Source organism: Thalia democratica, chromosome 4 (assembly GCF_965202585.1).
Source record: "Thalia democratica chromosome 4, ktThaDemo2.hap1.1, whole genome shotgun sequence".
NCBI lineage: Eukaryota > Metazoa > Chordata > Thaliacea > Salpida > Salpidae > Thalia > Thalia democratica.
Window position 1 is genome coordinate 12473056 of NC_139168.1, and position 72089 is coordinate 12545144.

The following is a 72089-nucleotide window of genomic DNA, read 5'->3' on the forward strand; positions in this document are numbered from 1 at the left end:
CACCAAGATACCCCACAAAGCCCTTTGCCCGAAAACCAGCCAGGCAAATTCGGAGCAGCCCGCGAAGAAGATGGCAAACGGCAATGGTGACGAGAAGAAGAAGGCGAACGGCACGAATAAGAAGCAGCAGGGACAGAAACAGAAGGGAAATAACCTGAACGGAGAACGCGGCAAGAACGGAAGGGGATTCGCCAAGAAGAACGGGCAGCAAACCAGGGGAAAGCGCGAAGTTTCCCGCTAAAAATCAAACGTGAATGTTGAGTTTTGTGTCGAAAGTTGAACACTGCATCCCTAGGAAATTTTTACATAGCTAAGAAGAATTTGTTATGATCGCTTAGTTTTATATATGATATTATTAAGATTAAAATAGTTTAAATCGTTTTTATTAAATAAATTTTTAACAAATTTAAAAAAGTTTAAGTAATTTCTTTGTTAAACTAGTATGTTTGTTAAGTTAAAATTTCATTAAGTTATGTTGTTATTTTACAAATGGAGTTTTTATGAACTAAAAGTTACAAAAGTTTGAGAACTTGTGAAATAGTTTTCAAAACCGAGAATTTTATTAGCTAAAAACACTTTGTTCGACTGCATTATGGAAATTTTTAAGCTGAACGTTTTTATCATATGTGATAAATATATGAATTTACATAAAACAGCTCAAGTTTTAAACACACCTTTATTTATTTTGATATTCTTATGACAGTATTAAGTTTTTAAAATTTTTGAAGCCTTTGTTATTTAAAAGTATTTGCCTATCCTTATAATTTAATAAATTGTAACAGTTATGTGAAGATATTTGTTATAACTACAGGTATAACACCTGTTAAGACTAAGATACTAATTAAAATTTACATAAGTTTGACCAACTTTCGAGTAGTATGAGATCTAAATAATAAAAATTGCTTTATTATAATAAACAAGCCTAAGTACAGGAACATTGTAGTCACATGATATGTTAAATATAAATTTGGTTAATTTCGTAAGTTATAACTTGAAAACAAATTAAGTTGAAGGTTTTAGGTTATATTTAAAAACCTTGAGAACTTCTAGTTATTAATTTAAGGTTTTAGCAACCATTGTTGTTTAATTATAATCTTACAGAAGAGTTTCAGTTGGCAAATCAAAAGGCGACTCAACTAAAAAAGAAAACAAGTTTATGTAAAAAACTTGAAAATTTAAAATAGCTACATCCTTAGACTTAAACAAATAAGTCGTAAACTAGTTTATATTTGGGATTCAAGTTTTTTGTGATTTTTGGTGTCAGTTTGTGAAGAAATAGTCATGGTTGATAATAATCCTGAAGCTTTGACAATTTAGGCATAAAAAAAAAAAAATTAAGAAACTACCTGGAACTTGAAAAAAAACCTGGAGTTTTAAACAATTTTGACATGTAAACTTATTAAATTTTGATTAGATACAAAATTTCCAATAATCAATTTTTCTTTAGAAGTTCATTTAGAACTTTGTTTACAATTACACACATTTAAAGTACAGGGTTGCCACTCGGTCAGGAAAAATTAAAAAAAATGGGGGGTTTTGAAAAAAAGTCAGGAAATTTGATAAAATAAAAAAAAAGTCAGATTTTGTCATTTTAAATTTACTAAATTCCTTGTTTTCCAAAGCCTTCAAAAGGTAAAAATTAATTAAAAGTCATTTAAAGTCAGAAAAAAATTCCAAAATTTTCCTAGAAATTTACAAAAATATTTAATTTTATTTCCAATGCCTCCATCTGGTATAAATTAGTAAAATATCCTTTACAAAACTGCAAAAATTTTATATCAACATATTGAACAAGTACCCTACTTAAACAAGCAGATTTTGTAAGCTTTTTAGTATTGATGATCTGTAGCAAGGACACTTCCATAGTAAAACTGTGATACATACACAAAAGTTTATCTAGCATAATTTTAGAATCAAAGTGTTTTTTGTTTAAGTAAATAATTGAGTTCTTTATAACTAAGCAGTTTGTTTAGTATTTTATGTAACAAGTTGATGTGTATACTTTAACTCTTTATAATTTTATCAAAGTTGTTAAAATTTATAAAATAAGTTATGGGAGAGGTATATGCCAAAATTAAGTTTATTTGTATTTTTTGTAGAGTAACTTAAGTTTTTAAAGTAAATAAGAGTATATTTATTTGTTACAAAATTTATACTAAATGATAAGAGGAAATATTTTATAAGTGAAAGTAAAAATAAATGAGTGCCAAAAGAATAGAAATGAAGCCCACAAGTTGTGGCTTGATTTAGAGAAACGATTCTCTTCAACAAGTGTAGGGAAATAGAGAAAAACATAAGTATCTGTTTCATTAATATAACAAGTTTGTGTTGCAAATCTTAAAGAACTAATTTGAGTTGAGCTTTTAGAGCAACAAGTTTTTTGTTTTTGGAAATTAAACGAGGTATTATGTGTTAGGTTTTCTTAATATAGTTTTGAGATAAAGCAACTATAGGTTGTTTAAAAACTAGTTGCTTAGCTTCAACAGATTAGTCAAATTTAATAGTATTCTGTTTATCATTAAGAAAAGTATTATATGTAAAGAATTTAAAACAACTTTACATTATCCAATGCACTAAAATCGAATATTTTAACAAAACGCTACTAGTAGAAGACATCTACAAGTTGCAAATACACTTATTTTTTTTTGCTTTAAGTACATACGAACCAGAGGTAATTTAAGTAATCAAACGTGGTTTTGTCACCGAGTTAGAAAAGCCACAATATAATGTTTTATATAGTTAAAAATTATATCTTAGACGTTGTTTCATTATTTACTGGTTAAATTAGGAAAAAAATATAATAATTTATTAATTTATTAGAACATAAACTAAACCTACTCATATAATACAACGGTATAACTTAATTTCATTCAAATCAATAATTTTTTGCTTGGTTCTTGCTACAACAACTTATCATCCTAATTGGATCTAATCTAAGTTAATTACAGCGCAAATGTTTTATTTGATTTTTTTTTAATAAAAAGTGCCGGTAGGAAAATTCAGAATTTTCTAATTCAAGAAAAGCTTGAAGAATATGAAAAATATTTAATGTTGTTTTTTATTTTAAGCATAAACTTTTATATCTGTAACTGAAATTAGTTTACTGTTTATATCTGCTGAAATCAAAAGATTAAGTTATTTTTACCAAACTAGTTATAAGACTGCTGTAAAAAATAAACTTTGATAAATATTAACAACAAAAAGTATATTTTGTACATCGATGAAAAAAATAAGACTAGCTTCATTCATATCAACAAAACTACATTTTGTAATTAAGGTTTAACTTAAATGAACAAAAAGTATAAAACAAAGCAATTGTCAACTCAATGTACTACCAATTATCATTAAACTACTTGAAAATTTTAAAATTTGTTAAAAGACGTCAACAAGTTTTTGTGGTGAGTTGTACGCCCTAAAAAAACATTTCTCAGTCGACAATATAGCTGCTAAAAATTATTGAAAATTAATATTTGCATATATACTGAAAATAAATTAAAATCTAGTTTTTCTAATGTTTTCAACTACACGAGTCAAATTGAGTTAATTCAAAAATTAAAACTTTGATAATAAACAGTCTTCATTGCAGTTATGAGTTCTTGCGTTATATTTTGACTGGTTTTTATTGTGCTTCTGCAACATAGTAAAACTAATTGTTGACTGTTACAACAATAAAGAGACTATAGCACAAAACAAAAATATCAGTATTCTGACAAAACTAGTTCATGAAAAAAAGTTACATTTGATAACGAACCGTCTTTATTACAACTAAGAATTTCCAGAATCTCTTTTCCTGCTTTAATTCAGGAGTCGGCAGGCCATCGACCACCAAATACCTGCCCACTTCTGAATAAGACCATAAAAAAAAACATTGGTGGGCTACAGTTTTAATTTAACTTTTACTTTTCCAAAATGTCTAGTGTTTATTTTGATTTCCTATAATTTTTTGATAAATTTTACTAACTTTGAAATTAGTTGACCGCATTTACTTTTCATGGGCCGCACGTGGCTAGAGGACCGCAGTTTGCCGAACCTTGGTCTACACATTTTTCGAAAAATACTTAGAAATAAATGCAAACAAAATTTAACTTTTCAAAAATTAATAATAATGAAAAAATAAACGATGTAAATCAGTTCCTTTAGCCTTACTACTTTTTTTTGTTTTCAATATTATAATTATAATTTATTGAACGACAAAAAAAAAAGCGTTCAAAATAGTTGGTCCTAGGACCTGGTGCACAAAAAAACTTTTCGATTATCTAGTCGCACACCACTTGAATACCTTTTAAGGTCTTAATAAGGACAAAAGTAACAACATTTTATCAAAAACATTTTACCATTGCTAAACCAAAACCCTTTCTTTAAACCTTTACTTAGTTGATAGTCTTTAAGTATTCGCGGGACAACTCTATAATAAATTTAGTCGCTGGTCGTACTGTATAGAAAAAAGTCTCGAGGGACCATGCTTATGAAAATATTTACTAAAAATTGCATTAAAATAAAATAGATTGAAGTTGTTAATCTCAATTTTACTATAACTTAAAATATATTTTTCAGAACATTTTTTTAGAAATATATATTTTCAAACAGAATGCAAGTACTCTATAGTTTAAATAATTAAGTTAAATAAAAACAACCAAAACTTAAAGATCAAAACTTTTCTTTAACTCCTTTTTAACTTGTATAAAAAAGTTGAAAAGTTTTTTTACCATCGGTTTGTTAAGTGATTATGGTTACTTCATCTAAAAAAAAAGGCTTTGTTGCATTTTATAAAAGTTAGGGAGCAATTTTTTTTTTTTTGCTTTTGTCAGAAAAATAAACTACTTTTGCTGTTTTATAACATTTATATTGTTCACAAATACTTTAAACTTTTTTTAATCTTTGATTTTAGAAAGGCTGTAATTAATATTAAAAAATATTAGTTATTACTATAGCACACCTTGTTTTACAAATTAAAATTTTTATAACTTTTAAATTAAAAAAATTAAGTATAAAAAACAAAATCTTAGTTCACTATCAACTTTAACGTTTACAACAAATGCAAGTTTCACTTTGTGAAAAAAGGAAATAAAAATATAAAAAAAATTATAGTGTTTTTTACATTATATCTAAAACAAATAATAATAAAATACTATAAGCAACCAAAATAAAATTTTTATATAATATATACTTTTTGCTTATTTTAAATGAAACTTTGTAGGTAAACTTTTTTGTTCCATGCTTTAAGAACTTATACAAAAATAGCTAAGTTGAATTTAATACGTTTGTGCACAAAAAATTTTTGTTAATATATGCTGCCCACAATAAATTAAATTTATAAAAGTCTACAACAAAAGTAGCAACAACCAGAAATTCTGGTCAAGTTTTCTTGAAAATTCTCTTTATCTATTACAAATAATTACTTTACAAAACTTGAATAATTTGGTTTTTTAAAATTTTTTTGTCTGTAGTTTTCTTACAATTAGTTGCTGGACTAAAAAAGTATAATACAACTGTATCATATGAAGATAAATGTAATCATACTAAACTATAAAAATCATGATTAGTTTTATTACAAAACAAAAACAAATGTACTTTATAAAAAATATAAACGGCTTAAATAATACTATTGTTATAATATTTTTTTTAAGAAAGCTTACTCAAAAAAGTTTATAATAAGTACAAGTTTATGAAACCAATGTTTGTTTTTTAAAACGGCATCTTAAGTAGGACCAAAATTACGATTACTAACGATTTAAAACGATTTTTTATGATTGTTTTACTTTATGATATACTTTGTCTCAATGATTCGCTTATTAAACAAACAATATATAAAACGAACTACAAAATATAAAATGACAAAAATTGAGGCATGCAGCACAATTAAGTGATAAGACAAATAATTTTAGAACAATAGTCAATTTGTTAAGAACTAATAAAAATCAATAATAAAGCAGATATTCCATTATATGAGACAATATGTCGTACTTAGAAGCCACCGAGATAAATGAATTTTAGTATGTAATTTATGTAAAAACTAAAGTTTTCTCATATCTTCTACCTACTAAACTTTACAATTTTTTCTTAAACTTCTATAAGTAAGCTTAATCAAATACCACAAAAAACCGTAACACTAATCACTGATAAAATTTATTGAATTTATCTCCTTTAAAAATAAAAAATAATTCATAGTAATATAAGGCGAATGCACTGCACATACGCTAAAAAGCATCAAAAAATTAAACTTGTGCGATCAATAGTTATCATTTTATTGTTCTGGACAAGATATTAAAAGGTATCTTTGGTGTGCGATTAGATAAACGAAATGATCTTCGTCATCAGGTCTTAAGACCAAAAATCTTAAGCGTAACTTTTTTTCCTCACCAAACAGCTCTGACCATAATTTAATATCGGTATCGAAGTATTATTACGTAGGCACATTGAAAATGTCGCGGGCTTCAGTAGTACTGTTGTTGATGGTGCTGAAGTTATTATATTGTTTATTGAAATTCGTTAGTTTTTCTTTTGCTACTTTTCAATTAGTAACAAGCTAGATTTTTGTCACAATAAAAACAGTTCTCACCACAATTCATTGTCGGTTTCGTTTCCACCAGTGCTTGCCAGGTAAAACAGTTGCCGAAAACCGCGGTTTCAGTTCAAACTTAAGGTATTGAAAATTATGTTATGAAGTATTGATACGTACGTACAATAAAATTAATGTCGTGGGTTTTAACTGTTGTTGATGTTAGTTTTATGATATTATTTATTAAAGGATATAAAAGAGCTCAATAATTTTTGTATAATTACCTGGTGTACTAAAACCTTTCGGATAACGAGTCGTACATTACCCAGTTTGTTGAAGATGAAAATAATGGAATGTGTGGTTTTCTCATGTTTTAAATTAAACTATAAAACAACACTGACGTTAGTAAAATACTAGAGAGCAAACATTTTGAATTATAAAACTTTAGATTTTGAGTAATTAATACAAGTTTACTTATCTTTATTAGCGATGATTTTACCTTAGGTTCATGATTTGGTACAGGAATATTACTCTTGACCTATTTCAAACTCTTACAAGCTTTGACAAATTTAACAAATTTAACAGAATACCACTATAACTTTCGTCAATGTCATTTATAAAATAGGTGATCATATAAGTTGTTGCACATATTCAGTTATTACTACAAAACTAACACGGCTTAATTAACTTTCAAATATTACTTTTAAAACATTCAAGACATCTTTTGTAAGTTAGTTTACTTTATTAAGGCGTTTCAACATGTTTTTAAAGTAATTATCAAAATAGAAAAACTGTAAGAAAAAACAGAATTAAAGACTAAAACTAGTTGTAATAAGTTATAATAACTAGACTAAATGAAATAAAGATAATATAAACTCACATTTATATAATAAGAATATCAAGCACATCAACTTATCAATAAACACAACAAAATTTATAAATGCTTTGTTCACTAGAAAAGGCCTAAAAAAATTTCAGCACAACTAAACTATTCATCAAAAAGTCCAGTTACGAAGCCAACAAACTGCATTATGACGTCAAACACGTTAATTTTCCACGCATAGCAGTAGTACGCCAGAATGACCACTCCCAGGTGTATTGAGTACTTGAGAAGTGCACTGATGAATGACACGATCATTCTGTACAGCTTCAGCAACAAGAGTGGGATCAGAATCACCATGACAACAGCCCATATAGCGTCGAAGTAGGGAACACCGACCAAGCTGTTGAGGTACATCGGTACGTCGTATGAGAGTATTTTGCCCAAGTAGTAGGTCCAGGACGCTGCAGTGAGGGTTGCCGTGGCAACGGTGGCCGCTTTGGAGTAGACTTCGTGAGCGGTGTCCATGATGGTTTATTTATTTAAGAAAAAAAGTGATTCTGAAAAGTTGATCCCAAATAAGGTTGCTCGTTATTTAACATAAATGTGTTTATTTTTAAAACAATTCGATTAGAAGAAAGTTATGTTGACAAAAATTTTTTTATTATTTTCTTCCACTCTTAAATATAATGTTTGATTAATACAGTACAATTTGTTAAAAGTTAACACATTTTTTGTTCGAATTTAAAAAATTGCTTGCTCAAGCCATTTTTATAAAGCGTACCATATTTGAACATTAAAAATAACTTTTATAAAACAAAATTTTTGTATCTATTAAATGGTTGTAATATTGGAAATATAGAACAAAAAAAACATTTGATAAAGCACACTATCTCACATGTAAAATGTTTAATGACTTAGTTTTACACTTAATTTATATAAAGAAATATTTACATTAAGTGTATTTTTTTTAATATCAATTACAAAGATTTTAACCATACACTTAATCAAGCTAAAATAATGATCCTTCACAAAGACAAAAAAAAAATTGGTCAAATTCTTTTTTTAGATGTTTATAGCTTTATTATGACTAAACATATGAAAAATTTGATAACAGAAAAGCTTGAAAATAGTGAAGAATATTAAATAGTTACCAAAATGAGTTTTTTTAAACAACTAAAGTTTATAGTACTATAGTTAAAGTTTGATAAAAAATATAGCTTTTTTTACAAAAAAAGTGTTTAAGTACCTTAGATTAAAGTCTCACAATAAGAAAATATTTTTACTAGTAACAATACTAAAATGACATACTTTATTAACAAATGGTTACTACATTAACCCTCGAACTCAAACGAGCATTTGAAAAATATTTTCTAGTATGCTCTTCAGTGTTTTGATTATTGACTTACTTTTTATTTGAATATTTGATTTAATTTTTATTAGAATAATGTTTAAACTTATTTAGTTGCAACTAACTTATAACTAATTTTAAAGAATATACATGTATCACTACATAAAGATATAGTATTAGAACAATAAATAAAATGGTCAACGACTAACTAAAAAAAAAGCAAGCAGAGGTTTTTTAAACTAGTTATCCATTGTAGTTCTAACTAGTATACTGGTGAAAAATGTTGCTAGTTATCTAATTTTAAATTTATTTATTTTTAAGGGCAATTTTAGTTTAGCCCAAGTTTCTTATAACCTTCATGCTTTGAATTAATTATCATTCATTTTTGAATCAATGTTTAGCTAGATTGCTAGAGCAAAAAAAATAAAACGTCTAATTCTAAAAAATGAATATTACTCAATGAAAAATTCCTCGCCAAATTAAATTTTATTTTATACCTGTAGTTAGTATGCTGTTTTAAAATGCAAGAAATTAAAATTATATAAAACAACAACTATAAATAAACGTTTATTAAAAACTTTATATTTAAGTTAGATAAAGTTAAGTAACAAATTAATAAAATTAAACAAGTTTGTGATTTTTGTCCTAAAAACTACAGATTCAGTATATATTGAGATTGAGACCTTAAACAATATAAAATACAAACTAATTACCAAACTAAAGGGTTTAAACTCATTAAGAAAAATTTATCAAAACTATTGAAAAGTCTGTCTTGTTGTATTATATAAAATTTCGTTCTGTTTTTTTCACCATGTCATGGTTTTATCCGATCTAAAGAGTTAAAATAAATAATTTGAACGTCTTTACAAAAACACATTAAAATATAAAGATAAAAAAGCTTTGTGTAGATTTTTTTACAATTTTCATAAACTTGTGTACACATTAACTTTTTAACTATTTACTGGATTTGGTTTTCAGCAAATGCCAATTTTAATGAAATCTAAATTTGATTATAATCATAGAGGCTTTTTTAAACCGAAAGGTATGATATGATAGCTGATGAAGCTACAAAATAGTAAACTTTTAGAAACTAAGTAGACGTCAAAAACGGTAAATGTTATTAGAATTAAAACAAAAACTTAAATCGTGTTCTGAGGATAATTTTCTTTGTTAATAACAAAAAATAGATATCCTCAAAAATGCAACGACAATCATTCTAGAAAAAAGGGGAAATTGAGACATTTTTCTTGATTAAAGAATTTCAATACACAACAATTTCTCAGTTCTGAAATCATATTTTTACATAAATTGTTACTTAAATTGTACAGCTAAAATAAGTTTTTTTTTGAGTTCGAGTTTATTTGGTCTGTGATATGATAGGCCGATAGAAAAAGCAAGATTTTTTGGCTTTTTTTGAGTCTACGTAGCATATCTCGAAAAATACAGATCATTTTTTAATTAAAAAAAAAAAATTTTTGATGATCTGTTTTTAACAGTCAGGAATCAATATTTAGATTTTTATTTAAACTAATTTAAGGTTGTAAATTAGAGTATTTTGATTACTTAAAAATATGAAAATATTAATTCACTGACAAATAAAGATACTTCCATTAAACAGTAAAAAATGCTAATTTTCTTTTTATATGCCACGGAAAGTAAGACACATTTGTAGACCTACTCGTAGGTTCTTAGTTTGTGTAGCGTAGTAAAAAAAGTATTTTTGATAAAAATGTGTAAAAAAAATATCGTTATTTGTCAGTAAACTTAAATTTTCTCTTTTTTTTTGCTGTATAATCTCAGAACTGAGTTACCCCTTAAGTTTGAAACCCGTACTGCATGAAAATAACTTTAGAACATTATTTAAATTGACCATATTGCAAACAAAAACAATGCAAAATATTTAATGAAAAATAATTGGAGTAACAGTAGTTAAAGAAATCCATGAACAAAATTTATAAGAGATATTTAGCAACTGTGTCTGTAAAACTCCAAAAACTGTTTTGTTTTAGAAAAACACACTTCATGTTTAATTGATAATTAAGCTTGTCTTGTTGTTTTAAGTGCCACAAGTTTGTTGTCTCAAACTTATATTTCAATAAAATTAAGTGTAAGATAAGCATTGTAAATTGAATATAGAAGTTTTGTAAAACATAGAACTCTTCAGTTTAAATGAAAAAAGGAAAGTATTGAAATTAATATAAGTAAATTTAGAAATTTGAATACCGATGTGAATGACTTAAAGGTTGTCTGATATTTTTGAAGGTTGTTGCTGCATGACATTGTACTAATAAGGTTAAATTCTCCTCATTGATAACCACACATTGTGTAAACACCTAAAGCTCAAGTCCACAAGTAAGTGTTGACTGCTGGTAAAAATTGCTTATTATCAATCAGACTATGCAATAGTTACAACCAGATAAAAGTTCACTATAAGGTATATTAGATATACATAAACAAATGTTACTTGAATAACTAAATTACAATTTTTAAATTACAAAACTAAAATTTCAAGTATTCAACTTATAAAAAGTTACAAACTAAAAAAAGGTTACTACATTTCTAAAACATATAAAATGTACAGAGTGGTCTATGACTAACTAGCAATCGTTCATTAGCAAAATATACAAAACTCAACTGGAAAAATATTAGAAATTAACACTAAAAGATCAAAGATATTTTTAAACTATTATTTAGTCTACTTGTGATTTTCATTTAAATTGTGTGAGTGTTTGTTTCTTTTTACAAAATTAATGAAGAAGACACACAACGTTTCCAAAATTATTTACCTCATGTAATCAGAAGACATGTTTTCAAAGCATCAACTCTTGAATGATCAGTAGAAGAGACCTTTGCTTTTAATGAAAACCAAAAAATCCTTAGAATCCGAATCAGGTGATGCAGGAGGCCTCATGCCCTCACCTTATAATCTAGAATAATGATGTTTGCACCCGTCTTGCGATTCTATTGAGGTGTGGGATGGTGATCTTTTGTTTTGTAAGTAAGGTAAAAGGCTGTAATTTGAATTCTTTTTTATCTTTAAAACAATTGTGCTTGACATAATAAGTATGAAGAATCTTATGTAAGGTTTAAACCCCTGTTGCACTAAAATCAGAGGTTGCCTCTAAGATTCAAAAACCAAAATTCACATTGTAAGTTGTAATGGTTTTTTACTGCTATTGGCTGTTCTCAAAGACTCCTCAATACTGCTACATATACTAAGATTCATTGGACAGAAGCTTTTATTGTGAAAAGCATTTCACCAGAAAAGACAGCTTATTGCTCTGCTATGCCAGCCTTTAGGTCCCAAAGAATAATCTTTCTTTTTCAACCAACTCTATTATAATGGTGTGAGGTTTTATTTTTCTCATCTTATATAGAAACTATTTGAGATCATTGTGTTAATTTTTCTCACTGAATTCATATTAATGTCTTTTAACATTTGACTTGCAAAAATGTTCAGACTCCTTCTTACCTTTTCCTGAACAACTTTAGTTATATTATATGGTCAAGCAGATCATCCATTCTCAGGATGGTCCAAGCTTCTTAAATATTTTTACAACATGTTAAACTATGATTTTGCATCCTCCAAAAGACAAAATATCTCAAAGTTCACTCTTCTTGTGCAATAAAGCTATACTATTACAAAGGTAGCCTCAGGCAAACTCAGGTTGGTTTGAAACTTTTTAAGATTTTTTGAAAAACGTAAACTTGCTTGCAATTTTTAATAAATTTTAAGCGAGTCTTATGACTTTATACTAATATTTTTTCCTAAAAATCATGTTTTTTTTATTAAATCTTGTTGTTATAACTGAGGATTTCAAGTTCTTGCTGAGTTTTGTCTCTTAGTACTTTTTTATTTCAATTTCTCACAAACTCAAGTTAACTATGGTCACTTAGGCTAACTTTTTACTTAAAAGGTTGGTAATGTTGTATAAGGTTTCTTTTGCTCTAAAAAAAAACTGATGTTTATACTTTTTGTAACAAAAATAATGATTTTATAAATTTTGAATGTCGAAGGACCTTTAATACACCTTCTAATTTTCATCTAACATTTTATATTAGTACAATTTTAGGTATTCTATCAAAATCCACCCGATTTTTTTTTTCTTTATTTATTTATTTATTTATTAAATATATTTTTGTATTTTTTTTATCTTTTTTCATTTAGTTTTTACTATCACTGTTACCCCTAACTCTTACCCTTGATTGGTAGGGGGTTCTCATATTTGATAGGGTGGATTTTGATCGGGTGGATTTTAATTGTGTCCCAAGTTTTAAAACATTACAAGAATCTTAAATTTTGTTTGTAGAGTAAAACAGCAGATTTTAATTACTTGATGAAAAAAATGCTTCAGAAACTAGATGAATTTAAGAACACTTTTAATTTATTGAATTTAAGCACACCAACTTCTCCAACTCAATTAATTCAATAAAATTCCTGAAACTAATTTGAAATCAATACTTCTAAGTTCTAAGACTTTTTAGAGACTTCTGAGCGAAAACTTTAGACTAAAATACATTTAAAACTAGTATTATTAAAACAATAACATAACTGAGTATTATTATAACTAAGTGTTATTAAAAGTAAAAAAAAAAAACATAGTTTTTAAACTAGTTTACATATTAAACTTACTCGAATTTAAAAAAATACCAAAAATTCAAATGATTTTTATTTAACAATGATTATATTAACTAAACTTTCAGGTTTTATTGAATAGTTTTAACATGCTTAAAGTTGTTATTTGTGAAAAATATAATTGCAATTAAAAACATAAACTATGATATTATAAAAATACAATTAAGATTTTAAACAGTTATTTACCCAACAATAAAGTAACATAAAATTAAAAATACAAAAAAATTAATAGATTTTTTTGTTGCTTATGAGTATATAGTTTTCTATTTGAAAATAGTGCTTAACATTCTTTTGTTTAGTTTTGTTCACTTATAATGCTAGTTTTTCTAATATATTGGTACATATTATAACAAGTTGTACCTTTAAAATTAATTTTGATACATTTAAGAATTGAAAGTGTTGAATTATTTGCATTTACTTACTGAATTTTAATAATAGCTTTTTAGAAAGGTTTAAGGGCATAGGGGTGGGGTGTCCACCTTAATTTTTACAAGTTGGACTTATTTTATAGAGTTTTATCTGAGTTATCAGACTTTTTTAACTGCTTGAAAAAATTCAAAGTAGTTTTTGAGATATGAGCAGTCAAATTTGGTGATCTCAATAGGTTCCTAATGGAAGGCACAAACTAAAAACGCCAAAAAAGACTATTTAACTAAAAATCTATCTCCTCCTTCATCTTTTAAGCAATCTTCCTCCTTCTTTTTAAAAATATTGAATGCAGGAGTTTTTTTAATTTAGAAAAATAGAAATTTTATTAAAAAAAAACCACCTATTTTTTTGTTTTTTTATCTAAAATTTTTATTTTTTAATATTTTTAAAATTCAAACATTCAAAGTCTTTTAAACTATAAAAGGAACGTTTCCTAAAAATTTGAGGTCTCTATTTCAAAAAATGAAGCAGAAGATAGGTTTTTAGTGATTTTTTAAATATCAGAGAAAATTGACCCCAAAAAACGTGCGGTCCATAGGTTTGTATTGGATACTTTTTATATAAAATACAATATTTGAAATGTTAATTTATACTTCTTAATTCTATAAAAACTGGCTAGTAGTTTGTACTTTAAGCTCGCATATAAGATCTAATGTTATTTTAAGTAAAAAAAAATGTTGGACCTCCTATGCCCTTAATGTTGTTGTTGTTCTTAAAAGGTTGCTACTCACTCAAGCTAATCAGGATTACCCAGACTAGTTTAAAATTTTATATCAACTCAGGCCAGTTTGATCTAAAGTGTGCTAATTTTTGGTAATTTCTTGCTTCAAAGAGTTGCGACCCTGCTTCTATCATACTTTTTACATAGCAATGTTTTCTATTAAAAAAAATGAAAACAAATGTTTTAAACTAACATGCTTATTAAGTAATAAGTTTTATGAATAAAATGTATCTGTAAAAACTTTAAATGTATATGACAAATATTATAAACTTATGTGTAGATTAATGTTTGTTACACAAATCATTACTTTAAAAAAAATATTCACTTTTATAGTTTTTACTAAGCTAAAAGTTGCTTTTATCAATTTTAAAAAGTTTTTACACTCAAAAGCTTTTTTTTTTAAACAACATATTTTTAGTAAAAGTTAAAAGTTTTCATGCAACATTTTTTTTTCAATATTACAAAAAGTACTTCCTGAAAACTATTTGTCTATCTCAAAAAACGTGAAAGGAGATATATTTTTAACTGTTTTAGTTTTCTTCTCCTAGACGAAACTATTGTACTGTTTGACTTAGGCAGGCTATATCTCTAAAAAACTGTAAAAAATCAAAATGCTGTAAAAAGCAATTTGTCACTTCATAAATCTCTACAAAATAAGATTAAGTTGTAAAAGTTTAATTTTCTCCCCTCCTTATGGCCATAATACCTAGTTTTAACAGAGATATGGTAAAAGAATCAAGTATAGAAAGTTTTAATTATATAATTCTTTTTTACTCAATTAAAGGTAAAAAACAGTTTAACTCATGTTGTATAAGAGAATACTAAAGCTTGTTTTACAACTTTTTTTCTTCAAATGATTTCTATGAATTAAACCTGTTTTTTGCTTGAAATTGTGAATTGATGGGGAATTGATGGAGTTTTATTGTGAGAAAATAACTTGAAGCTCTTTGTTCTTGTTAAGTTTTATGATAAGAATTCTGTTATATTTCCTTCTTTTTATTTAGATTAAAACATCAATTACCAAGCTTACAACTTGAAAAATATTCTTTCATTTCTGATAATATACTTCAATAATAAAAGTACAAATTAACGATTTTATTCACTACCAGGTGTTAGTTGGAAAATATTTTGTATTAAGAGTAAGTATTAGTAAAAAATAAGTATTTTGAACCAATTTTAGTATGTAGTGCTGATATTTTGTGCATTTTGTATATTACTACAGTTTAATAAAACTTTAATTAAACACCTTAAACAAAAATTATAGATAAACTTTGAATTAAGTGGTTACAAAATTGTATTTTATTTTTCTAAGAATGAACTCTGCGCCTGTGAAAATTTGCTGCTTTAAACTAGTAAGGAACATTTACTATAGATGTATATTCATTATTTTTTCTCTTGAGGATTTTCTTGCATTTGTGGTTTACATGGTATTACAAATAAAAGTATATTTTGTTAGTAGAAACTTGACTTTTGTTTATGATGTACTAATTCCTTATAGAATTTCGAAATTTTGGTATATGAAAAGTTTTTGTTTTATAAGTAGAAATAAACTATTTGAATATTGTACATTTTGTTATTTAGAAATTTTTTATTTGTTTTTTAACTAATGTAATAGAGCAGTGGTTCCCAACCTTTTTGATGCCCCGCACCCCTAAAGTCTCTTAATTTGATCTTGCACCCCTAACACTACATGCTATAATTATTTATTAATAATTTGATTATAAATCATTGATTTCATTAATTAATAATTTGTATTTTAATTTTTATTATAGTGTACTATATTAACAAAAATAAGATACTTGGAAATTTAAAACATAACAAAACTGTATTTGAGCAAGTTTTATCTATTTTTTATAAGGTAGAAAACATCAGAACTCACTCTTTCTTCTGCAATGATAAACGATTTCTAAGATTTGAAAAATATTAGAAGTGAGGAAAAAGCACTAGAAAAGTAATAAATATTAGGCTTAAACTTAAAACTAAACTTTTTATACATTTTGTTATGAATATATGTACTTAAAAAATAAAAATTAGCTATTTTAAGTTAAGCTTATGTAATGTTTTATTTTCAAAACTATTAGCAGCTAGGAGGTTTTAAAATAATAAAGATTTGAGTTAAGATTTTAAAAAGTTAAAAAATATTTAGTCTTAAATTGTACAAAGATATGTATAAAAGCAAATACAAGAAAATTTTGTATGCTTACAACATAAATAGAAAAATGTAGATTGAAAAAGGTAAACAGTTTAAGTTCAAAAAAGGAATGAATAGAAATAAAGTTTATGCATTGAATACTTTTGCTGATCTATAAAAATTGGTTTCACTGAAGCTAAAAACAAGCTTTCTTAAATGTTATAACATACAAGAGTTGCTGTGAACTTTACAATTGACTGATGTTAAATCTTTAAGCACCACTTTCTGCACAACTAAGCTTAATAAAAGATTACATTATAAATGTAATAGACTTAACAGAACCTGTTCTTAACAGCTAATAAAAACCCTGCTGAAGATACTAATTTTTATCTAAGTATTTCAATTAAAATAGATGCTAGCTCATAAACAGTTTTAAACAATTAATGTCCATTTAAGAAAATAAAACATTTAAAGAACAGATGATTAAAATTCACAGGTTTAAAACTCTAAGAAAGCTTTATTGAAATGTTAATTCTAAACTAACAGCTATTAAATGAAATTAGTAAAATGAATTTACTTCTAGAAAAGCGCTCTTGCTCTATGACGTATTTATAAAATTAATTTATTCAGAAAATTAGCACTAACTTCTATTTATAACAAAATGTACTTTTTAAACTTTATCAGAGAGTGAAAATTTCCTTATTTATCATACAAAAATAAAAAGCTATCTCGCACCCCCTGGAATGCTGCGAGCACCCCTGGTTGGGAACCCCTGTAATAGAGCAAGAAAACCAGTTAACTTAAAGTTTGTTTTCTACCAATAAGTACAAATAAAATTTACTATTTACATTTTTGTAGTGTTAAGATATTTTTCTTACTTTTGTTGTTTTAGTACAATGTAATGATTATAAAACTGAGATATAATGTTATGGCTGTATTTACAAATTTAACCTCAGTTAACTATAATAATAAGCAAATTGTTTTAAATTGTTTTTAAAATTAAGCTAATTTTTAATGGTGTTATGTTAGAAATTACTAACCTTAAATGAAACTAAAAATAACTATAATTAGTCTATAAAAGTTTAGTCTAGCTATACTTCATTATTTTTTATATAAATTATTGTTTATATAACTGTGAGTTGTACTCTTAAAGACTCTACTCAGATAGATATACTCAAGATATACTCAGATAAGATAAAAATTTATTGATAATACAACAATTACTTAACACAATTTAGTTGTATCATATTGATTTTTATATACTTCTATATATATTTCGTATTTAATTGAATTTTAAATTGTTTATAATGAATTTATAACAAAATTGTAATTATAATAAATTTATTGAGTATGTGAAAAAGTATGTGTTGTAATCTTAAAAAAAATAGAGTTAATCTTTATTGTAAAATTGTTTACTATAAAAGATTTTTACAAGCTAGTCTTTTTGAGAAATTGAAATTATTATTTAGAAAATCACTAATCTATTATGATTACCATCAAACTAACTTAAGTACTTGTTTTAATTTTCCTATATAAACAAAAACAAGAAAACTTTTTCTTACTATTATGGTTTTATTAGACTAAACTTATTAACTTTTAAACAGACTTTTTAAACACTTTTGTTGTTTTTGTTCATAGTTTATGTAAAAAAAATGACTGAACAGGAGGTTCGTCAGGAGCTGGTAAACTTGAAAAATTCAGGTAGTTTTGACCAGTTTGAAGAAAGGGCAAGGAAAATCTTGACCAATTCCTGTCATGTTTTGAGAAACGAGTTTTACGAAAGAATTGAGTTTGATCTCATAGATTCACAAAACTTATTGCCACAGCAGAAAAAAAGAATCAAAGCTATTTACGATGAGAAGGGTGAGATTCTCGCAGCTCAATTTTTCATCAACCACTATCTGCTCAATTACGACGGACTTCTTTTCGACTTTCTGGAAACTCTCATTCAGAATTCAAACAAAGACCTGGTCCATGACCTCATCCACGCAGAGGTTCCAACCACAAGAAGGGTGAGCTTTGAAAATGAAGCCAGGATCAAGGACCTGATCAACAAAGATCCCAAGTTCAAGTTACAGTTTTTTTCATATACAAACGCAGTGGAACTGTTGCCCTACATTGACATACCTGCTGAGGCGCAAACTCGTGTTTACACTCAGCAGATGAACAGAGGAAATTTCCAAGGAATGAAGCAGTTGATTGACGAAGTTTCTATGTATTGCAGACTGTACAGATTGTTTGAAGCCTTGGAAGCTAGTTACTCTAAGTTTTCCCCAAGGTTTCAAGAACTGTGTTCAGATTAGCAGTAGAAAAGTAAGTGTATACCTGTTCTAACAATTTTAAAGAAAAAGTGAATAAAAAAAATTTTTTTTGAAGAAATGAATATATTTTTTCTTTACTGTTTTTAACTGTTGAATATTTTTTACAAGTTTTAAAGTTTTAAAATGTTGAAATTTACTTTGAAATATTTTAGTATTTTTTGCTCACTGCTTGCTTGTTTCTATATGTAATTATCGTAATTATTTGTTTTTTGTAACTGTTTTCGGATTTAACCATATTGATAAATTAAATTTTGTAATTAAGCAAAAAAAAAATTTGCAATTGTGTTTTTACAGTCAAACAATTGTAGTCACATATAAAGTATCGTTAAAGCTCATATACAACTTTATAACTTCGATAATCAAAAATATTTGTAATCATATTTTGTAATCCTAATTATTTTTGCTTTTATATGAAGTTCAATTTGAAGATTAGAAAAAAAGATTAATTTTTATTTAACAAAAGTTTTTAGAAATAAATTTTAAAGCTAGTTTAGAAAAACTTCCTTTTACTTGAAACAATAACTATTCTTTGAATTGTTTATCAAAAAAATAATCAAAAAACAAGTTTCTGATTTTTATTTAGTTTGAAAAAGCTTCTTTCTGTTTGTATATTTGTTTTAATTGCCAATGATATTTTAGATTCTTCAGTGTTTATTGTTCCTTAAAATATGCAAGTTTCTGTTTTTCTGTGGTCTTATTTTACTTGTAAAAGCTTTCGAAAGAACTTTTTGATAATTATTCTATGCAACTACAAGCTTTTAACACTCCAATCTTTTTTCAAAATTACCTTAAAATGATTTAATTTTTTTTTCAATTTCTTTCAATAATATAATATACTATCGTTTACTACAGTTAGTTGTAATGTGCTACATATGAAATATACTAACAAAATAACTCAATTTTCTAACAGTAAGTCTATAATTTACTAGTTTTTCGTAATAAAATGCGTAACAAATTCTTATTATATATTTTTCCCTTATAGATAAACTTGTTGTTTTATAAAGTTTTCACTTCTGTTTTACATTTTTCTATTTGGACTATGTATATACAGTCTGAGTAAGTAAACTTTTGAAAATTAAGCTATGAGTAAAACAATTTAAAAGAAATTTGGTTTTGAAATCTAATTAGTTATATTATATTTGAAGTGGTCGAAAATTGCTTATCTACTATCTGGCTATTTATTTAGTGTAAATTTTTTAGAACTGATTTTAAGACATAATATCACTAGATATACAAAAGTTAGATTTTATTACATACCTGAATTACCAATAAAAGCCTAGCTTATAGCAAAATTTTTAAGAACAGATATTATTATGTGTATTAGTGAATTTTTAAAATTTCTTGAAGTTTTAAAAGATAACTAAGTATTCTATTTTTCATTAAGTATACAGTTTTTAGTTTTTTATGTGAACGATTTAATTATAACCTAATATAAAGAAACGATAATCTTTGTAATAGATTTAAAATAATGTTTTTAGAAACTACTTATAATTAGCTATAACACACATTTAATCGCGCCATAGCCACTAGCCTTTCTACTCTTTAAAGGTTTAGTTCAGTTTTTTAGTTTCAAAGCCTATTATCACTTTTAATAACTTACTTACACCTGAAGGATTACTTACTCCTTTCGCTTTATATATATATAATTTTATATATATTCGCTATATTAGATGAAGTGCTTGAAAAACTTAAACTGAACATTTAATTCAACAGAAAATAAAATAAACAAACCAAAACATGTCGGCCATCCCTGCCACGGACAAGGACTTCAGTCTCGAGAAATTGGAAGAAATCGAGCTCAAGGTCGTGGACGTGCTCCAGTCCGCAGGCCACGCCCTGGAGGAGATGTCCAGGGACAAGGTGAACGAGAAGGCGGTGGAGCAGCACGCGCACAAGTTCAACCAATCGCTGTCGAGCATCGAGCAGGAGCTGACCAATCAGATCAACTACCTCATAAAAGTGGCGACCAACCACCAGCATGAGGGGAGCTCGTACGCGGCGAGGTACAAACTGGAGATGGAGAGGGAGACGTGCGGGCACATCGCCAGGACGCTGGACAACATTGTCAGGACGCACTCCACGCCCCAGCAGCAGCACTCCACGCCCCAGCAAGCCCACATGAACCAGAAGTGACCCGGATTTCAAAGAGGACATTTTTCTGATTATAGGACCGGATTCAAGATATTTTTGTTGTTTTAGGACTTTTTCTGATTGGTATGGTTGGCTTGAGAAATAAACTTTAAAGTGTAAAGACTATTTTTTTGTTAAAAAATTTGGATAAATTTAGTGGTTTTAAAAGGAATTTTATTGTGATTTTTTCTGATGGGTCTGGTTTGCTTTGAAAGTGAACCTTATATATTAAAGACTGGTTTTTTGTAGGGTAACTTTTTAGCACGTTTTATGATTTTTAACAACTTAAAAATATTTTCAATTAGAGTTGATAAATTTTAATTCTTTTAGAACTTTTACGGTTAGTTTGGTTTTTTTTTTGAAAGTAAACCTAACAGTTTAGAAACTTTTTTTTTGTTAAAAAATTGTTAGGTTGTTTTTAACTTTGTTTTATGATAAAGAATTTAATTTAAAGTTTTTTATCGTTCCTAATATTGTTTTAACATGTTCTAGGTTCTTTCTACAGCAATATTTTTCAGAATATGTAAGTATTTTTCTGTATTTTGGAGCAATTAAAAAGATTAACTATGGGGTAAGTTAGTTTATATTTTTATTTAAAGCAACATATTTTACAGATTAAGTTCAATTTTAAAATACAGTACTTTTTTTTAGATACAGCTAAACTATATTTCTTACTTAAGCAAAATACGTATATATATATAGAATTATTTAAATCACGAGCAGTAAATGCTACTATTATTTTTGTTTTAAAAATTCTAAGTAAAGCTGTTTACCTCAAATACTTTGTTTATCACTACTTTAAGTTCGATGTAATTTTTTACAAATTTAATTAAGCTTGTGCTCAAAAAATGAATGAATTTAAAAAGATAATCCATTTTTAATACATGATTAGTCAAAATCTTTATAAATAATTTTTTGTTGATTGTTATTGAATTGTATAACTGAAGTTAAATAAGACATGTATAGATTATTTAAAAGTTAATAAATTAAACTGCAATTATATTTAAAAATATTTATTTGAACAGTTTATCTACATGCCCCCTTTGATAATTTTGTGTCTTTTTAGCACCAAACTTTAGTTTGAGCTATAAAAAGTTGCAACTTTGTCCACTTAGACGCTGAATTAAGCTTTAAAGTACCTAAACGAGCTTAAACCAGAAAATCTTCATCACCCTACCTAGCATTAATATATTGTTTGCTTTTGAATAACTTTAAAGTTTTAGTCAAATTATGTGATCATAATGTTCACTAAAACAAGCCTGTTGATCCTACGTATACTGATATAATAAAATAAAAACTTGTAACAAGTAAATACTGATAAAATAACAAAAACCTGTAAAAAGTAAAATAAATACTGATATAACAAAAACATGTGACAAGTAAAATAAACACTGATATAATAAAAACATGTAACAAGTAAAATAAATGCTGATATAATAACAGTGAAGTTCCGATCTACACGTGCAAGGCACACGTCTTTCTCATCGACCCGGAGACCAAAAAGTCGTGGCTTCCCGCCAGCCGGACCGCGGTCCCCGTCAATTTCTTCTACGATTCGGCCCGGAGGTCCTACAGAATCATCAGCGTGGACGGGACCAAGGTTTTTGAATTTTTATTATTTTAATAAAGTGCACACTACATGAATTAAACAAAAAGTCCAAACTTTTACAAAAAATTTACATGTATATTAATTTTTTAGTGTTTTTATTTTGAAGTGCACACCTTAATCATTATTTTTATACTTTTCACAAAAAAAGTTTATGTGGTTCCAAACTTTTACTAAAAAGTTACATGTACATTGACTTTTTAGTGTTATTATTATTTTACTTATACCTTAAGTATAAGTTTTATAATTTATACTACAAATGTTAATATGGTTGTAAGTTTCCGATTATACATGATTTTACTACTTTATTTCAGTAATGGTTGTTAATTAAATAATAATTAGTTAAACCATCGATAACATAAATGCCTATTAATTTCAATCTTAAGTGTTCACAATGGCTACTTTTTCATCAATTTTCTGTTTTGACTTACTAAACTCTAATACTTCTCAACAAAATAATTAAAAATAACGCCAATTTTGTTATCAACTATTACTATTTTTTTGTAAACGTTTTATGTAGTAAAATACTTTGTTTCCTTTTTTGGTCAATGTCATGTGTCTTACTCCCTGCAAATTAAACTTATTATATATTGCTTTATAATTTTTTGTTTACCTTTTGCTTTCATCACATATCTTACAATGGCTACCTTATACTACCTTTCGGTAGTTTTGGCTACCTTTTGATTCCGTCACACTTTTAAAGCGCTGAAACTCAACTGCTTGGAGATTTATTTTAATAATTCCAACAGGCGATAATAAACAGCACGATGGTGCCGGAGATGTCCTTCACCAAGACGTCGGCCAAGTTCGGACAGTGGGCGGACATCAGGGCGGGGACGGTGTACGGGCTGGGCTTCAACAACGACAACCTGCTCAACAGGTTCCTGGAAAATTTCAACGACATCAGGTATTGTTGTTTTTATTGTTAAGTCAAGTTTGATGTTATTAGATTAGATTTAAGGTATGCTTAGCGTCCTAAGGTTCGATATAAAAATTTTGGAAAAAGTTATAATGGTTAAAAAAGTTTTTTTTTTTTGTGTTAATTCTTATTTTTTACTTGGTGTTGATTTTTATTTGGTTCCTGGATAATTTCAACGACATCAGGTGTGGATGGTTGTTTATTTAAAATTTAGCGAGGTGGTAAATTGAAAGTGTTTTTATTGATATTAGTTAAACTTTCAATTTAGTAATCTTAATGATGTAAAGTACGGATGGGTTAGTTTCGTTAAAAGTAACTTTCTCATTATTTTGGTGGTAATTTGAGATTAAGTTTTAAGTACTTATTTTTGTTTGTCAAAACAACTATTATAACTGCTGATTTTAACGTCGAAAATTTCAACGACATCAGGTATGTTTAGCATTGTAAGGGTCGGTATAAAAAGTTTGGAAAAGTAAAATAACTGAATTTTTTTTGGTGTTAATTTTATCATGTTTATTGAGAAGTATTCATGTTTGAAAATGCAACAAAATTGAGCTTTACGTAGCATAGAAACTATAAGATTGTCATATAACATGAACTTAAAGTTTACTCAAAAAACTTATTCTTTAAGGTATAAGTATTACTTTACTTATGCTGTACTGTTTTAGATTAATATAAATTTTAAATGTTTAATTTTCTTTTGTTAAAACAACTATTTAACTTCTGTTTTTGAAATTTATTATAACTTCAGACATGAGGTATGGGTTGCATTAAGTCATTAGCTTAATGATAAGTTGTGATAAACTACTTAGTTGTTTTTGTTCAAGCAATAGTCTTACGTTTAACTTCAATGTTTTATAAAACGTCATAACAGCTTTTACCTCAAACAAAATTAATATTTGAAATCATAATGGCATCAGTTGAATGTTTTATTCTACTACTAAGCTCACATACTGTCTATTTGCATATTAGTTCTCACAGTCTTGAAAGTATGAATGGTAAATAAAATAATAAAGTGCATTTTATGCATTTTTCAACTATAAAGTTTTAGGTAATAACATAATGGCATATTGTAGGTTATAAAAGTATTTTTTGTTGAAAAATACTTTCTTAAAAAATTAAAAAAACAGTTGTAGTTTGAAAAGAAAGTTTTATATTCAGATAGATTTAGTTAACCTATTAACATACTTTAATAAAGCTTTATAATTCGTGATATAACATGCAATTTATTGCTCATCAAATTTGCATAAATTTTTTTTCTAGTGTTGTAGGCTTCTTTAGTTGCTAAAAATATGCTGTATTATAAACTTATGGTTTAAAAAATTTATTCGGTTGATAAGTATTTATTTTGCCATTATAACAAAAATATATATTAAGTAAAATAATAAACAAAAAAATAAAAATAAAAATAATAATATTAATAAAAAACTTATGGCCTTAGATATCTATTTGTTTACTAATTAGTTGTTTTGCAATAGTTATTTTTTCTACGTTATACACTTTTTATTTTACTATATTACAAAAGTGTTTAAAACACCCTGTTAGTTGCAGTTAAGTTTTTTATTAAGTTAAACAAAAACATTATGTAATTTTCAAGCATTTTTTAATGTTTAAATTTCGAAATTCTAAAAAAAAGCTGTGAAAATGTCTAGTGAAAAAGCAACAGACTACTGGCGTTTGGTTTTTATGAGTTTCGAAAAAAATTGATTTCCCCCCCAATCCAACCCTGCATGTATCTGTCTCGTACAATGAAAAGCTTTTAATTCGGCCGCGGTGATTCATGCAAGCGCGCGGTGAGAAATTAATTTCGAATTAACTCCCACCAGCGCACGCGAAATTTTAATAAATGGCCCTCGCATCCAAATAAGAGCCGAAAGTTTTTAATAAGGCGAATTTCGCTCGCGTGTCAGACTTTGCACATCAATTATAAATTCATTATGCATTATAAATTACCGCCGCGCGCTTTTTCCTCGCTCGAAGCCTGTTGCACGGTAAGCCGTTTACACGCTCCAGTGTGTGGAATTTTCCTCGACAATAACACGAGAACTTTTCCTTTAAAGTTTGCAATTTTATTCAATATTTTTTTATTATTTGAAAGCTTCCTTGTTCGCTCTGAAGGCCGTGGGAAATTAATGAGCGGTTTTTGAGTTAAATTATTTTCTTGTGGCTGTTCGGAGTTTGAAAGTTGTTTTAATTTAATCGTGGTGATTATGAGCTGTAATTGGAATGATATGTCTATTAAAAGTGCATTATATTTTTATGGTAAACAATTTAGAATATTTAATGCATACTTTTTTAATTTTAGAAATAAAATCAAAAAGTAAAAGGTTTTTATCTAAAATAGAAATATGAAGTTTATATTAAAATCTGTTTTGATTTTTTTAAACTTAAAACCAGAAGTAAAATGTTTTTCTTGTAATACTGAAAGTTTGTCACTATGCACGAATTGACTAGGGAATTTTGTTAATCTTCAATAATTATAATAGATAATGAAATTATAAAAGCTGCTATGAAAATTTTATGAGTAACAGCCTTGCCTTACATAACGCTAAAACAATAACAACATTTTTGACGTTGTTATATAATTGTAAGTATTTTATATTACTTAATTTCTTTTAGTAATTTTATTGATGTATTTAAGTTAAGTTTTAAAACAGATAGTAAAAAAAATTGTTATTGCAGTTTAGAATAAAAAAAACTTATAAGTTTAAATAGAATTTTAGTAAAACTGTACTAAATAAAAGTAAACTAGAGCTGAAAAAAATAGTTTGTTTATTATTTGAGTTTATGCCGTACTTCTAAATTGCTTGAGATGCACATAAATAAAAACTTTATGAAAATTTTTATTATCAATTAACATCAAATTGCTTGTTAAAAGTTGGCTTTTAAACTTAATTTTTAACTTTCTTTTAAAATTCAAGCATTTGCAAACTATAACCAGTTTTTATAGCTAAGTCCTGCTTGTTTGTACATTCTTGTAAGTTTACTACAAACTTACAATGATTTCAAAATGCTTGCACAGAGAAAGGGCATTGGAGCTCAGAACCCAGCAGATGCCGTCCAATGAGATCAAAGAATCCGAGTCACGTGACTTTGTCGAGGAGAAACAGCACGTCAACTTTAAAATACACAGCAAGGTAAGAAAATTATTAAAAATTAAAATAAAATTACGTAGATTAATATGTTTTGTCAAATGAAAGTGATTTAATTTTTTTTTGGGTTTTATTATAAGTGTAAAGAATAACTGTTATGCTTTGTATAGGTTGTGATAAAAAATATTTTTTAACTTGAGAAAACTTTTCAAAGTACATTAAATTTTGATATAGTCAGTTTCTTTTAATTTAACATTTTAATATTTTTTTCCAATGTTTAGTATAAAAATAATTATAATAAATATGTAGTCGATAATTACTCTTAACATTTTTCGAAAGATAGTTAATTTGGTCAATTATAGTAATTCTATAAGATGTTTTCTTTAATGAATGTTGAAATAATTAAAAACATTAAAAAAGACTTGCGCAACCATGAATCATTTTACTTTGCTTCCTTGTAGTTAGTATTGTCTTTTCAAGTAAAAAAAATGAATTGAGATTTAGATAAAGTCAATTAGTTATTTAATAATGTAAAGTACAAAATTTTGTGTAACAACTCATAAAGTTGAGGTTTTTAAATATTTTTAAGACTAATGACACATAGAATATATAAATCCTGAAATTTTGCGTTTTAAATAAGGTTTTAAAGTTCATTTGGTTTTATTTTAAAACACTACTTTATATTAATTATATATTTATATTATTAGGAAATCAAATAGTACCGCTACAAAAATATTTTTAAATATTAAGTTAAACAAAATGCAGTAATAATTTATAAGCTTTTTGTTTATTTTTGAACAAAGTTTCGATTTCATTTATTTATATTTCATCAACTTGTGCAATTGTTTTGTTCTAAATCAAAAGTTGTTTTCTTTGTTTTGATACTTTTAATTTTTTATTGTGTCCATTGTTTAGAATTTGTTTTCATTTGTAATAAGGTAATTTTTTTGTTTACTTTTGTTTTATTTATAGTACTAAAATTTTTATTTTTTAAACATAGCTCACAACACTGTTGATAACTTGATAAGAATAATGAAATATTAAACGTATACTTAATTATTTATATACGCACAGATTAAAATATATTTAGAGAAATCTTGGATTACAGTGTGTGTCATTTTTACAGTGTTATATTTAAAGTTATTAATAATTATATTAAAAATATAAATTAAGAAACTAAATATAGATTTTTTATAATTTTGCACAATTTTGTACCAGTAAAGAAAAAACACAAACTTAAAATAGAAGCTTAAAAAAACAAAATTTACTGAAAATTATTTTGGTTTTTTATTTCTTTATTTATTGTTTGAATCATAAAAATCTCTTTATCTACTTCCACAAAAACTATTTAGTGTTAGGTTTTTTATTTAAATTTTAAAAGTTTTTTACATAAATTGAAATAAATCAAAAGAATTTCTAACCGCTTTTTAAACTATTTATAAGTAAAATTAATTATATAGTTAGGCAACATAATAAACGGAAAGTAAAATTAGTATTAGTTTGTTCAGGGTTGTCATTTTACCAGGAATCCTGGAAAAACCTGGAATTTGACAATTTAGGCAAAAAAACCTTGAAAAACATGGAATTTAAGAAATTTTGAAAGAAACCTGGAAAAACCTGGAATTTTGAACAAAAAACCTGGAATTTTTAAGAATTTTAACATGTTCAGTAATAAAATTTCTGTTTGACTCAAAAAATTTATCATATAAATAAAGAGTTTTTGTCAACACCAAACATTTTTATATTAAAAAACACATTTTAAGTAGCTTTACAGTATCTTTTCAATTTTTTATACTATTTAACACAGTTTCATACCTTAAGTTTAACTTTAAACTAAAAATAGACTTAAAAATGTGTACTTTAAAAAACCTGGAAGAAATTTGAAAAACTTGGAAAAATTTTTGAATAAACGAGTGGCAACCCTGTTTGTTTCTTTGAAACTTTATGTTTGTTTTTTCAATAAATTTTTAGTTTTAATTTTACATTAAGTTTTTTGAAAGAAAAAAAATAATGTGAAGTAATAACAATAATAAATAATCTATCATTAAGAAACAGCTCTTTTAAATAGTTATTATTATCTGAATTTGTTATAGAGCAAACTTATTCAAAAAAATATGGTTAGAGTTTAATTTTTATTAAAAGTCGCAGTTAAATCATAATAAGTTAACATGAAACCGAATTAAAAATATTAAAAAGATCATTAATAAATATTTAATTCCTTAACAAATATGTATTTTTTCCATCCAACAGGAAGCTTCCGTCCAATCGGCGACTCCGGTCAAGCTTCTCTCGAACGGGGGACTTTCCCAGCAACCCGCGGGGGGCGCCGTCACCTCGGTGACCGCCCACGTGGAGCACCACCGTCACCACGACAACCACATCGACGACGTCATCACCGCCATGCAGCAGATGACGTCACCACAGGTCGGGGGAAATTTCGCGACGACGTCGAGGGTTGAGTCGGCGGCGTCGGAGCTGAAGAGCTTGCGGGTGGAAAATCAGGCGTTGAGGCAGAAACTCAACCAGAGGTTTTTAATGTTTTATTTTATTTAATTAAAAATGTTCTATATAATCTGTTAGCTTTTATGTAAACTGCTAAGGCAGAAACTCAACCAGAGGTTTCATTTATTATATATTTTTTTATATTATTTAAAATGTTCTTTATAATATGTTAGTTTTTATGTAAAGAGAAAACAGATGAGCCGTATTCCGGGATCCAAAAAACAAATCCAATTAACTACTGTTTCAGACAAAGCTATACTAAAATATTCAAATACAAAAAAGCTCTAAAATAGCCTTAAAATAGTACTATACTAAAATTTTCAAATACAAAAAAGCTATAAAATAGCCTTAAAATAGTAAAGCTATGTAAACTTTGTAAACTATGTATATTTTTATGTAAACTGCTAAGCAGAAGCTAAACCAGAGGTTTTTTTATTTTTAAACTAAAAACACTATTAGTCATTTTTCATACTCACTCAATTATTGTAGTTTTTATCTAGTATTTATCGGTATATTTAATTTTTAATATCTGGCGCTTAGGCAAAAGTATATTGTATAGTTTTTTTTTATATTTAAAAATTTGGATTTTTTTTTAATAAAAAACAAAAACTTTTAAATGTATGTAAAAGTATGTTAGTTTGTATGTTAACTTAGAAATTCTGTAAGCATTATAATAACAAGAATTAAAATAGAAGGTCTACAAACTATTGCTATACTATACTTCCGCCTTTTTGCCTGAGTAGTCAAAAAGTCTATTTGACACCCAAAAAGCATTTTATTGATAGTAAAACACGAAATTATATTTTCTCACAAGTGTGCACACCAAAAATACCTCCTTTTTCTCACAAATGTGCACAGAATTACCTTAATTTTTCTCACAAAAGTGCACACCAGATTACTTTCACTTTTCTCCAATGTGCACACCGGGTTACCTTCACTTTTATCACAAGTGTGCACACCAAAATTACCTTAACTTTTCTTGCATGTGTGCACACCGGTGTGCACAACAGTGAGAAATATTTATACTGTATTTCCGCCTTTTTGCCTGAGTAGTCTTAAAAGTCTGTTTGACACCCAAAAAGCATTTTATTGATTATAAAACACGAAGTTATATTTTCTCACAAGTGTTCACACCAGATTACCTTCACTTTTATCACAAGTGTGCACACCAGATTACTTTTATTTTTTTCGCAAATGTGCACACCAGACTACCTTCGCTTTTCACACAAGTGTGCACACCAGATTACTTTTATTTTTTTCGCAAATGTGCGCACCAGACTACCTTCCCTTTTCACACAAGTGTGCACACCAAAATTACCTTCACTTTTCTCACAAGTGTGCACACCAAATCATTTTAGCTTTTCTCGCAAGTGTGCACAACGTCGTGCATATCAGCGGCCATCTACAACTTCGCGTTGGCGCTCATCCAACTTTAAAGCAGTTTATTGATTTTTCTCAAACTTTCTAGCTGCTCGGTGAAACGTGCAACCTCGTTCATCTACCATCGCCTATGTGTTTGTGTGAAGTAAAAGTTGAGAAAAATTTCCAACTTTTCCGCGTGTTTCGAACATTCTGGCGAGAATTGCGAGCGAATCGCTTTAGTGTTAAACGCAAACTTCAAAGACTTTTCCTTGGCATCTGATTGTGCCTTAAAAAGCATTTTTTGCTCCGTGCGCGGTAAAAAGATATCCTCTGGCACGGTTGTTGTTGATTCGGCACAATAATAGATCCGATGCGCCTTTCAAAAACCTTTTTGTTTCCGAGCACTTCGAGTTAAACTTAGCTTTTTATTGCTTTTTAATTGCTCGCGGTGGTAATAAAGTTCTGATTCCGTTCCAACACGCTTTATTCGCTCGTTTATCTTTGCAAGGTGGCTTCCGTTTTCGAGCATTTTAAACGCTCATTTGCATTTTGCGCGGGTTCGAATTTTCGGTAGTTGAAATACTCGGCTGATTGGTTGTTGTTTGTGTTTGCTTTAAATTTTTATGTCTTATAACTTAACGGCAATAAATCAGCACATCGTAAAAATTGCCTCAAAACTATGGGAAAGGAAGAAAAAACAATCAACATTCTAATGTTGATGGAAAATTTAAGATTTTAGATACATTATACAAAACACAATATGTTTAATTTTATTTTAAGTTGTAAATTTATTTTTAGTTTGACAATGAATAGTAGAACACAAAATTTTGATATAATAAGGTTTCGTTTATCTTGTTTAATTATTTCATTAGAACTTTTTTTTTAGTATAAATAAAACCAACACACCAATTAAATGTTTAAATAAAAACATACAGTCATTAAATCTTTTATTAACAACTTTGTTTTAAATTTTATTTTCAGACTATTTTTTTTGATCATCAATAAAACTATTTGTTTAGTTATATTTGTTACAAAAATGTTACACTACTTGAACATTAATGAATAATAAACATGATGCTTTTTATAATGCCTTAGTTTTATAATGTACTTTAAAACTTAATATTTTGGTTTCATTTTATTGCTATTTTTATGTGCTTATTTATAGTATACTTGTAATTTTTTTAATTAGCTAAAATTTAAAAATGTTTATACCTTACAAAAACTGTTGTAAATTATTTATGATGAGTACGGTTGACTATGATATATTTATTTTAAACAACTCAACATGTTTACTTTTAATTTACTACCCATTTACATGTAGAGTTTTTTAAAATACTTTAGTTTTCAATATTGTGTTAACAACTAAAATAAAATATAATCATAAAAAGTATAATATAAAAAAATAATTTTTTAACAAATTTGTACAAAAAGTTTCTTTTTTTATAAAATGATTAAGAACCTTTTTTTAAAATCTAATAAAACTGTTTCAAGGCAATTACTTTTTTACACAAATATTTGAAACAGTTGTCTATTGCGTGTAACTTAATGAAGTATTTACTGATAAAGTTTTACTGGCTGTTTTGTTCGTTTTATTGTCTTACAAACATCACGCTACGCATATTTGTTTAACTTTGTAGTTTTAAAATTTCGTACAAGTTATAGCGTATTTTAAAGAAGTTCATAACTTTCTTGGAATAGTTTATTTTTAAATTCCAAAATAATAGTTAATTAAGATTGTAGTTTATTTAATTCAAGATTTTTCGAACTGGTATTATTAATACTATTTAAGAACATTATTTGCAATTTTATACTTTAATTTTAAAGTTTTTGATTTTACCTAATATGCTACATAGAGTAAACTTTTTTTTTTTGTTTTATGTAAAAAAAATGTTCTTAGAAAATACTATTTGGTTGTGTATTTTTTATGATAAAGATTAACATTTTACTAAAACAATGAACTTTAACACGCAACCGTAATACATGGCCGTAATAAATACTAGTTTGCTGAAACTTATGACGAGACAACTAATCATTCAACGCACATAAAATTTTGTACGGGTTCGAAACTAATAACATCAACAGCCAACTCAAAAGGGGCGCGACATTTCCAAACATACCCGTCTTCTTAGAAGCAGTCGACAAATTAATGAAGACGAATTTTCCAGTCTTCTTTCGTTGTGGGAATCAACACGTCTCGTTCTCGTTATGAGCGATGAATCATGTTTTCTTTTGCTCAGACACCGTTTTTGTCGACTTCTAATTGGCTGTATGCAAATATTCCCTGTGATTGATTGGCGCGTCGCGTTGCAACGAGTTTTGATTTATCAAATGTGTTTTGTTGCGTAACAAGCTATTTTGTGTTGGATGATATTTATATTGATAAAGGCAATTTTTCAAATTTTCGGTTTTTGTGTATGCATTTCTTTTGAAGAATAACTAAATTCATGCTGATTGTACAGCAACAAGGAACTATTTTTTCTATGAAAATGTCGTTTGTTGTTCGGTTTTAAAAACTTTAGTAGATTTGCGGTAAAACAAAGAAAATGCTCTAAAAACTTTATGCAGTTAAAACCTAAGTAGATATTAAATTTTTAGTGCCAACTTTTGTAAATTTAATTATAAGTTGAAAAGATTGTAACTACTTCTCAGTTAAAAATATTTTAGCTTTTGACACTGGAGACATTTATTTTTTTACAACTTAATCACTCTAAAAATAAAGCTTTCAGTTTTGTACATAGTAAAAATTTATTTTTTAACAATTTGTTTCTTTTTAGTTTAGTTGTAATTTATTTCCGAATGATGTAAACATTAATTATAGTCATTAATACTGGTTACTTTAAAGCTGCATTTTAGTACCAGGTATGAAATGTTATTTGAAAAAAATAACGAAAAACAATGGATATAAAACTAAAACTACTTAACCACGAACTATTTGCTTTTAAAGTAATGCCAAAAAGAATAATTAATTTTTTAAATATGTAACAATATTGTTAAAAATTTAGACTGAACAGACTTGGTTTGTACATAAGTAGTTTGAACTTAATTGATTAAAAAAAAGGTCAGTTGAAAACTATTGTTTTCTAGAGTAAAAACGATTTTTAAGGAAGGTTTAATTTTCGATGAATTTCAAGGTATAAATTTTATCTTTAAAAAAGTTTACTGAACCCAGTTTTTTTCTTGGATTAATTATATTAATATTAATTTAATTCGTTATAAAAACTAGTACCAGTTTTACCTAGTTATACTCTGACACGCTTGAATTTTCGAATATGCAACATTTTAGTTTTTGTTTATATTTTTCACGCATGAATAAGTTTCCAAGTAACAGTACTAATAACTAACATTGTTATGTGCAGTTTAATATTTTATTCATGCTTGAAAAGGTCGCAATTTTTTGCCACCGAAACCGGTCGCGAATAAAATATATAGTTTGCATAGATCTATTTAAGGAAGGTTTAAGAAATATTTGTATTACAGGCTAAATATATTATATTTCAATTCAAGTTTAAATGTGGTCAGAGTTTATGTGTTATGCAATGTTAATCAATATTTTATGATTTAGTACAAATAAGTTTGTTTTATGCATTGTTAAAACATAGTATTGTATTAACAACTATATTTTATGCCTTTGTCTCCTATTGTTCCTATAATTTGTGTCTATTTAAAATTGCTTATATTTTAAAAGAATGATAAATCAAGTTTGTTTGTTTATTACACACTGCTAGTTTAATAAATTGTTTTAGTTTAGAATATTATTATTTAATATTTTGTATGAACACAATCTGCAAACTATAAAACAATTAATTACCGAAAGATCCTTTAATAACTACATAATTTCAAACATGTCTTCAAATTTGTTTGAAGAAAGTTTCAAATACATCTGTTTCGTACAAACTTGTTGAACAAAACTTGGTTAATTATGAACCCGTTTTTACTCTTATGTTAAACCCATACATATAGGTTTTCATGTTAAACTATTTTTTTACTTAAACTACTTTAAATTTTTATACTTAACTAATATATATTTTCATCTTGAACTCACATAAATCTTAGTCCAATTTTCAAACAATTTCATTTAAATTTGTTTGATTATAAAATAATTTTTAAACATAAATCCTTTTTACTATTTAGTCCATTTTTTATGTTTTGTCGACCTACACAAAACTTAATTCATTATGAACACATATATATTCTCACGTTAAAGTAGCATGAATTTTTGTGTCGAGCTAATAAAATTTTTATCTTGAACTCTTATAAGTTTTAGTCCAATTTTCATTTAAAATTTTGTAAAATTTTTAGTCAAGCTTATAATTTTTAAACACGTTTCTTTTCTACCATTTAGATTATGTTTAATTTTGTATAAACATGTCGGCCTGCACAAAACTCAATTGAACCCATGCACATTTTTCGCCCATTTTTTTTTGTCGAACCTATGTATACTTTAATACTGAACCCATATAATTTCACATTGAAAATACTTTTCCTGTTGAATCCACATATTTTTTCCTGTTGAACCCACATATTTTTCTTAAACGTTGCAAACTGCCCACAGTAACATGGCGAGCGAGAAGTGGAAGGGCGAGGCGCAGCAGCAGAAGCAGAAGAACGCGCGGCTGACTTCCGCCCTGCAGGAGAGCATCACCTCGGTGGACCAGTGGCACCGACAGCTGGCCGCATTCAAGGACGAGAACGAGCAGCTCAAGAGAAAGGTCTGTTGCGTCACAATATGTAAATGTTGTTGTTAAAATTAATTTCACATATAGGCAGCAAATAAATATTTTTCTTAAATTCTTACAAGAAGAACAGCGCAAGAGGAAGGTTCGTACTTTTACGTCATAATACATAAATGTTGTTTATAATCCGTTTCATATATTAAACTAAATATTTTTCTTGAATTCTTACGAGACTCAAGAGAAAGGTCTTGAGTTGTTACGTCATAATACATTAGAATGGTGTGAATTTTTGATCGTTTGGGTAGATTAAAAAAGCTCTTTTTCGTCCGTTCAAAACAGTTGAATCTATTTTTTGCTTCATAAAAAATTACAGTTGTTTCGACGGTACAGTAAATTTGTCTGGTGTGTGTGTGAAAAAAGAGTTTTTATTAAGTTATTAGAACAGTAAAACAGCGAGCGCTCAACTGGAAGTAAATGTTGTCAACTGGAAGAATTGGTAAAAATCTTCAGTAGTTTATTTCATTTCATGTAAAATCAACAGTTTCAAAAGTTCTCAAGATGTTAAAAAATAACGGCGTTTATGTTAAATTGTTAACACAGTTCTATTATATTGATGTGAACTTTTTGTACACAAAGTTTCTTTTTTTTACTTTGAAACACGAACAATTTTTTTTAGATAAATAACATTATTTAAAAAATGTATAAAAAACATCTAACAGTAAAGACACATAAGATTTAAGTTGTGAAAACTATCCATATCAATTTAAGTTTATATTAAAACTCAAAAACAAGAATTACATAAATATAATTTGAGTACGTTTCAAATTAAAAAACGTACCTAAGATGTTAAAACTGATAAAATTAATTATTCAGAACTCAAGTCATAACTTAAATACATTTTTTATCAAAAACTACGTTTAGTTTAACATCTTCTACTTATAAAAACAAGGTGTATGACTTTTTTCTTAAGGTTTACAAAAAAAACATAATTAAGTTAAACGTTGTAATTAAAACATTAGTCTCTTTAATAATATATTCGTAATAGTATTACGTCTGTTGTACCAACTCTATTTAGCCCTTTTTAATTTTTTTTAGGTCACAGACTGTTTACTTATTTGAGATTAATCCTAGAGAATTTTTTGTAACTTAACGAGCTTAACATTTAAATCGAGTCGTCTGGATTTAGTTTTAAAGTTCAGACATGTTTAATTTGTCTGTACAAAAATAAATTATAGCTCTTTTATTTTACGAACATTTTTAGTCTTTATCTCAATTTAAAACATGTTACTCAATATGTAATTAGTTTAAAATTTAGTGTAAAAAGTTCAATACATCAAATAAATTACTCGAATATTAAGCAAAAGTTTTTGAACATTACACCTAGTTTTTGTCCTATAATGATCATAAACATTAAAAGTAAGCTGTACAAATTGTAATATTTTCATAATCGATATTTAAAATGTTAAATTTGTTTATGTGAAAATTTTGTTAATTTTTGATGAAAATGTTAACATATGATGTAAAGTTTACACTAAAAGTTGAGAAAAAACTTTTCTGCAAAAATTAAATACTTAGCAGTAAAGAAACAAGTAGCATTTATTTTAAAACTTGTTTGTTAATTTAAAAGTCATAATAAGTTTGAGTCAATTACTTGGACAATAAGCATGCTAAGAAGTTTAAAATTATTTTTTAATTACTTGACAACAAACTCTTGTAAAGATTATTGTTGTATATGCTTGATATGCGCACTAGCCAATACTGAAGTTGTATTTTCAACTGAGTTGAACTTTAATTTGATCGAAATACAGAATTTTATTGCAGACCAATTTAAACTTATTAGAGATTCTAATAAAATTTACATAAAGTTTTTTTACAATTTTTGTTTTAAACTTACGCTTTTTAAATGTTTTAATTAGTTTAAATTTTCCATTATTTCACAATAGCTTTTCAAGAAGTGATTTCTGTATGAATTATTACAGTATAATATCTTTTATAATTATTTTTCATGAAATATTTGTTAATGCATTAATTTGAGAGGTATGGTTATTGATACAGTTAATACAGATTCTTGCAAAATTACAAATACATTAAATTATATTATTTCTGATCCAAAAAAAATATTTTAAAACATTTCAAGTTCAACAATGATTCAAACTTGCACATAAAACTAACAAACATCTTGCATATATGAGTTTGCATAAGAGTTTGAACTTCAAAAGTGCTCGGTTAACACAAGTGAACTGCACACACAGCAAGACTGCAAACTTTTTATTGATTTCAAATTTTTCTTCTTAACTGCCTCCCATTTTCGCCCCCACACAAGCTCTCGTATTGACTCTGTGCTAGCTGGTTGTCCTTGCTGCTGAAGATTCTGAGTGTGTGTGAACTTTTGGGCATAATATTCGACAAACTCTGTTTGTTGTTTGAATATTCAAGTTTGAATTGTGACGTAACACACTGCTGCATTTTAACTTCCAAGAAGTTGCGCTTTGTTTCCTTGTGTATCTGAGCTTCCTTGTTGGTTAATATTAATATTGAGTTTGTAAAAAAATTTAAAGCGTTTTCTATATTTGAACTGATAATTTATGATTTTTTTTTAATAAATTGAGTTTTGTTAAGTTTATACTATTTTCTCTTGAGTCACTTGAAAATTTTTCCCGGCACAATCAAAAATTGAAAAATAGAATATTGTTTGATTTTATTGATTTTTTAGATAACTGTTGAATTCTAAGAAAATACTTTTTTAGTAAACTGAAGCAATAATTGAGTTTGAATTTAATTATTTTAGAACCTTTTATGTGATTTTTATTGATTAATTTTACCGTTTATACTACAAAAAATATATTTTTATGTAAAATAATGTTACGAATAAATGTTTTAGTGTTCTATAAGCATTGCGAAGAACCTTAGAAACTGTTTTGCTCAAAATTTATATACAGCTAATTAATTATTAATGGTGTTTTAAGCTTATTTATCACTATACAGATCTTTAATTTAAGTTAGTTTAAACCTATTAAAATGCAAGGTCCAATTTTGTAGTACTTAGATATTTTAAATATGTTTTTAGTTAGTAATTTAAAGTTAAAAATAAATAACTACTACAAACTAACTACTATTTATCTACAAAAACTGACTAAGTTTCCAAAAACAGTTGAAAATTTTTATTATACACTGTTATGTGCTGTTTTTAAATTTTATTATTTTTATATTTGCCGAATACACTAGGTTTTAAACTTTATAAATTTCAATATTTTTATTTGCAAGTCTCTGTGTAAGTTTAAATAAATTTTTTTGGTTGAACTTTCAAAAGGATCCAACTTGGTTTCACAACTGTTGTTTAATTTACAACAGTTTTGTTACTGCTACAACTTTAAAATAATGTAACTTTGACATAAACCAAAAACTAAACTATCAAAAGTTAATTCCACCATCACAGCCTTGAACAAAAAAATTACACAAAAAATTCATTCCATCACACACTGTGTCACACAACACATAATACACGCATAAGAAAGGCTGAAGCAACTTTTCCGCAATCGATATGTTCCAACAAGTTTTTATGGATAACCTCTCAGCGCAAGAGGTTTTCGCAAAAGTCTGCCTGAAGCCGAGAACGAGGTGTGAATTTTTAATGAGTTTTGGGATTTTAGCTTCCCTCCGGTTTTTTTTTGGGGGGATGTCGCGAGATGTTGACGGTTGTCACCGTGTTCCCGCGCGTTGCCATAACAACCAGGGGCTCGTGTTTAATTACGGCCTCGTGGAAGCGGAGTTTTATTCGGCTTGTTGCCTTTGTTGCCATGCAAACACGAAACGTGATGAAATTTTCTCGGAAATTTTATTTTGGCACTTTTTCTTCATCGATTCGTATTTTTTGTCATCTTTCCCATGCCGCGAAAGGTGTTGAAACATTGCAATATTTTTCGCAACTTTTATTCCTTTGGTGTAGCAGGGAAAAGGCACATTTTTTCGTTGACAGCTACTTTCGATGTTTTAATGTGCTCCTAGCAAAAAGTTCGCGGTTTTCTAATTTGCTTTTCAGTCTGCTGCTGCTGCTGTATTAATTAACTCGTTCGCGCCGACTGGCTTCTGCTAATATAAATATTTTTTACACAATTTTAAAATTCTTGTAAAATTCAATACCTGTTGAGTTACATTTTTTTTTTTCCAACTAGTTTGATATTTTCACACACTTTAACTTTTTATTACACAACAAATAACCATATAATTTAATTCTTATATATATATATATATAAAATAAGGTTAATGTTAAAACTTAAACACTTTCAACTGAGCCCACTTGAAGGGCTTTTAAATAATTTATTGAAATGGCGATTTTAAAAACTTTGTAATGTACAATATTACGTCATACTGTTTTTTGTTTTTTTGCATAACTTTTATATCTTTGTTTAGTACAGTGCTTTTTATTTTGAATTTAACTGGCTGATGATCAAAGCTTTATGAAAAATTAAAGCTTTGTGAAACATATGTTCAAGAGTTTTTAAAATCGCTATTTCAATAAATTATATATTAAACTTGTGTTAAAATAAAAAAAACAAAAGTTTTTTTTTAAGCTGATTTAAAATCAGAAGTTTAGTATACAATTTTCTAATGAACTGAATACTTTATATATTTAAACTTGTGTAAAAATTAAAAAAAAAGTCAGGTAATTTAAAATTATAAATTTAGTATACAATTTTCTAATGAACTGAATAATTTCAGCCATGACGCGTGAACCATTAAGGTGAAAAATTACTTTTTATAATGAGTCACTTGAATGCTTCAAAATAAATTACTTCAAAACCTTCAACCACCTTATTGTTAAGAGCTTTAGTTTGCAAAAAAAAATATAAATTTAAATTCGTAGTTTTAGTTTAAAAAAAACTACATAAAGAAAGTTGTTTTTGTTTTTAATTAAATTAAATTTTAGATACATGTGATAAATTTCTTTGAATTTACCATCAAAGATTTTGAATACATATATAAAAATTTTATTTATTTAATAAAACTTTAAGTTTTATCACTGTGTTAACATAGTAAAAACAAAATTTTTGTTAGGTTTGTTTTTTTAGAACTTATTTAACTAGGTTGAAGTATACATTTAACAATAGGTTGTTTGAAAAAACATTATTTTTATATTAATTATCTAAAAATTTAGTTTTTACGTTTAACAGTCGATGTTTTAAATTAGTTTCAATTAACCTTTAGAAAAATTATATTTTTTAAGTAGTATAAAATACAAAAGTTTTAACACTGCGACTTTTTGAATAATTGTTTTAAATATTTTATGTCTAAAGATTTACCAGAAATGTTTTGATCTTTCTGCAATCAATAGTTTTAATCAATCAGTTTTTATTTTGAAGTAGTTGATTTAAAACAGTAGAAAATTTATTCAAGCTTAACTTGAGCTTTTATTGAAGTCTAAATTTATTTTCAACTTCAAATAAGTTTAAAAAATACGATTTAAAACTGTAAAATAATTACAAATACCAACTTAATAGTTAATAGATAATTTAATAAAATAAACCAAATATTATACCTTGTCTAAAAGAAACATACTGACTTTTTGATGCTAAAAATAATTTTTCTATTATTAAAAATTATACTTAGAAATTGACTTAAGTTTTAATGAAAAATTCAAAGTTTTTATTAAAAAAATTATTATTATTTATTTATTATTATTATTATTATATTGTTTATTGTGCATTTGTTGGACTCAGGCATCAAAACCTGAGCCACTTAAACAGGACACACAAAAAGAGAAAAAGAAAATAAACTTATATTCAAAACTTTAAGATAAATTATACATATATATATATACAAACATAATTTAAATGGAAACACAAAGTTAAACACAATATGATAAACAAATGAACTAAATTGAAAATTCAGTTCAAAAAATTCAAATTTATATATTACTTAGTACACACAGTAAAGAAGTTTGTCTAAAATCATGGCTTATAAAACAATATTCATAACTACAAAATATATAAGTAAACTAATAGTTTGTAGGGGGGAGGCGTAGGGAAACGAATATTTTTCCTTTTGTTCATGTCAAATCGTGTGTAAAGTGTTCTGAGCTATTTTTCATATTTTTCTAATAAACAAAACTAAACTAAAAGAAACGGATTCATGACAGTTCAAATTCCAACATTTCATTTCTTTATATTGTGAATTATCGATATAAATATTTTTTGGCAATTTTTCTAACATGATCAAAATAAGTTTTAAAACTAACCAAACTATGGATGTTTGTTAAAAATTTGTATTTACTAAATATTTTTTTAATCATTGCAACCTTGTAAGTTACAACTTTTGGTAAATTTTTAAATTTTAAACTTTTAGTCACTTCTCAGTTATGGCCAGTTTTTTTTTATAAGAACTTGAATTGCAACCAAAGCAAACTACTTCGTTGCAAGCTAACCTTGCAAACTTCAGATTGATATTGAGATGGTTGAACAAAAATAAAGCATACTTGATTAACCCCGCTTGCCACAAATAAAACCGCACTAAATGTAGCTGTTAAACCAGGCGTTTCATGCTCGTTTTTGTTTAAGCTTTAGTATTTTCTTGATATGAGTTGAATAAAGTGCCTTAAAATTTACCAAAAATTCTGTAAACCTGTCTGATCAAGTATTCAATATGAAATGTTCAACAAACTTCAGGTGGCCGAGTTGTCAGGACTGACTCAACCCCAGCAAGCAGGAGGATCAGGAGGTGGCAAGCAGGAGGAGGAGGAGGTGCGGAGGAGGTTGGAGCAGGCGCAGCAGGAGAGGGGGGAGGCGCAGAAGGAGAACAAGATGCTGCAGCAGAAGGTGCAACTGCTTAACTGTATCGAGAGACAGCACAGCGACCAGACCAACAGGCTCAAGGTTGCAAAATATTACTAAAACAAATAAGTTGTTTTTTTGATGCTTACTGAAGGTTGATTTACATTGTTTTAAATTTAAAGGCGACTCTTTTTTAGTTTGTAATATATTAGCAATTCTAATAACAACTGAAAGTTTGAAAGTTATTGTAAAACAAGTAAAAAGCTTCATTACTTTTTTTTTGCCAAAAAAGGTAAGTTTTTTGTTTAAAACTTAACAGGCGTTCTAGATTATTATTTTTAATATTGAAATTTCAAAGAACCAAACTTCAAGTTTAAATTTTTCAAATCAAACGAGCGCTAACTCTGTGAATAATTCAAATATTTTCGCAGAAATCTCAGGAGGAGAATTGTCAGCTGAAGGCGCAGGTGCAGTCGCTCGAAGAAAAAATGTCACGTGACCGGAACGCCCGCCAGCGATTGGTCGGTGACCTCGTCGCGCGCTTGACCGACTGCGGCGACATCGCGCAGCAGATGCAGTCGAGCGTGTAAAAATCAAACATTCGGTGTTCAGAATCGGTTTCAGGGTTGGGGATAACATAAGGTTTTCGCGAGTCGGTTGAGATTTTATTTTTTTTATGAATTATGCTCTAACAGCAAGCTCGTTTAAACTTTTTAATGTTTATTTTAATATATATGTAATGGAAGCAATTAAACGTCGAATCGCATACTTGGTGCTGATATTAATTGCCGCAATACATTGAACAGCAATTGCTACTGCTTGGATTGCTGTTTCGAATTTTCTTGACACTCTATAGCAATTACGTCATAATTTGTCGACATCAGTTTTATACGTACATCACAACAATTTGTTTTTTAATTTTTTTTAGTCAGTCTTCAAGGTGTAGCTGTTACCGTTCGTCCGTACTTTTATTTTCTGACATCACTTCTGCAAAATTTCACACAAACCTCTATTCCAAATTTGTAAGTAATCGTTTTCAAAAGCTGCTATTTTGTACAATTTGTAGCCGCATTGCATCAAACAGTCGAAAAAAAAACAAAAAGTCCGTCAAGTTCACACAAAAGCTGGAAAAGTACTTTTTGGAAAATATTAATTCACTTATATTAGCGACATATGGCGCGCAGTGCATGAAATTTCCTCTAACGCTGATGGATGCTCCCCCTTGATTACCAACATTTCCAACAAAAACTCACACAAAGTTTCAGCAGAACTTTTTTGCGCGTTTATTTCTAATGCTAACAATGAGATTTGAGTTTTGCCGAAACTTGTTTTTGCACGAGGTTTTGATCAGCTAATCTAAAAAAAAATGTTAATAACAAACTTGGATTAATAAGCCTCAATCATATCTGCACCAATCAGCAAAAGTTTTAAAACTGGCAAGAAGTGGAAAAAAAGTATACTAACACAAGTCGATGTAACACAAAATGAAGATTTTGCCACTGCTTTCAGCTCTTCCGTTGTCAAACAGTCCCAGCAAGATTAATTTTCTCCCTTTTATTGATTTTAATCACCGGCTAAGAATGTTCCTTTAAAGCACAGCGCTAACCTCTTGTAAAAGTCTTCAATTTTCTTGTGTTTTTCTCGCTATTATGACAGCCGACAATGTTACAAAAGGGCTTCACAGAACAACTTTGCTTTTTGCTTTAAATTTTCAACGCTTTTCTTTGAGTCTGTTTTTTTTTGCAAAAGTCTGCAATTTTGTCACAGATTTTTCATCGTTTCAGGTTATTTTTTTATTTAATGGATTAAATTTTTTTGTTTTTGGATTTAATATTTTTATTCGTAACTGTTAGTTTTGTTAAACAACATTAATTGTTTGTTTATTTTAGTCAACTAACTTTGAATAAAGTTAACTTAATAAAGTTTAGAATTTAAATACATTACTAACTTATTATATCAAAATTTATATTAAATTGAAATTATGTTTTTTATTAATTCAAGCTTTTATTTTTAAAATAGTTGTCAAATAATGTTTTTTTAAAAATTGCTAAAGTGTTTTTAATGTTAAAAATCATTTTCAGAAAAAGAGAAATCGATATTTTTTTACTGTGTATTTTTTATATTATTGTAAACATAATAAAAATTTTTTGTGACATCGATTAATATTTTATTTAAATCTAATAAATGTAGTTGAGCGCTTAGTATACAGAATTCAATTGGTGATTTGCTTTTTAAATGTAAAATCATCAGTAAACTTAGACAGCTTTTTTAAACTGTTTTCACAAACGCCATTTCGTAAAAATATCAACAATAATCCAACATTTAACTTGTTAATACCGATTTAATTTTTCATTGCCTTACTATTTACGGCTATTTATTGCCTTTTCGGACGATATTGCCTACGTTTTTGAAGGTTACACGACAATACAAAATTGGAAAACTCAAATTCCGACAATTCAATTTCTTAAAGAAATATCTTAAAGACTATATCTCTTAAAGTAATATAAATTTCAAAAATACATATGTAGATCTTGTTAAAATCTACAAGCCACTTTTTGTTTTTTGCAAAATCTTAAATGTTTTTTAAGATATTTGAAAATTACTAAAAATAACTATGTTTTTTACTTTGTTTAAGCCATATCTTAAAAAATATTTTATATTTTGCAAAAAGAAAAAAAAAAACGGTTTTAAATACTAATAGGACCGACATATGTATTTTTTTATATTTGACAAATATACATTACTTTTTTAGTTGTAACCCTTTCATTTTTTATAAGAACTTGAATTGTCCGAATTTGATTAGTCGTGCACCCATTTTGGAAATCCTTGACTAAACTAATACTTATGTTGTATAAGTTAACATTAAAAACTATATATTTATATATTGTGAATAACACTATGTAAGTGAAACTTTTTTTAAATGTTATTTACAAAAAATAAATGATGATGTGTACTAGTAAAAACATAAAAATTAAGTTTGTCGTTTTTCTTTAAATAAGAGAAACCTTTTGCTTCAATAAGTCTAAACTTTAAAAAAATTTTCAATAAAGCTTTAAGTTTTTTTTATATCTTAACCTGTAAAATTAAACAACGTTTAAATGTTTGTTGTTGTAAATAACTTAATGAATCTAAAAATGTTTCGAACTTGTTTTAGGTAAAGTTGTTAATAAGTTGTTATCCATTTTTATTTAGAAAGACCATAAATTTGAGTTGAAATGTAAAATATATTAAAAAAGTTAAGCTAGGTTTTGTTGCTAAATTGTCAATACTTAATAAAAGCGTTTATGAAAGTCTAACTTATATAGGAGACAATAAAAGAACTCAAATTAGTTAATATTTTTTTTCAAATGCACATAAATTTATTTGCAGAGTACTAGTGCTTTCTAGGAAAACAGTCTACTTAGCGTAAGAAGTAAGACACTAAAAATAAAGCGTTATTTAGCCTATAAAAGTAGGAGTTATTTCTTAAAAACGAACTAATTTTGTATAAAAATCCCTATTATCAGTAGCAGGGGCGTGTCTAGATTTTTTCAGTAGGGTTGCACAATTTTTCTATAAAATTATACTAATAATAATATAGTAGTTTGTCTAGTAGCTTTAAATAATACACTTTAGAAAAATACAAAACTGTCTTAACTTTATATATATATAAAATGTTTAAACTTTAAACAATAAGAAAATATCATTAACACAGAATGCAAACTGTTAACAAGTAATACAGTTCTTTAGTTTTCAGTAGGGTTGCACAATTTTTCTGTAAAATGATAACAATAATAATAAATATGATAGTAGATTATTTTGTGTAATACACTTAAGAAAATTAAAAAAGTGTCTAGGTTCCAAAAAATTTTAAGCAGTAAATAATTTGAAAATTTTGTAAAACAGAATGCAAAATGTTAGTACGTAATTTAGTTCTTTAATTTTGAGGAAAATAATTTAAAGATAAAAATAAGTCTTTTTTTTTTATTGACAACGTGAAAATTTTGGCTAACAGAATTAAATTAAAATAAATAACGAAATATTTTATACATAAGATACTATATATTTATTTGTCTTAACTAAAAAATATTGCTCAATTTACTGAAATGTAAAGAGCTTATTTAAATAAATGCGCGCAAATTAAATACTTAATTTACAACTACGTTTCAGTGACAAAAAATTGCGACCTCTTCAAGTAGATTAAATTATAAAAAGTTTTACTTGAAGATGTCGCAATTTTTAGAAACTTAGTTGTAAATTAAGTATTTAATTTGTACACATATTACATGAGATAGTAAAATTAAGGAGTAATCTCAATTAATAATTTAATCGTCTCAATAATAGAAAAGCATACTCATTGATATATAAATAAACTATTTATTCAAACGATTCTAGTTAAAATAATTCAGCTAAAAATCAAATACAAACCAAAAATTAATTAAAAAAAAACTAGTAGCAGACGTAAACAGTTTTTTACAATGTGATAAAAAAAGTAATAAAGTAAAAAAAGTAAGTTTTCAAAGTTTAAACTGAAACTCTTTGAATTGAAAAACTATTCAAAAGTAGTTTTAAAAAGCACTAATTGTTGGTGGATTTTGAGTTGAAAGTTTCTTTGTTCAAATTATTCAACTTCAGTAATTATAGAGTTAGTATAAAATTTATATATCTTTTTCTACAAAAAAGTTATAACATTTTGTCATTTTTAAACTAAACTTCACTTGATATAAAGTGGTTAACATAATACACATGCTATTTTAGTAAAATATCCTAAAGTTAAATTATATTCAATCGCTTTTTATTATGTTTATTCTATTTTTTTAAGAGTCGCCCAGGAAGCAGAAAACCAGCCAAAAGAGTAGTAGTAGCATGATCAGTAGTAATGCTTATTTTACAAACATTTTTGAACTTATAGTTTTAAAAGTATATAGATTACTTAGAAAAAATTTAAAATACTGAAACCTATGTTGAATTTTTTGACAAATCTGGCCACGAAAACTTTTAATATTAAATGTAGTTCTTTAAAGAGGTTGCTGACTTAGTTATAATCTTTGTATAAACTTATTAAAAAAAGTGTTATTAATTTATAATTTATTCAAAATTTAACTTTATCTTTTTTGTATGTTCTAAGTTATCGCCTTTTATATTACAAAAAAGTGCAAAATTGTTAAACAGTTCTTCATAAGTTTAACTTTGTTTAATTTTTGTTGATGTTTATTTTAAATTATTTTTCTGCTTGTGTGTCCTGTTTAAGGGCTCAGGTTTGGATACCTAAGTCCAACATTGCACAGTAAACAATATGATAGCTATAATACTTGTAGATTGTTTATTGTACAAAAAATGTTTCGGTTACCAATCCATACGTTAAGGGTACATAGAGTCATGTCCTAATGTCTTGTTCAGGAGTTTAACAGTTTTCTATTTTTTGTAACAAAATAAAACATGTTTAAATGAGTGAAACCATTATAAAATAGGTAAGTTACAAATTGTAAATGTATCTAGTAATGTGAAGATGTGTGTAAAATCTTTGCTTAGAGCTTTTGTCTTTTCTGGAAAACTTTAGTTACAAATTTATTATGTTTTTAATTGACGTTAATTTCTATAAAATAAATTTAAACCCTGTTTTATATAATTTATAAAGCCGGACCTTAATTTTTTTAAAATTGAGAGTTTAATTTTATCCTAGCATTAGTGAATGGATTCGACAGACAACTAAATTTAATAACAATGATTTTGTAAAAATTAAACCTTGTTTAGTATTTAAGTTTACCACAAAACTAGATTCAACGCAATATTGTAAATTTTAATTTAATTAAGACTTAAATTAACTATTTTGAACTGAGACAATGAAAGCAAAAGTCATGATTTAATGCTTTAAATGGGTTTTAACACAAACTAAAGTAGTACTTTTCAAGTTTATAAAATTGTAGAAGAACAAACAACTTGCTTATAGTGTGGAGCAGGGGCGTGTTTTGACTGATTTCCTGTTTCCTGTGAACCCCCTGAAAAAAAGAAAATAAAAAAGAAAAAAAAGACTCTTAGAATATCACTAAAAACGTTGTTTATTGACTTTGTTTTGGTTATTTGTTTAACGAATGTTGAATTTATAACACTGAAAGATAAAAAATTTTCCTAAACAAAAAATGCTCGTTTTTGCCCAGCTGAAATAGATTTTATATAAAATTTTAATTGTGACGTCATAATAAGTAAAAGTTTTAAAGTAGCATTTTCTTTCTAGGAAACTTTTTACTAAGATGCTCTTAATTCCCTTTAAAAATTGTTACTTTGTGTAAATAATTTTTGATACAGTATTGTTTTTGAACTAATAAGTACAATTTTACTCAAAAAATGTCCAATATAATCACTAAAGTTTTATTTTACCAATTTGGTTGTATATAATAATGTTGTGTGAAGCTTTTGTACTTTAAAATTTATATTTTTTGTTTATGTGTCAACCAACTGGGTTTAAACCTTGAAAAATTGTTTTATTTCTAATAATAATTGTATATCTGTTGGCCACAATGTTGGTTCTTGATTTTTTTTAATTTTTAACTTAGAGAGATTTCAAAATTATTATTAAAATTCCTTCACCATCAGGCAAACATTTAATTATAATTTGAAGATATTTTAGTTTAGTTGCAAAAGTCTAAAATTTTTTTGGTAATTACCTAGAATGATGTTGCACCAATATCAAGCTGAAATTATATTGTGTTTAATATGTTTTTGAACCACAATTTTAGGCTTAAAATCAATATTTTGAGCCTTATCTTGTATGATTGATCTAAAATTATACTTCGTTTTAAACAAGCTATATAAATACATAGTTAGAATAAAATTCATTTGTTGTAAACTAAAATACTTAATTGATTTATTTTACAGTATAGTATTGTATATAAGTTATTGTATCATTTGCTTTATTTAAAAAATAAAAGCAATTAAATATATAAGTTTTATTGGTTTATTATAAATTAGTTTTATTTATGTATTTATAAAATAGAATTTTAAAGCCTATAATTATGATAAAAAACAACATTGAATTTAGTATAATTTCAATCTGATATTGGTGCGACACCATCCTAGATGATTACCCATTTTTTTAGTGAAATTTCAATTTTTATAGATTAAAAAATGTTTTTATTATAAATAAAAATTTTTCCGGCTCTTTTAGTTTTAATTTATCTAAATTTAATACAGTATAATAAATAAAAATATATAATATTTTTCCATTACTACTTATATCTTTTATATGTTTTTAGGCAGAAAAATGCATTTTAAACACAGATTTTTTCGGCTAAATATTGCGTACTTAACTGGCAGTGCATACCTAAGAAATGAGTACTTAAGCGGAAATTAAGAACTAAAAAAAAATTGTGAACCCCATTTGAAAAAAGTCTAGACACGCCCCTGGTGTGGAGGTAACTTAAAAATTTGAAAAAAATTCATTTTCCACAAAGTTTAATAGGAATATTTTTGTTTAGTTGTAAAATTTAAGTTTTAGAATAAAGTACCTTTAAAGTTTTTACTAATAGTAAGACAAGCAGTACGCCGAAATAACGAAAGAAAAAGAATTAAAAACAGTTTATATACAAAGTGATCAAGATAAAATTCTAAGCTTGTTAGTTAATTATTTTTATTGTAAGCAATATAAACTAAAATTGTAAAGTTTTGAACTTTTAAACCTCTAACGGTTCTTAATGCTTTAAAAAGATTCTTTGAATAACTTTTTGCTGTTGTATTACAACCAGACCAGCATTAATGTTACTAAGTTATTCAAATATTCAAATAAGAAGCTTTAGGAAACTTTAAATTTTCTAACATTTTTAGACTGTTTGACTTATGATTATAAAAGTCTAAACAATAATCACGCAATTGGAGTATTAGATTTTACGATTAAGATAAGATATTAACGTTTGTTTCAAAAAATACTTATTTTATATTAAACATTTTTAATCAGCTTGCTTCATGACTATAATTTATTAAAATTTATTGCGTATTTTTTATATTAAATAGTTAAAAGTATTTAAACTCTTAGAGCAAAACATTTGTACTTAAACTTTTTAAATTAGTAAATTTTGGCAAGAAATTATATATTTTTTCTTTTGTGGTTTCTTTTTATCCAATTAAAAAATTATAGTTTATTTTGTTTTGTTGTCTTTTATCATTACGTCTTATTTTATTATACATTAAAAATGTTACTTCTTTCTGATTTATTGACACTGATGCAATTATCGAGCGAAAGACTGTTTATAAAAAAATGTTTATGTTAGGTAAATAACCGTTTTGTTGTCATCAATTGTTTAGTGATAAATCACAAATGTTTGTTTCCAGAAGACTACAATACATCTTGAGAATAAAGAATTTATTTAACATGGGTGGTTGTAGTAGCAAGCCAATTGAAGCAAAAGCTCCTAATATATACGGTTTCAAAGCAAAAACCATCCATGGTGAAGAGGTGAGTTTGTCTAAGTACGAGGGGAAAGTCTGCCTCATTGTGAATGTGGCCACCATGTGAGGCTTGGGAAAAACAAACTATCAGCAACTTGCTCAGTTGCATGATGAGTTGGAAGTTGAAGGCTTGTGCATTTTAGGATTTCCTTGCAACCAGTTTGGAAACCAGGAACCTAAAAGCAATGCTGAGCTCCTTGAGTGGGCTGAACAACATGCAGTTGTTTGGGACTTGTTTGAAAAAATTGATGTCAATGGCCCTAATGCACTCCCGCTGTACAAGTGTCTTCAAAACCATAAAAACACTCATGGTACAATCACCAATAACATCAAATGGAACTTTTACAAGTTTTTGATTGATAGAAATGGTGTTCCCCGAAAAAGGTTCAAGTCAAACATTGAGCCTCTTAAATGTAAAAAAGATATTATTTTTTACTTGGAACAAAAAGTTGAACAAAAATCAAGTGGACTGGAACAAAAAGTTGAACAACATTCAAGTGAACAGAAAACTAAATCAGACTAGCTTAATAGCCATAAGTTTTTACTTTTTCTTTGACATTTTTGCTGTTATTACAAAAAACTTGTTTTAGAATTGATGATGTTTTATAAATGACCATTGTTTTTAAAAACTTAGTTTAAGTATAAAACAATGTGAAATAGAATCTTTGTTTGAGCAAGCTTTGATTCAAAAAAATGTCATTCAAAATGTTTCTAAATCTTTAAAGTATTTGTGATAATTTAAGCTTAATAAATCAATTGAACAATTATATGTTTTAAAAGATTTTTTTTTCTTATTTAAATAATTACCTAAATATTTAAATAATCTTGTCTTAAACTTTTATTAACTAATAAAGTTTTATTTTTATATGTTGAGTGAATGTTAATTGTCTAAATACAGTATAAGTGAAACAGTAACATTAGAAATATTTTTTGTTTATTCAGAGTGATTAAAAATTAATAAAGCTTTTAAAAAATTCAATTCAATAGCCTATAAATTATAGTTATGTTAATTCCTTCAATTTTTATTTGTTCTTTTAAAAAATCCCTAAGAATCCTTGAATTTTCAAGCTTTTATAAAACTTTGGTTGTTAATTGAAATGTTTTTTTTTAGGTTTTTATTGAATTATTTTAAGAAGTTTAAATTTAAAAAAAGTAACACCTTTTAAACCTTGGTCAATAAGTAAAAGGTCAAATATGTAGGGCTTAAAACTTTGCTTTAAGGTTTTTCTTAATTTTCTGTAACTTTTATTCCTTTTTCTTAATTTTTTTTTCTAGAAAAAACTAAGAATTGCCTTCATGAACCTTTCTTAAAACCTCTTAAATGCCACAATGAGTTTTTTTGTTTTTGTAATTGCCCATATATAAAAAAATTCTTCGGTTGAATTTTTTGGGTTCCATTTAGTTTATAATGGGATTGTTTTCAAAAAAGCAGAAATTGCCTCTATTTCCGCTCCTACAATACATCTATAAATTTTCACACAGTGTTTTTGTGATATTTACTAAGTGTAAAATTTTTTCCAGCTGAAATTTAAAAAATTTAGATCTGTTTAAATTTACAAATTTCCTTATTTTCCAAAACATTCAAATGCTAAAAAATTAATTAATAATCCTTTAAAGTCAGACTAAAATTGAAAAGTTTTCCCATAAAATTACAAAATTACTTATTTTCCAATGCCTTCATCTGGTATAAATTAATAAAATATCCTATACAAATCTAAAAAATTTTTCTATTAACATATTGAACAAGTACCCTAGAACAAGATAAGTTTAGATTTATTTGTTACAAATTTTATACTAAATGATAAGAGGAAACAAAAGATTGAAAGTTTTATATAGTTTTAAGTGTTTGATTATGTAGTTTAGAATAAATTTAAATTAAGAATTTGATTTAGAAAAGACATGAAAATTTTAATAAAAAGTCAAGAAATTTTTCTCAGTTTGATCTGTGGCAACCCTGATAGTCTTATCTTTTAAAATTAAGGCCATACAGATATCCACTTTGATTTTTATCACTTGTAATTTTGTAGAGCTTTACAGAGTTGCCACACACTCAGGAAAACTCAAGACATTTTGATTTTCTAGAAAATCTCAGGGTGTATTGACTTTTTCTTAACCGGGTTTGCCAAAAAACCTCAACTTTTCAATTTAGGCAAAAAAAAAAACTGAAAAACCTGTAATTTTGAACAAAAATCACTAGAAAATCTGTAAAAACTTAGAATTTTAAACTATTTTTGTAACAAAATTCATTAAGATACAAAACATATATCAAAAAACAAAATAAATCTTGTATCATTAATTTTTTTTTTGCTATAAAAACCCACCTTAAGTAGGTAAAACAGTATCTTTTCAATGTTGTTATACTTTTTAAGACAGTTTTTTTGCTTAAGTTTAACTTTATAACAAAAATAGACCAAAACATTTTTTTTTAACCTGGAAGAAATTCAGAAAACCTGGAAGAAGTTTACAAAAAACATTTTGCAACCCTGTAAAACTCAGGATGACTCAGGGCAGTTTTGATTTCTTACAAAAATCTCAGTAAAAAAAAATTATCTCAAGGCAGATTTTTCAATTTATTGTAATCTGAAATTATTATTTATTATTGTTTGAGTTTATATTCGTCAGAACCAGTTTGTAGATATAAAAGTTTAAATATGCATTAAAGTTTTAATATACTTGTAGTTACATAAACTTATCCACAATTTTTTTTTGATCTTGATTGATTAAATATTTGTAAACAATATTTCTCATACGTTTAGTGAACATCTAATGCAGAAGCATACAAATACAATCTCCTTTTATTTATTAAGAATAAAAATTAACACAAGTATAAGTAGCGTGTGCCAGATGCAAAATATTATTTTTATGGATTTAAAAAAAGATCTCAGGATGGCTCAGGGCAGTTTAAGACAGACCTTATTTTTCTCTTCATCTTTTTGGCCCCTTTGCTAGTCACGTTCCCCCCTTTGCAGCTTATGGCCCACTTTAGGCAACTCTGGACAATTCAAGGGTCAGATGGTTCATAATAACCCATTAAAACTTTTGTTGGTGGGAACACAGCATTTAAAGCTTTTGCAAGCAATACTTGTAGCCTAAGGTTTTGTTTTTTTAATAAATAGTAATTAAAAAAGAAAGAAGTAAAATGTGCACTTTTAAACAACTTAATTTAAAACAAAACTCAGGCTGATTTGAATTTTTTTTTGATAAAATCAAACTAAACTTTAGTTAGAATTTAAATGACAATGCCTTAACTTAGTTTAAAATATTCGTTTTTTTTCAATTAACCTATATTCTTCAATTTAGTTTTTGTTAAAGCCTGAGGGTACGAACATTACAAACGTAATACGAATGGCTTTTAAATGAAAGCTTTAAGTATAAACTATAAGTTAGCTGTATAGAACATGAAAACTTAATACATTTTGAAGTACAGTAACCTCTCGGATCTTTACGCACTCGTGACGTTACGCACTCTCGTTTAGTTACGCATTTCGGAATTCTATAAAATTCAGAAAATATTTTTTTTTTTTATTATTGCACAAATTAGGTTTAATGTATATTTTTAAATTAAGATATGTTTTTGAATGCTAACGCACCTCTCTATATCTTTAGACTTTGTAAATTTATGTTCCTTGACTAATTGATAAACATTTAGTTATAACTCAGTATATCAGTAATTTTGTAAACAATAAGAGATTAAATCAAAATTCTGAAATAAACATGACTGTTTTTAATAATGAAAGTATAATGAAATAATGAGAGTTTAAAACACAAAGAAATATTACAGCAGTCTTGCATTATATATTAATAAACACCATTTATAATTGTAAAGAAATGCTTAATTATAAATTGAATTTGCTAAGTAGAATAGAATATAAATGTCAAATATAAATAAAGATAAAATAATTTCTACTTATTATTGAAATAGTAAAATTATTTCTACTCGTATTATTATTTTATAGAAATTCAAATCTTTTTTTTTAATATATGTATAGTTTTATCTGTTGTTTTCATATTTATAAATAAAGTAAACAAATTGTTAAAATTGGGAAAGTGCCCAGTCTGCTTTTAACTAGAAACAATATTAAAAAACAGCCATTTTAGTGAGTATATTTGGTACCTCTCGTTTCTTTACGATCTCTCATATCTTTACGCACTTTTTCTGTGGACACAATGTGCGTAAATAAGCGAGAGGTTACTGTACTCTTATTTTGAAAAAAACTTCTGTTACAAAAGAGCTTTTTTAATTTTGTCAGAAATTTTTAAATTAACTAAAAGTAATCTATCTACTTTTTTTAAGCAATCAACCTAAATATTTTAAGGAAATATTCGTTGAATTGTAGAAAAGTTTTATTGTTACAAATTAAAAAGTATTTTAAGACCAAAAAACTTAGTTGAAATCTTTTTACTAACAGTTCTAAAGTTCCTACATTATAATTGTTTAGTTAAGGTTAGACAATCAAAATTTAATAAAGATTTCTTAAAAACTAAAAAAAGATATAATTTTGACGAAATTATCGTTTAAAAAAAAACTTCGCTGACTTTGTACCCTTATATCTCAAAAACTAATTTAAAACTAAAAATACGGTAAGAAGCAACTGCTAGCTAAGTTATATCTTTAAAATATTTTTTACGATACCTATAAAAAGACCGACCCAATAGTTTGCTGACGACTACGATGAGATTAAGTATGAAAGCATTACCATGATGTTTTTCTCTTAAATCAATTCAAGCCTTGTGCAGAATTTATACAGATAGACGATTTTTTAATATGTAAATTTCCATAAAATTAAATTTATGTGCATTAAATATCTGATAAAGTAGTCGAGAAAAGATCCATAAAAATTTCAAAACTGGTTTAAAAACTTCAAAGGACTGAATTAACAGTTTTCAATAGTTGTTAATACACATACAACAATTGTAAAAATTAAACTGATGAAAATATTTTTGGTAATTTTAAATTAAATCTTATACGCATTGTGTTGATATAAGAGATTTATGTTAATTTTATGGTCGAACCAATGTATATTTTTCAAGCTATAAAAGCTATATTAAATACATTCAACTTAAATTATAATAAGTAGAACAAGCTTTAAGGTTTTTAATAAAACAAAGATTATAAAACTTTATTAGAGTATAAAACTTGTCTAAAATTGTATAAAAACCTAAAAGAAACTATAATAAAAAACTGTTTAACAATATAACAGTTTCATTATAACTTGCATGCATACGAATACTTTTAGTACTTAGAATTGTTGGTTGTTACAGCTAGACTTGTTAAACCTATGAACTTGCATATGAACTTTTGTCTGTACACTTTTTTGTTCAAATTAATAGCAGCAATAATACTTTTTGTACACATATCCAGTTCTAACACTTTTAATTTGCTTTTTTTTTTTTAAGACATTTAAACTTTACGTTAGTGGTTAAATTGTATTCTTGATTAGATAATGTTGTTAATGCAATTTATTCTAAAACATATATTTACAAATATAATCTTATAAACAAAAAACGTAGTAATTAAGTTGTAATTATTCATTGTCGCAACTTTAATTCGTATAAATTTAAACGCAAAAGAAAAAGTACTTTACTACGTATTTAGTTAGTTTTTTAAACTAGGAGTTTTATTCTGCACAATCCAATTTAAAACAAACATAGTACCAAATAATTTAAAAAAAAAACATAAAAATCTTACCAACAGTTAACTCCATTGTCATGCAGTGTCGCAAACGCCACAAAAAGAGTGATCGTCATATTTGCATCAGTACTATGCATGAAAAACCCTGTCACTGTTTACAACGTACTCGGAATGTTCATCGCTATAACCGGCGTTTTTTGCTACTCAAAGGTTTTATCTTATACTTTTAATTCTTAGGTTTTTATTCTTGAAAACTACTGTATAAAAATCTTAGTTTTAAATTGATACAATTTGTAGAAAGTGCTGAAAACTAGGTGTAATTATTTCTTTTTATTTTTTTACGTGTATTAGTGATACAGTACTATTTACTTAAAAACTGTTTTTATGTAAGATTAAAGTTTAAGAAACAACAATTAAATTATCATATTAGCTTTTAACATATTTACTAAAATAAATGTTCTTTGTTAGTTTATAAATATTTGTGAGCTTTTTTTTCTTATATAAAAAATGTTAAAAGTTTTAAATACTCAGGAACTTGCAACTTCTGATTGAAATATTAAGCAATTTTTATATATTTAATTGTATATTAATTGCATCAGCAATAATGACTTCATATTCGTAATTACTGTTCATCAGAACTGTAGGGCATCTATTGGTTTTTACACTAAAACAATTTCAGGTAAAAAGTAGCGAAAACAATTCTTTGGAAAAAAGAAACAATAGTTTGGAATCCTTGGTTATCGATAACAACTTTACTGTAAATATTGAGAGTAAAATAAAATTCAATGAAAAGAAAGAAAAACCTTTCAGATACATTAGAAATGTTTGAATATATTACGATAATAAGTTTTTTGATCACTAAGTAAAAATTTTTAAACATATGTTTGATAAAAAAACAAAAACCAATTAAAAACATTTATAACAAACAAAAATAATCATTCCTTTAAGAGTTTTACTTGTATTTTAGCAAGCACACTTACTTTAACTTTTGTAATTTGTTTTCTTAATGAAAAAATCTAAATAACTTTATTGTTTATTTAATCAGACATTTAACAATTTTTCTTATATTTCTACTAAAATTAAATGTTGGACTTATTTAATTCTGTAAACTTATGCTTTACGAAACTTTTAAAACTTTTGTTGACTGCTTATTTTATTAAAGTAGTAAAAAGAATTAAATCAATAATATAAATCATTTTAAAAGAAGCTACAAAGAGCTTGTACATTAAATTTTGTTTAAATATAATCAACTTTCTAATTCTGAACTTATGATCTAAAGTTGTTTTGAAGTTTATCAAATGTATTTACCTCTTAAATAAAACAATTTGTTAAGACTTTTTTTAAAACAAAGTTTGTGAACTGTATTTTTTAGTAAAGTAGATAATCTTGTATTTAAAAGTTGTTTTATTCTTATTATTACTTATTATACACAAACTTACAATATAAACATTTTTTTTGAAAATTTGTTTTATTTAAAGTTGTATATCAAGTTCTTTTTTTTATACAATAAGTGATGTTATGGTTGACTAGGGTAGATAAGATAATCTAATGATAACAAATCTATTTGTTAAACTCTTCCGATCAAACTCTTCCAATTTTTTTTTACTATTTGTTCAGACTTGTTCAGTTAAACTGACAAAAGTTTTATTTCAACTATTAGTTGTTCTTACAATTTGCTACCTAAACTATTTAAACTAGCTAACTACAACAACCAAGACTTTATAGTTTGTTAGAAATGTTTTTTATTTCTACTAAAATCTAATTTTATAAACAAAGGTACGTACAAAGCATACAAGTCTTAAATAAAACCATAGCAGATTTACATTAAACAAATAAACTAAACAGCAACAGAATAACTTTTTAAACGACACTAGTTAAAAGTAAATCTTGGTCTTTGCAAAAGCAATTAATAATTAGTCTACACATCTAAAACAATTATAAACTGTACAGCTTGTTACAATTCCACAACAAATCAGTCTTTAATGAATAATCCTGAATCGTTGTAGAAATACCTGAAAGCTGCGTTTTGTTGCTCCTCAGACGGCCATTCTCTACCGATACGTGATGTTGCGAAATCGTCGAGAGCTTCTTTGTTCTTCTGATAGTTTTCAAAAGTAGGAGGTTTGTTCACGACGCGCATTATCTTTGCGTATATTTCGTCAAGTTCTGTAAGATGTTAAAAATCATTTCTTAGCTATTTAAGTTTTTTTCATAAGTACGCTGTCTTAGTGATAATTCAATTTTTCACTCTTTAAATTCTGAGCTTTTCTGTTTTGTTTCTGTCTCAAACATTCTATTTGTAATGAATTCGACAAAACTAAAGCATAGCATTTTTTTTATTTAAATCAGTTTAGTCTCTATAACAAAACTATGTCTATTAAAAAAATGCTCAAAGGCAGAGAAAGCTGCAGTAAGTAATGAAGTTTATAAAATAATTACCTATCAAGTATACCGACTAAAGTAATAGCAAGCGAACAGATAATTCTAATTTATCACTATATCTGCTAGACAGAACAAAACAACGTCGCTTTTATCAAATTTTACACTTCAAATCAATTTTCAATTAAATTCCTTAGAACCACAAAAAAGTAAAACAAAATTAATTAAAAAAAACAAATAGTAGTTACCTGAAGGATCCCCTCTTTCTCGTTTGGCTTCTTCAATCATCGACAGTTCATTGAACTCACGTCTTTCTACAAATAAAATAGTGTTTTAGTACAAATAAAATATTGATTTTTGTTTCTGTTACTTGCTACTGCTGCTCAAACAACGTTTCAGTAAAGTTTTGAGCTACAACCTCACAAGCCAATGTTAAAAAAAAAAAAGTATGGATACAATCAGATTTGATTAAAGGCTTATAAATAGTTAGGTTTCTAGAAAATTTTTAAGAAGTCCTGGACACGGTTGTTTTTGAAAGTACCAAAAGGCATTTTAAACGGACTCGAAAGAAATAAAAACAATAACATTTTAATATTTCGTCAATCAAATCTATCTATAACCTTTCACCGTGAATAAGCGGCAGATTTTAATATTCTTCACTTACCCATCTCAGTCTTCTGGACTTCCACTTTCGTTTGACTCGCTTTAAACTCCTCGATGAGTCCCTGGACTCCCTGAAGTACCCGGATATCCGCCTCTTCCTGCCAATCACCGAAGAACCTGAAGAGAAAATAGTTAAATTAAAATGAAGCAGTTGAGCGGTTTACGAAATTCAACATGAGTCGATGTTTTCAGTCTGCTACATGAGCATTGTTTTGAAAAGCATGTTGATTTTGTTGTTAGTGTATTTCGTTAACCTAACTAAAAAGTTGTTTTGAAAAGATCTTATAATATTTCTATACTAAGCCTACAGAACTTTTATCAAAATACAAATTATACATTTCGTTCTCAGTCCATTTTAATAGTTTATGTACATTTTATTAACTAAGAAGTGAAATGGCAGTTAGTTTATAATGTTTTATAACCAAAAGTCGATTATGCGTTTAAGTAACAAAATATGTTTTATAATGTGAACGTTGGAATATTTCTAATAAGACACAAAACCAAAACGTTTCCAAGAAAATTGAAAGTTGTTAGTTGTACATAAGTGTAAAAGTTGAAAAAAAATTTACAATAGACAAATTATCACACCACAGTTGAACTGACAAGTCACGATCTTTGTATTTGACGAGGTACGAGGTGACACCAGTTATTTTGTCTTCCCTCCTTCCAATTATCCTCTCAGCTACCAGTTCTACAAGATTTGCATAAAATATGAAACAAAACTTTACAGTACAGGTTGAAATCAACTGTTTCAATCTTAAAAGAGTCCAGGTCAGACTATGTCTACGTGGTTTTCTCGAAGTTAAATAACAAAAAAAAAATTCTGTTACGTTCAATAATTACTTTAACGTAAGCAACATGAAAAATACTGCATATCTAATAAAACAACAATATAACCAGAGAGAATTAATGTTCTTATTATTTTTTTGATTTAGTTTACACAAAAAATTAAGTTGAGATGTTGTTTTAATACAAGATAAAAAATTTACCATTGTTACTTTCTTCATCGCTTTCTTCATAACTAGCAACACGAATATGATCGGCCATTATAAACGCTTTAAATAGAAATCTGTGAAAACTTTTTAGAAAAGTTTAAATCTCACCAGTTTACAGCTTTTTCATTAGTTTAATACAAAGTGCATCAAGAACTGAAGATATTAAATCTTATTTACTTTCTGAATTTTTTTAACACTTTATTATTTTTTCTAACGAAACAAAAACATTAAATCATAACTAAGTTAGAAATACGAAGTTAAACTCCATAACTGATAATGAAATGTAAATCATCAATTTAATTTAGTATATGTTCTTGTTAATTACTAGTTAGAATCAGGTTTGTATAATTTTAAATGTATCTAAATTGCAAAACCAACTACAATTATTTTAACTAATTAGACTGATTTATTAAGCGTATGTATTAACATTTTTCAGTGTTTTGTTAAGCAATGTACTCCTTATTTTGCAAAAAACTATATATAATTCAAGTACATACCAACTATCTAAAAAATACACCTATAAGTGTACTGTACAGTATGTGAAGGAAGATGATTATAAATGCCAAAATAAATAACTTTTTTTTCTGTTTTATATTATATACTTAATTGTTGACAGGACTAAAACCTTAACTTGCTTATAAGAACACTAGCTAAATTTTTGTAAAGTTTTAATGTAACCAATTTTTGGAAACAACAAAATATTAAAAGAAACTATTACTACAAACATTTTCCTTTGAAACTGAGTCTTTTACGATCTTAAATTATTTACTTTCTATTTGCTCTTACTTAGGAAATATCATAATTGAACTAAACATCTACCTTATGTATGTGATTAAGAAATTTATCGACTCTAGCCAATAGAAGCTCATATTTTAAAATGTTACATGTAACAAGAATAGTGATCTAAAATCAAGTTTTTCATTTTGTATGCAGTAATCAAGTACTTTTTATCAAAATTTGCTTTCAGTAATCATTATATTAGTTATAAAAAGTTATAAATGTATGAGCTTAAAATTTTATCAATCAGCTGTTTAATTTAATTTAGGTTTTGCGTAATTTTAGCTTCTAACAATAATACATTGTGAATTTTTAAAACACTAATTAATATTTTTTTATTCGAAATAATAAATTAACTTCTTTTTTAATAATATATATATGTATTTTTCACTTGTTGTTTTCGTTTTAGTTGAGTCACAAACATAACTTTTTATTTATTTGGTTCATATTTTTGAACAATTTATGACTGTCTAAAGAGTATGAGAAACCAATCAAATAATTTTTTTTTCTAATTTTTTACAGCGACATACTTTAAGATTGTATGTTAGTGTTTTATATCGTAATAAATTAAAAACAAATTAGGAAAATTATACCAGTTTAATAACATACATTGAAAAAAAGTTTATTATATTTATTTTAAAACTTGTTAATTATAACTTTACATTTTACTTTAAGCTAATTTTCTTAGTTTAAAACACTACTTAACACGGTATTTGAAAATACTGCATTACTAATAGCAGGGGCGTCGCGTGGGTGTTGCACTGCCGGAATTGCACCACCTTAAAATTTTATAAGAAAAAATTAAGTATCTATAACGTTTTAGTTATTTTTCAGAAAAAAATCTCTTATAAAACTCCAATTTAGACAACGACTATTTTCTCACTACACTGCCGCAAACTCTTAGCTGACTGCCGCAAATGAACTTAAAAAAGCAAACTTTCTTCGAGAATTACCGCAAAATCAATATCTTACGGTAAGTGAGCTATGTTGAAAATCCCTAAAAACAGTACAGGCTTAAGTATCATTCAACAAGCGATTGTAAACAAAAAATGAAAACAAAGCTAAACAAAGCAGAGGCAACTCGAGCAGAGGCAACTTGTGTAGGAGCAATTAAAGCACCGGTAACTTGTTTTTTTTCTGCACCACCGAAGAAAATTACCACGCGACGCCACTGACTAAGAGTCAAAAATACACCAATGTTTCCATCTAGAAATTATTCTTTTAACAAACTAGTTTCAAAGCCCAGATATAGTAAATAATTTAAGTATAAAACTGAAATGTTTCTGTTAAAACTATTTATAAAGTAAGACATAAAAACCTTTATTGAATTACAACTTTCTGTTAGAATACTTGCTAATAACGGGTGAAGTTACAAGCAAGCTATTTATTTCAAATACTAAAAAAAGTTTCAGAACTCTATTGATCTAAAAAGACGTAATTTATATTCAAAAGCTCAAAATTTGTATAAATGTTATCTTTGTCTTTAAAGTAATTCGTTTTCTACCAATGTGTTTGCTTATTCTATATAGCTATAAATATAGTTTAATTAATGTTTAAACGTATTAAAAAATTACCAAATGAGGATCTTTACAAATTAAGTACGTTAAATATATGATAACTTTAACTAAGTTACAGACTTTCATATTTAAAAATACGTACAGTTTAGGTATTTTGTTACCAAATATTCTTTTTTTTAAACTAAATATATTATGTAAGGTTATAAGCGTTAAGCACAAGCGTGTACACCTATTTCTTAGAATTTTTACTCAATAAATACAAACATATTTGTGCAATATTAAACTTAACAATACTTATAAGTAAATATTACCTAAAAGAACTATTTATTTAGAACTGATAACAAAATAGTTAAGGTTAGTTAAATTTAAAAACTAATTTTAGTTTGACCTTTTTTTAAAACTGATTTAATGTTAAGTTTTATTATGTAAACTTTCACGAGAATAAAATTTTTCATATTAATGTTTTCTAAACCTAAATAATATCAAATTATGTAAGCAAACAATTGTAACAAGGGCAGTTATGCAAACAGTTTTAAACATTAAATACTCAAGTTAAACCACCTTATTTTAAACTCCGAATAAATTTATATACTAGTTATGCTATTTAATAGCCGTTATTTTTACCTTAAACTTTTAAATTCCAAAAAAAAAAACAAAGAAACAAAGAAAGAAAGCGAGTTTTCTGAGGCAAGAATTTAGGTTAACTAATTTAGATTTGTTTAATTTTGAAATACTATTTTTTCTTTCTAGTATAGTAATTATGTTTTTATACTTAATTTAAACGGAAGTTTTTAAAAACTTAAAGTATTTTTTAAGAGTATTTGAAAAATAGTACAAAATTCAAAAATCTCTAATATTTGTAACATTTTTATTATAATTTTATTTATTTTATCATTTTTTATAAATTATTATTTATAAGTATTTGCTTTATTTGGCTAGCACAAAACTGCGCTCTGCGCGCGGTGTGCGATACTCTTAGCTACTTATTACAAACTGTTTTCTTACTTATGTAATTCTTTTTGTTGTATAGTTAAATGAATAGATATTTTTTTTTTTCTTCTTATTATCATTATCTGTTTCAAACTAATTTGTTCTAATGCTTAGTTTAAGCATAAGTATTCTAAAATTATAAGAGTTTTTAATAGTATTTCAAAATTATCATAAATTTGAAAAGTTTCTAATTATTTTTTTTTATTCTTATTATATGATTTACTGCCTTATTCGGCTGGCACAAAAGCGCGATTTGCGCGCGGAGTGCAATGCTCTTGGCTATTTATTAAAATCTGTTTTCAATTTAAAGTACCTCTTAACTGTTTTGTAGTTTACTTCATAGATATATTTAACCTGAAAACCACTCTAAGAAAGTAATTTATAGTAATCCATATAAATTATTCAACTTATTTTGTTATTGTTTATGTTAAACGATGCTGTTGTGTTCTGGCAAGATTTTTATAACTTTGAAATTATTTCCAGGGGGGCGATATCGCCCACTTTAGGAAACCCTGTTCTAAAACCTTTGCAATTTTGCTTTTTTTCCTTGTTTATTTTCGGATTCTTACGTCATAAAAGACAACTTTGAAGTTTACCGCTATAAAAAATTAAAATAAATGTTGTTTTATTTTTCCTACAATCTTTTAAAGCAGTTAGTCTAAAAACATTTGTTTAATAATAAGTTTTTTTTAACTTAGTTTATTAAAAATCAATTAAATAGTTTTATTAAATGTTTTATAACGTAGTATTAAAAAAGTTTTATTTTAGAGCATTGTAAAAATACTTCAGTAAACTTTTATAAATTACTTACATTAACAACTAAAAATAATAATAATGTGCAAACAAGCAGTTTATTTTGAATCATAAATTTTTCTTTTGAAAATTCATACTCAAAGATTAAACAAACTATGCTTAATCAGCATTTAAAACTAACAATTTTAAATTAAGCCAATTAAATAAGTAAAATAGACAGTTAAAAAGTTTGTTTGGAAGTGCAATCATTAACAACAATTAGCTATAAAATAGCAACTATTAGTTAGAAATTTATTGTTCATTTAAAACATTTTTTTAATTAATTCTTTTAAGGACAAAGAAAATTTTTAATTGTTCAAATTTGCAATTTCTTGTAAAAAGTTCCAAACAGTTTACAAAGTTAAACTTTTGTGGCTGAAACTTCGATACATTTTTTATTTATATTACAATTATTACTTATTTGTTTTAATATCATTTGGTAACCCTGAAGCTTTCAGCTGTGTTTGCATAATAACGATAATGTAGTTTGAATACATGAGTAAATTTTTTAACATGATAAAACTTATACTTTTTGAAAAGTGTTTTTAAACTATTTTTCTACTGTTAATGTTACCCACGAATATTACTTTTTAAGCACTACTAAATAATTTTTGTTAGATTAAAAACATTTGTAATCTGTAACATGTTTATTTAAAAATGTTACAGATTATTATTTATAATTATTAATTATAACTATTATTATATGTAATATGTTATATGTTTTTTAAAATTAAATCTATAATATTAATTCTGTCTTAAGTAAGTAAAGAGACAAGTTTCTATTTAATTATCCTAATCAATCGTTATCTAATTGTACAAAAAAGTGATGTAATGTTTAAATTTCTTAAATATAGCAAACATTACATCATATGTCACGAGTTTTTATGTTACATAAAAATGTTGAAAGCAACAATTTGAGTTATTTGTTTAATAAAAAATTTATGCCTATAACTCATAAAATTTTATAATCAAATTACAAGCAATTACAAGACGTAATAAGTTTTTCTTTATTTATTATATTCAATTAAAAAAAGAAAAGTTTCGTTTTAATTAACTTCTTACGATTTGGCAAAAAACCAAAAGCTTTATGCTCAAAATTTTTAAGCTTTATTACTTTGAAGTACCAGAATAATTAACTATACACGTAGAAATCTTATAGATTGTAGGCTTAAAGTATTTATTTGACAAATAAATTAAAATGTTGCTTTCAACAGTTTTATGTAACATTAAATTTCGTGATATATGATGTAATGCTTGCTATATTTAAAATATTTTAACATTACATCACTTTTTTGTACAAATAAATAACGATTAAACTAGGTAAATAAATAAAAACTTGTACCTTTACATACGTAAGATAATTCTAATGCTTAAAACAGAAATTAAGTTTGTAAATATAGTAAAATAATAATTGTAATCTATAATACCTTTATTACCCAAAATACGTTTGAAATTGAAACAACTTTTACTTGTTAGAATATATAAAAAACGTACAAAACCTTTTTTGCAAACTTTTTTTTTTAATATTTACTTACAAAACTAAAGTTTTAACATTCATGAGCTTAAATTTCAGTAAACATTTCGTTTCTACTTTCAAATAAAGTTTTTAATTATAACACTTTACTTTAACTTACTGTTTCTTCTATTTAAAGAAAATAAAAACCAAACTACAGCAATATACAAATTTAAACAGCTTCAAACTTTATTATACTTAAAACTAAGTATAAATATACATTTATTTGATAGTTTTTTTTTAATAGTTTTGATAACTGAGTTAGACAATCACTATTAGAAAATAAAATTAATTAAATAAAACTTGTTTTATTTATTTAAGTATAAAAAAATCAATTATTGAAGTCCGTCTTTAATATTTAAACAAAGATTAACATTACACAAACTGAGAAAGTTAAAATATTTTTCTTAATTAAAAAAAAACTGATTTGATAGCTTGGCAAACAAAACCTTTTTTTTTTTTGAAAATTGAAATTTTTTTGATATTAAAAAAACTGTTTGAAATAGATGATAAGTGAAATTTTGTTTGGAAACTAGATTAAAAATTTTGATTAAGATTGATTTTAAAGTTACGTAAGCGATTTTAAAATACAAAAGAAAAAAGGGAATTTCGTTTGTACTAAGTTATAAAAAACAATGTAAGCGTATTTAGAATTAATTTTCACTTAATACAATTGCAGTAGCACATAAGTTGTTTTTGTTTTGTTGAAGCATTGAAGTTGAAAACATTGTATATTTTATTAATAATTTTAATTGTTACACTCAGTGTAGTATTAAATTTAAAGTTTTCAAATACAAAAACGAATACAAACATTTTTATTGCTCAGTGCATCAGATTAACTCAAATAATTTTCATTAATTTCCTTTGTTGTAAATGATATTTTTTATGATTTATTCGAAGTAAGTTTTTATTTATTTTGGATAAAAACTGTTTTCATTATTGTTTAAGTAGAAAGGCCTTTTTTTTAACTTAATTTATTTTTATAAGGTTTTTTGAAATGAGGCAGATTTTCAGAAAAATTTAAAAATTCAACTTTTTATGAGTGTTAAAACTTGTTTAGACATAATTACTTGCCGAAAAAATTCACAAGTTTCAATTATTAAACTTTTATAGTTTTGAATAAGCTATAAATTTTATTTTACAACTTTACATCTGTGTAGTTGCTTAAAAAATATAATTTCATTCAGACAATAACAATGAAATTTGAAAGTACCAAACTGCTCGTGTTTGTTTCATTCGCGGTCTTCCAAATGCTGGTTAGCAATGTTGCATGTCAGGAACGTACTTGCACTATTACAAAGACGTACTCTTGCGACGAGTACCAGCAGTCGAACTATGACGTCACAGTTGGGAAAATGGGGCCGAGGGGGCCGCCCGGCAAAGACTGCGACTTGACCTCGGTGAAGGAACGCTTGAAAATGGTTCAGCACAAGTTGAACAAAACTAAACGAGGTTTATTTTAATATATAAATAAAGTCAAATATGTTGCAAAGGTTTTTTGTCAAGCCGCGAATATTTTCGTGTACAAGTTAAACTTTGTTTAAACTCGAGTAAATTTTAACATACCGTTTTAATGTTTCTAAAAGTAAAACATTACCTTACTAATAAAAAATACTTTACAAATATTGTCATTAAAACTTCTAAGTCAACTTGAACTCCTCGCAGAGCTGACCGAGTTGAAAAAGCAACGCGGCTCCAGACGGCCGAGGGACTGTTACGACATAAAGAAGCTCGACCCGCTGCTGCCCTCTGGCGTTTATAGAATTTACCCCGTGTTCGGTGATGTCGACGGTTTTCCCGCCTACTGCGATCAAGATACAGAAGGCGGCGGGTGGACTGTTTGTTTTTGTTTTGTAGTTTTTTATTTGGTAATTAAAAATAAATGCGTTTTATTTTTCACACCGAATGAAAAAAAGTTATGTTGAAAATTTATTTAATGAAGGGACAGTAACAATTTGCGTAAGTAGGCGTAAATGAGGTGTAATTTACAAAAGTTTTATAAAAAACATAGCTTAATAGTAATTAGTTTATTATTCTTAGATAACTTGTTTATGAGCTGATAATGAAACATTCATAAGAATATAATGTAAATAAGGTTTAATACACTATAAATAGAATATAACGTATGCGTAAATAAGGTTTTATTTGCAAACATTTAAAAAATTGATAGAACTAAATAGTATTTTGTTTAAAACTTTTCGAGCACTCACCTAATATTTGATAGTAAACAATTCTTAAGACTATTAAAAGTACAAACAAGTCTGTTTTAGTCTTGACAAAAAATGTTGATTATACCTGTTCATCAGTGTTTTGCTGAAAAACTTCTTTATGATTTTCTAAACTTTCATTTCACGTCAATAAAAAAATTTAAATTAGAGATAATAAATCAAACTAAATATATTTTGCAGCTGTTCCAACGTAGATTCAACGGCGAACAAGATTTTCAGAAAAATTGGGTCGCTTACGCAAATGGGTTTGGAAATGTCAGCAGCGAACATTGGCTTGGTTGGTTGTTTATCAGTTTTTTAAAGTTATGTTTTCTTATTCAAACTAAAATACTTAATTCAATTTTAAATGTGCTTTTGATATCTTTTGCATTTTATGAACAATACAAGATTTAGCTTTTTAAATATGTTTGTTTAAGTAAAACGGTTTATTCAGTATTACTAAGTGTGATTTTTTTTTTTTTTGAAAAACATAAGTAGAAACAAATAAGTCATGCACAATTGCTAACAAAGTTAAAAAATTTCACCAAAACATTGATGTACACGATTTAGGTTTGGAAAAGCTGCACCAAATCACAACATCCGGGTTATTCTCGTTACGTGTAGATTTGGAAGATTTTGAAGACAATAGAGTGTATGCCAAGTACAAGTAAATACTTTATTTGCACTTCTTAATCATTGTATTTTAATAATCATAAAGTTTTATTAAAATTCTTCGTTATTCTATGCAGGGTAAACACTAGGTATATGTGTTGTATTTTAAATTTATCAAATAGTATTAAAACTTTATTAATCTCAGTCTACTTTAATTTCAAACTATACTAGCTGAAGCTTCGTTAAAATTTTTAATTAAAACTTATTTTAAAACTAAATTTATACAAATAATTGTTTCCAAGTTAACTTCATGTAGTGCACAACTGTTGTAATATTATCTAGCAATTTTCTTTTTTAACTTTTTTATTAACTTATAACGTTTTTTGATTAAGTTTTAGTGATGATATTAGCCACAAGCTCAAAGTAAACACTTATAAGAAATTAGTATGAACTTTTTTATTAGATATTTTTCAATTGGAAAAAGGGAAAGCTACCAAATGAACTTTGATAAAACTACTTACGAGGGAACTGCGGGTTAGAAATTGTTTTTATTTATTTAGCAGCTAATTGACATTAAAAGTTTTTTTTTATAAACTTTAGAAATTCATTTACTAAAAAATAAATGTATATAGAGATTATTAACTTACAGACACCTAAATTGAATTAATAATTTAACTTTAAGTTTTAAATAATTTAAATTCTTAGTACGTAGATTTACTGTGGACCGGATCTGGTCCCCCAACTTATCTTTGATCTAAACTGTTTGTGCTAAACAAACTTAAAAAATAATTAAAATTAGAAAAATGACTTTAAGTTATTTACATAAAAATTAAGTTATTTAATCTTATGGTTATTTCATTGCAACTTTAAAATTTAAAATGTTATTTACTTTTTTATTTTAAATATAATAGCATTATACCACTTGAAAAAATTTTGATTTTTTTTTGTATCTTGGTTTAGTACAAAAGGCCACCGTCCCACGATTTAAACAGGCTTTCCCAAAGCGGGTCATGGAGCCCCCTTCGGGGCAATTTGAGAAAATTAGGGACTATGATCTGCAAAGAGGCTAAAGGAAGGGGGGCTTGACTAGCAAATTTTGAAACTTGTATTAGATATTTCAGGGAACTTTGAAACTTACATTGAATTAGTGATCTCCAAGTGGGCTTTTTAGGAAGATATGGGCAATATGCTTCAAGGGGTCTAAAGGACACGGTCACTAGGGGTTCATAATTTTAAACTTATACTATAAATGCTGGAGTTCTTCATTAACACAAAAAAAAGACCTTAGGCGTATTTAAGGGTAGTTTCGAGTCTTACACTAGATATCACGGAGGATTAATATTAGAAGGGGTCATTGCTTGTTAAATTCAAAATTTTAAAAATCAAAAAATGGGCGTCATAAAAAATTACGAGAAACCCTGATTTAAAATGTCTTTTTTAACCAACTGAAAAGTTTACTAAATATAAACAAATGAAAACCAAAATAATGTTTTTATTTTAAGGAGACTCACTCGGATATCACAGCGGGTTCAGCTTCAGTACTTACGACAGGGATCAGGACATTCACGACACTCTGAACTGCGCGTTACGGTATAAAGGGGCGTTTTGGCACGGCGCTTGCCACAATGCACATCTCAACGGGCTGTTTCTCAAGGGAAAAAATAACCAGTACGCAGCCGGGGTTATTTGGGAGACTTTTAAAGGAAATAGTTACTCTTTGAAAGTTTCAGAGATGAAGATCAAACCCATATACGACTATTAACTTTGGTGGTGTGTGGTCGTTCTATTGTGAATACTAGAAATACAAAACATGAAAAAAATTCTATTAAACTGAAAAGAAAACCAATGATTTTTATGATTATTATGTGTTTAAGAATTAACTTTTTTACACCTACATGCTTTAGTTTTATTTAGCTATTGTTTTTATTAGTTATACATTAAAAACATGTTTTGTTATTTGTTTTTCAGGTAATAGTATTTTGTTTAAAAGTTTTATTGTATTTGAACTTAATTCTACGTACTGTACACTCAATTATTGTCTGAGTACTTTAAAAATACAAAAATTTAGAATAAATATTTTACAAAATTTAAAGTTAGTAGTAATTTATTTTGATACAAAAACAAAACTATTCTAAAATATTTTGAACAAAATTTTACGGTTTAATAAGATACATTTTAACTGAATCAGCTTTCAAAAAATACAATTTTAATATTAAGCATAACTATTACTTTTTTTGGTAGCTTTTTTTTTGTGTTAATGAAATTTATACTAATACTCGATAATAAACTGAAACCACAACAACCGTAAGACTAGTTTTTACAATTAAAGTACAATTTTAAAAAATTCTTTTGTCGCCAAGAAAACTTTTAGTAAATAGACTAAAGTAAAAGAGATGTTTTCAAATAGTAAGTTTTTCATCTGTACGCGAGTTAAATATAAGTAATATCAGAAACTCAAACTTAAACTTTATTTTTTTTAAATTGTAGTAACATTTTTCACTTGTTATATTCCGGCAGCTCAATATGAGTAGCGTTCTTATAAGCATCCTACTGTTTGACCAAGCGTTTCAACGAATAATCACCATAATGATTTAGTTATAAAACCTGAGTATAAAAATATTTTGCTCCAGTGGTTTCTTTTTTAACTTGAAACTTTAAAAGCTAACTCTTATAAAAATTTTAAAGGGTCACATCTAAAAATGTAACTCAAGTTTGAATAAAAAAGCTTATATAGGTCTTATTAAAGATTATGCTGGTAAATAGGAAACTCAATATTAATAGAAATAGCAATATTTTGGTAAGTTTAAACACTTATTATAACAACATTTCAAAATAGAATAATTAAGTAATAAAAAAAAGTCATCTCATGAAGGTCTGATAAAAAAGATTACACTAGTAAAAAAATGTTTTAGAGAGAATGTTTGAAAACATATAATTCTAAACAACTAAGAATTGTTATAACTTGAATTGAGATAGTTTATTTGATTTATCGAGTATTACTATTGTATTACTACTGTTAATCCATTATAGTTTTGTATTATATCAAAGTTTATATTTCTGTATAATGCACCTTTTTTAACTTTTATATCAAAGTTTTAGTTGGTGAAAAGTTATAACAACATAAATATGTAGGTTTTCAGGTCGCATAAATTTGTATTGACTTTCAGATTGGGTAATAGCAATTTAATATAGAACTCACGTATTACAATAGCATTTTATAGAAAGTGTTTTATAAATAAAGCTTTTTAATTGTGTAAAACGAAAGCTTGGTGGTTTACATGCGTATTCTAACTTAGGTCGAATATATACCATGTGGATTACAATATACATTTTCCTAAGAATTGTTATATCAGTAGATTTATAAGGTTTTGAAACTAAAATAGCTTTAGTAGAACAAGTTTGCAAATGTAGTCTATGTCTATATAATAGCCTCAATTCTAAATATGAAACAGTAAAAGCTTTATTGAAGATTTGTGTTGTTTGTTTTTAGTAGAATTAGGAGCATAAATCAAGTATACTGAAACAGGTTTACTTACATACTTAGACTTCATTTCTATTAAAAAATGCTATCTAGCTAAAAAGAAACTTATAAGTCTTTATAATTACATGTTTAGTTTTTAGCCTTCTTTAAT

General features: G+C 26.5%; 3 protein-coding genes and 1 pseudogene across 4 annotated transcripts in view; all 4 read left to right on the forward strand.

Moving 5' to 3' along the window:
• The window catches only part of LOC145834151 (uncharacterized), a 1737-nt gene extending 990 nt beyond the window's left edge, over positions 1–747 (forward strand). The window contains exon 2 of the mRNA XM_082941513.1: positions 1–747. This exon is cut by the window's left edge and continues 336 nt beyond it. Coding sequence (XP_082797639.1) covers positions 1–241 — 241 coding nt within the window. The 3' untranslated portion in view covers positions 242–747.
• Positions 748–17359: 16612 nt separating this feature from the next.
• On the forward strand, positions 17360–43778 carry LOC145835113 (homer protein homolog 1-like). 2 transcript variants are annotated; one of them, XM_082942658.1, is made up of 9 exons: positions 17360–17392; positions 20622–20938; positions 22482–22638; positions 23394–23551; positions 26586–26700; positions 28906–29183; positions 35072–35228; positions 41855–42061; positions 42391–43778. In XM_082942658.1, exons 2-9 carry the CDS (start codon positions 20646–20648, stop codon positions 42547–42549), a joined length of 1524 nt encoding a protein of 507 aa, XP_082798784.1. In that variant the 5' UTR covers positions 17360–17392; positions 20622–20645; the 3' UTR covers positions 42550–43778. The 2 variants fall into 2 exon arrangements, with proteins under 2 accessions (XP_082798784.1, XP_082798785.1); XM_082942659.1 differs by lacking the exons at positions 17360–17392; positions 20622–20938 and adding an exon at positions 21048–21609.
• A 6525-nt stretch (positions 43779–50303) lies between these two features.
• LOC145833025 (glutathione peroxidase pseudogene) lies at positions 50304–50903 on the forward strand (annotated as a pseudogene).
• A 15922-nt stretch (positions 50904–66825) lies between these two features.
• Positions 66826–70741, forward strand: LOC145834326 (microfibril-associated glycoprotein 4-like). Its single transcript, XM_082941727.1, has 6 exons — positions 66826–67090; positions 67304–67476; positions 68047–68143; positions 68416–68512; positions 68921–68991; positions 69960–70741. Exons 1-6 carry the CDS (start codon positions 66835–66837, stop codon positions 70217–70219), a joined length of 954 nt encoding a protein of 317 aa, XP_082797853.1. The 5' UTR covers positions 66826–66834; the 3' UTR covers positions 70220–70741.
• The last annotated feature ends 1348 nt before the right edge of the window (positions 70742–72089 follow it).

What these genes read in the sequence shown, in the direction of transcription:
- LOC145835113 (XM_082942658.1), top strand. Translation starts at nt 20,646, where the DNA reads ATGTCGGCCATCCCTGCCACGGACAAGGACTTCAGTCTCGAGAAATTG. An exon ending in CTGGAGATGGAGAGGGAGAC is followed by an intron (nt 20,939 to 22,481) that starts GTGCGGGCACAT and finishes ATATAATAACAG; the next exon opens with TGAAGTTCCGATCTACACGT. An exon ending in GAAAATTTCAACGACATCAG is followed by an intron (nt 23,552 to 26,585) that starts GTATTGTTGTTT and finishes ATGCTTGCACAG; the next exon opens with AGAAAGGGCATTGGAGCTCA.
- LOC145834326 (XM_082941727.1), top strand. Translation starts at nt 66,835, where the DNA reads ATGAAATTTGAAAGTACCAAACTGCTCGTGTTTGTTTCATTCGCGGTC. An exon ending in GTTGAACAAAACTAAACGAG is followed by an intron (nt 67,091 to 67,303) that starts GTTTATTTTAAT and finishes AACTCCTCGCAG; the next exon opens with AGCTGACCGAGTTGAAAAAG. An exon ending in CAGCAGCGAACATTGGCTTG is followed by an intron (nt 68,144 to 68,415) that starts GTTGGTTGTTTA and finishes TACACGATTTAG; the next exon opens with GTTTGGAAAAGCTGCACCAA.